We start from the raw sequence: 72,089 nt of genomic DNA, 5'->3' as shown, positions 1-72,089 counted from the left end.
CTATTTCTTGACTGATGTTTGTCTTTTGAACTTGATCATGTCAGGCGGTTTTTGTTTGTTTGTTTAATTTGCTTTCAGGTTTTGTTCTGTTGTGTTTTGGCTTTTGGTCTACTCTCAGATCTGTTTCTCTTGGTTCCCCTGGTCGGCTGTATTTCCAAGCTTCCTTGACAACTGACTTTTACCTTCGTCTAGCAAGATAAGCTCTGGTGGGAGACTAAAGAGGACAGAAGCCAAGTAGGGTTCCTCTCTTCCTCCCCTCCCCTCCTGTCTCCTCCCTTCTCCCCACCTCTCCCACTTCTCCACCCGGTCACTTTGGACAGAATCTCTGGAAGTGTTTGCATCTCTCTGGTGTGCTTTAAACACAACTAAGAAGTTCTAGTCTCTACAATCCTCAGAACTTTTATTGTTTCACCTTCCCTGTTTAGGCTTATCATTAATCTAGAATTGTTTTGCCTTTACTTTTTTTTTTTTTTTTTTTTTTTGTCTACAATACAGTGTAGGGGAGGCGTAATATTCTTTTTCTAAATCTGTATATCTGATTGACTCTGCACCATTTATTGAAAAGACCATTCTTTCCCCCACAGATCTGAAGTATAATCTTTATCATAAATCAAGTGACCTTATATAGGTAGGTCACTTTTGGACTCTGTTGTTTCACTGATTATCTTTATATCAATATCATACTATCTTAGTTATAACAACTTTATGATAAATCTTGATATGTTGTAGTATAGTCCTGCAGTTTTGTTCCTGTTCTTCAACATCACCTTAGCTAATTTTACCCCTTTATGTTTTCGTATACATTTTAGATCAGCAGGCCACTTTCCAACACGGGTCTTGACCCCATGACCCTGGGATCATGACACAAGCCAAAATTAAGAGTTGGATATTCAACCAACTGAGCCACCCAGGCACCCTGTATCTTGGCATTTTATTCAGTGTTTCACTAAGTTCACTTTTAAATTCTTTTGGATGTTCTATTGTTCACATGTCATCAGGGAACAGTGAAATTTTATTTCATTATATATATATATATATATATATATATATATATATGTGTGTGTGTGTGTGTATATATATATATATATATATATATATAAATTTTTTTTTCCCTTGTCTGCTTTCAGTAGTTAGGACCCTGTGTTGTTCCTGATATAATAGGGAAAGTCTTCAACATCTCAACATTAAGTATGAGGTTGGATATAGGTATTTTGGAGAATATTTGTCTCAGTCTATTTGAGCTGCTATACAAAAATACCAAAGACTGGGTAGCTTATAAACAACAGAAAATTATTTCCTATGATTCTAGGGGCTGGAAGTCCAAATTCAGGGTGTCAGCATGGTCAGGTTCTGATAAAAGCCCTCTTGTGGGTTACAGACTGACAACTTCTTATTGTGTTCTTACATGGTGGGAGGCACAAAGAAACTCCCTTGGGCCTTTCCTATAAAGACTTTAATCATTTCTGAAATGCCTCATTTCCTAATGCCATCATATGAGGCATTAAGATTTCAAAATATGAATTTGGGAGCCAACATTCAGTACATAGCAATACTCTTCATCAGGTTGAGAATGTTTTCCTTTATTATTAGTTTGCTAGTTGCTATTAAATGCTTCTAACATGAGCTGTTTTTAATTTATCAAATGTTTTTTCTGCCTGTATTAACTATATGATTTCCTTCTTTATTTGGTTAACTTTTAATTTCAATTATTTCAAATGTTTTAATCTTTTGTTTTTTGAATAAATAACTTGATTGTGATGTATTAGCTTTCCCTAGCTTTTTCACTAGACTTGATACTTAAATATTTTTTGTTTAGTGGTTTTGCATCTATGTTCAAGACATTGACTTATAATTTTTATATGTTTTGTTGTCTTTGTCCAATTAAGTATCAATATTATATGTTGGACACATAAAAAGTATAGGGAGGTGTTTCCTGTTTTCCAATTTTTGGAAAAGATTGTCTAAAAATTGATTATTTATTTCTTCCTTAAATATTTGGAAAAAATTGGAAGTGATAGCATCTAGGCCCAGAGAGTTATTTGTGAAAAGTGTTTATCTGTGGATTCAGTTTCCTTAATTGATATAAAACTTTTCAAATATTATATCTTTTCTGGACTCCATGTGGTATACTGTAGTTATTTACAAATTTATCTATTTAACCTGAATTTTTACATATATGGGGATAAACTTGTTTATTATACTCTGTTATGAGTTTTTAATGACTGTATGATCTGTAATAATGTCCCTTTTTTCACTCCTAATATTGGTAATTTGTATTTGTCTCTTTTTTCTTTATCAGGTAGTTCTGTCATAGGATTATGAAAAATTTTTTTATCTTTTTAAAGGGTCAAATATTTTGTTGATATTTTCTATTATACATATATAGTTTATTTTATTAATTTACTCTCTGTTTTAGACTTTCTCCTTTCCACTATCTCTGGTTTTAATTTGCTGTTTGTATTTTAATACCTTCATACAGATGCTCAGATCTTTGACTTTCCAGCCTCTCTTCTTGTCTAATGTACACATTGAAAACTCTAATTTCCCTTATAAGCATGGCTTTAGTTGTATCCCTCATGTTTTAATATATGATGCTTTTATTAATGATCAGCTTAAAATATTTCTATTTTCCATTGTCATAACTTTTTCACCTTTGGTTTATTTTAAAAGAGAACTGCTTAATTTCAAATATTTGAGGATTTTCAAGATACCTTTTTACTATCAATTTTTATCATAATTCTCTTATAACCAGAGAACACACTCCTTATTTCAATCATTTGTTATTGAGACTTACTTTATGGCCTATATGGTTTTACATAGTCAATTTTGGATAATGTTCCAAGTGCACCTGAAAAGTGTCGCGTTCTATGATTGCTAATTGGGCCAAATTAGAAAATCATGTTGTGCGTGTTGTCTCTGTTCTTACTGAATTTTTGTGTCTATATCGTGTTAGTGAAAACTTCTAGCATGATAGTGCATTTGTTTCTTTTTCACTCTAATTTTGTCAATTTTGCTTCATACATTTTCAGGTGTTGCTATCTGAGTTATACCAAATTGGAATTATTATATATTTCTGGCGGGTTGACTTTTTTTTTTATCACCGTGTGTTCCTCTTTTTGCTTTCTAACGATCCTTATTCTTTGAAGCACACTTTACCTGTTACTAGCTGTAGTAACGTGTATACAGCCCACCAGCTCCTTCTGGTCAGTTCCTCTACACTTCCATTCTTTGTGTGTCATATATTAAAATCATATAAAACATATTTGATTCATTTTTGACCCAGTCTGACTATGACAGTCTTTTAATTGGAGTGTTTGCTCCATCTCTATTAAAGGTAATTATTGAAATATGTCGGCTTAAACCTCTCTTATTTGTTTCCTGTCCTTTATTCCATCTTCTCTTCTTCTTGCTTTCTTTTGGATTTATCAAGTAGCTTTTATTATTCAATTTTTCCCCTTTGTTAGCTTTTAGTTATGCCTCCTTTTATGATTCTTTTAATGATTACCCTCATTTTCTCTCCTGCTTTATCTAATCTCCTGTTAAATCAATCTATTGAGTACTTAATTTCAGTTCATAAATTTTGCAGTGATAGAATTCCCTCTGCATTATTTTTTATAGGTTGTAATTCTCTGGTGAAATTCTCTATCCACCTATTTCTAAAGATATTAATTCCAGTACCTGGATTACCTGTGAGTCTATATCTTTTCTGTTTTTCCTCTTGGTTTTCAGTAAGTAGTCCTCTTGGCATATCAGGTAAATTCTTTTGAATGTCTGACATAATGTATCTTTAAAATGTGTAAGTTTTAAATGATGTTTTCTTCCTTTAGAGATAATTTACTATTTTTCAGACAAGCAGTTGAATGAGGGGTAGATCATCTTTATCCAATCAGAGATGAAGATGATTTGGCATTTGGTGTCAGTTTTTGGAAGATGGAGTCTATTTTCAGTTTATCTTTATTCTGAGAGTTTAGCCCTCAAGAGACTCAATTTAAAGCCTGGGGCACTTTTCAGAGTTCCTCATTTTGAAGAGCAATGAATTCCAATTCTTGCCTTCCGAGCACCATGAAACTGTCAAAAGCTCTGTGCCTCTTCTGTTTGAGTTTATGCTTTATGCATCCCTCCAGATAGAATTCATGTTTGTTTGTTTTCTAGATGAGCCTGGCAGTACTAACAACCTGGGATTTTTCTAACTGATGAGTTTTTCCAGCTATACTGGTGAGTGTGCCTTTTTCCCCCCCAAGTTCTCTGAGAAAACTATTTTTCTCATCGAAGACAAAACAGGCCAAGTCTCCTTATGAAGGACGTACACTTCCTCAAGGTACCAGGTGAGAGTTTTGACTTCAGGTTTATGTCCAAGGTGCTGACCTTCCATCCCATTCTCCTTGGATTACAAGCCTGTCTCCTGTTCCCCACATATGGAACTTCAGAACCTAGGGCCTAGCCTCCAGACTTCAGCAGATAACCTCAGGACAAAAAAAATCAGCTCCAGTTGGCCCTTCTTTCTCTTCCTTCTCACTGACCCTTAACTCTAGTTATTTCGCATACTTTAACCCCAGCTCAGTCATACATCTTTAAGAAAAAAGAAAAAAATTTAAACCAGTGGAAATAGCATTTTTTTTGCATTGTCTACTGTGGAATGGACTAAAGCACACCAACTATTAATACCAGTTATTAGGGAAAGGGAAGAAAAGGAGAGTAGGGAGAGAGATTACTGAGTGTTTCTGTTACTTCGTATTTTTTTTCTATGTGTTTTATAAATTTGGGAGAGAATGTTCATGAGGTTTTTGCAAAGTATCTGTAATATAGAGAAAAAAAGTTTTTGAAAGTATTTATCCAACTTACTGACTTTTCTAGGTACTTGCATCTTTGACGTAAGCTGAGCTACTGGAAAGGGACATTTTGGTACATGTTAGGGCATCCCTAAGACAGCAATGTTTACCTTCAGCTTTTATCAAATCCCATCATATAGTCAAGCCATATGAAACCTAGTGTTTTATAAGTTATAAAAATGTAATTGAGGTCAGTGTTTATTACATCATTCACTGCCCTCAAGGAATTATATAATGGCTTAGAGCCAAACTCACACACCAGCTATGGCAACAAGGTTTGAGTCTTATGATGTGTATAATTATGCTTTTCTTTTTATCTGATCCTGGTATTTTATTTCTTTTTGGTTTGCTGTGTTACAAGCTGCCCTGAGTCTTCAAAGGAAAAAGAGAAGCAAATAGATTGTTTTAAATGCAGAAAAGCGTTCTGGATTTCAAAGTTAAACCTGCTAAAATATTATCAGGCTGAGAAATAATGATTGAACCACTTGTCCTATGAGTCTCTGTGGGTTACAGAGAGTGAACAGAAAATTCAAGAAAAAAGTATTGATAAAGCTTTAATAAAAGATACAATTCCACGTAGGTAAGAATTCTGGATAGGTGAGGAAACGCTATGACAAAGTTTATATTAATTAAATTTGGGTTTAGAAACAAAATTATAATTAATATCCTCTTTTTATAAGAAAGTGAACATAGTCTTAGATACAAAAGATAGATCATCTGTACCATTGCATTTGTCTGACCTGTCATTCAATTTTGGTTAAGATTTCTATTCATTAAATAAAAGATTAAAGGCAAATTATAAAAATAAAAATCTGTATAGACCAGAATGAGCATTAGTTGAACTACTTGAAATTTTTCCTTTTTTCTAATGAACTTTGAAATTAAACCTCAAGGAAAGTCAAAGTCACAAATACATTGAGGCATTATTGTCTCCTTTACCATCACTAATTTCATATTTCATATAAACAATTGGGAAGCAACATTTGTGCATTAAGTACTGTGAATCCTGATTACAATTCCTGGGTTTGAAAGACGGCTTTGCCACCCACTACATGGGGAATTTGGTGCTGTTTACTCAGTCTTTCCACATTGCTGTTTCCTCACCTGTAAAACAGGGGTGCTGGCAAGTATCAGTATCATAGGATTGCTGCAAGAAGTTGAAAAGTTAATATTTGCATAGCACTTAACACAGTTCCTGAAACTTAGCAGGCCCAAAAGAATTATTAGTTATTAAACTACTAAAATCTTTCCATCAAAAAGTAGAAATCACTAAATATCACACCAGCGTTCTTTGAAACATTTTTCCTCCTTCTGCTAAATTAACCTATAACCTTTACGCTAACGACAAAGTTTGATTGAAATAGTTAGGAGTGAGGTATTTATTATTTAATGTGGACTTCCTTATAAGGGGGTACAAAAAGTCAATACATACTCAAGGAAATACTATAAAGAAGACAATTTGTACACAATTGCCAATTCTGAATTAGCTGCAGATGTGGACAACTCATGCAACTTGATTGTGTCTAGATTTTTTTTCATCTGCCAAATAGCAGTAATCAAAGTCTGATTTTTCTCCTTCACAAGATTACAGTAAAGTAACACACACACACACACACACACACACACACACTACCTTTGAAAAGACTGTACCAATTCTCTAAGGAAAGGAAAACAGAACTTACTGTTAATTCTGCTAGATGTTTCCTCTACATTATCTTATTTAAAACTGCTCTGCAACCCTATCAGATAAATACTATTATCCCCAATTTGCAGGCAAGAAAACAGAAGCTCAGGAGGCTTCGATGCTTGTCCACACTCACATGGTCATTAATCAGCAGTGCAGGATTTCAAACTTCCTCCATAACAAATGACTAACATAGTCATCATACCTGGCGAAGCCCTCCATAGAGGAAAGCGCTCAGTAGATGTTTGGGGCCTTATTTATTGCTTAATACAGAAGCCAATGCCTTGAGTTAATCAGTTATTTATGAGTTTCTACTGCGCAACAGACAAATCTTGAAACTCACGTCCTTTAGTGGCTGTTCACCAGACTAAGATTTTAAGGAGGAAGGACTTCAGTTAATGTAACAGTTTCTGGTTGTTGCCATGACTACAGTGTAAGGAAACAGAAACAAGCTTGTTACCAATCAAGGCAGATATTGGGTTATTTCTCCAACTATCCCTCATACAAAACGATTTTTAACCCTGACGTTTAGGAAGCCAAGGAAGAGTTTTAACATTGGGCTCCCACCATAGTTTCCTATTTAGAAGCTGCCTTGTGAGGACTCGTAGAAAACCTCATGCCAACCATCCCCAGGTCTGAGAAGACCCCTTCGCCTCCCCTTGCCTTCCTAAAGGGCAGGCGTGGCAGACAATTAAAAACTCTGAATGGAAAACATAAAAGAGAGTTTAATCATTGCCGAGTGGTAGAAATATCAGCCACGAGTGGTAGAAATAACAGCCTTGGAGCCCTTTTGAAGCGAAGCCAGGTGAGAAAGCCAGCTGGCACCAGCAGGAGAACATGCAGAGCCCCCATCTCAGTCCTCCATGGGAACTCTTTGCTAAATCTTTCTAATAACATCAAGCCTGAATGTTTATTCTGATACAAGAGCTTGAAATCAACTCGTTGTCAGGCAACAGACAGTGATAGTATTTGTCCCTTGTGTCCCCAGGAAAATGGTTAAACCCTAAAGATGTTAATAGCTCCTATTGTTTTTATTTTTTTTAATTAGTTTATTTACTCTTGAGAGAGAGAGAGAGAGCATGTATGCATGAGTAAGGGAGCAGCAGAGAGAGAGAGAGAGAGAGAGAGAGAGAATTCTAAACAGGATTTGCGCTGTCAGCTCAAAGCCCAAGGCAGGGCTCAAACTCATGAGCCACGAGATCATGACCTGAGCTGGAATCAAGAGTAGGACTCTTAACCACCGGAGCCACCCAGTCATCCTGATAGCTCCTCTCCTTAATGGGAAGGTTTGGAAAGCACATTTTTATGCACATGGCGGAAGGAGAGCGGTGAATTCTGAGCCAGGCCAGCTCTGTCAGGAACAACATTGCTTCTAACCCTGCCGAAGCAGACAACGCGATTGTATATCCTCATTAATGCTATAATTGGTATCTGGAATCTGTTCAAAAATGCCGATTTCCTTTGTAACAGAGGATTATGGCTGAATTTGGAGTTCTTTATGGTCTGCAGATGCTTGAGAAATTCAAATATAAAAACTGTCAGTTAAACATCTCATGAAAAGCTGTACCTTATACTAATCCAAAGGGACATGAACAAGTGCTTGAGGGGATAAAAATCCACTGTTTCGGTAGCTAACCACTTACAGAAACATTAACATTCTTGGACAGGGTTGCTCACTGAGTTTCTAAAGTAACTTAGGAGCTATCAGGATTCAGTTCTTAACAGACTTCAACACAGTAGGGGGAAAATTGTCAGTCACCAGCCTCCAGTATTTATGAATTATTAATGTTGGCTTTCTGGGTATTTTTTTTTTAAGTTTTGCTTTTGTGTGCGTGTTCAGCTGAGTAATTCAATAGACTGATGGAGACATGAATAGATATGTTAACTAGCACCAGGGTTAACCTTTAAAGTTCGTTAAAGCTGTCAGCTTTCAATGAAATATTTTCACGTTCTTTTTTTTTCCCCTGTGAACTGGAATATAAACATTATTTGTACACTGGGATCAGAGGTGCTTGGGAGAAAAGGAGACTCCACCCTGTCATCAATTTTTTTTCTTTTAAACCAAGACTACAATAATGGATTCATCAGGAGAGAATTTTTAAAAAAATTCTCGTTTACAAACCATGACACCAGAGTATATCCATGGCCTCGCTTTGTGACAGTATTTTTCAACCAAAAAAAAAAAAAAAAAGTGGGGGGGGGATGGCATGTCCTTATGGCTACAAAAACACTTGGGGGAGAAAAGGTTTGGATCTGAAGAGGACAAGGCAGGGATTTTGGAGAGAGAAAATGGAGACCAGGGTAAAGCTGATGTAGACATCAGCGTGCAGACCGCAAAAGGAACAAAAACCACATCTCACGGTCATGGTGAAGATGGCATTTAAAGCTGGTGACCACCTTGGATCAAAACAAGGATTCTATTTGGAAGAGCAGAGCAATGAGAGGGCCCATCTTTAAACCAATTGTAGAGTTTCCAGTATCTTCAAGGATTTTGTAGCCACATGGGCTTGACGAACAAGGCTAAATAATAAACCCTCCAAATGGAAATCACCCTGCTCTGAAATCTTTCCTGTTACTCTTTAGCTGTAGAGTGTCCTACTTTTCCTTGCTGAGGGCTGGCTACCATTTGGAATCATGCCAGCGGTTTCCTCCTGCTCTGTCCACCCATCTGATGACTGTGCGTTTCTAAGACCTCCTTTTATCTCAACCCCCATCAAAACTAGAAGGGGAAAAACTGGAAAAGGGAGACTTGCTTCTTTTCAAAGTCTTTAACTGCCCACCGGTTTGCAAGGGTTCCTTTACTACGATACGGAATGAGAAGACTGCCTGATGTGTGACAATAAATGATGCAATTAATCAAATATCTCAATCTTTTTCTAAAGGGATCTCGAGTCTTCATTTTTTTTTTCCCTCCACCACATTCCTTTAAGGTCAGCAAGAAAGATAAGAGAGTGATTTACCAAACTTTGTAAACGTGAAGAAAAATTGAAGCAAAGAAATGGGATTACTTGCCAGCATCCTAAGACTCCTAGAAATACTTGAACTCAACCCTGGAGTCTCTTACCAGGTCCAAGACAACCAGCTCATAGTGTAATCTACATCTAATTTTCAAAGTTTATGTCTACCAATAGGTGTACAATTCAAATTAGGGCACTAAAATACGGCATAGATATTCTTTCTCAGTGTATATATGCTTTTAGGATTGCCCCTTGGCATTGCAACCAAGGCTGAAGAAACCAGTTTTGAGGGCTCGGAGTTTATTTTTTACTTTTCTTCCCCTCCTTCAAGGCCATTTTCTTTTTTTTTTTTTTTCTTTGTATTTTCTGATACCTATCTTTTATTATCATTTATAATATAGCAGTATATATTAGAGACAATTTTTAAATTATTAATGTGCTTTATTTGTTTTGCAACTCCACGTCCATGTCTTAGAGAACCCATCTGCTTGGAGAGATGTGTTAGAGAGAGAAAAATAAAAATAAATACTGATGTAATATTCAGCATCTGACATCCGAAATAGGATTTAGCAGAAAGTCAATAAGCTTAAGAGCCATGCATTTTTTAGAGAGAAAGGATTTCCCAAACGCTTTTATTTCCTCCTTTGGTATATCAACAACCAATCCGGGAGGACCCACGCCTGTTGAGTTCTTGTTACTGTTGAGAAAATTCCACTTCCACCCGGGAATGCAATGGTGGAGAATCTCTTGCTCAATTGTAGAAGGAGATCAAAATGTAGGCAAAGAAAAACAAAAACTTCCCTACTTCCAGCTTCAGGATTTATAGGGAGCAAAAGAGGAAGAAAGAAACCAGATTCAAGTGTTCGGTCCTGTGTCTCTTGATGTCCCCCTCCCAGACTTTTACTCAGCGAAGGCGATTGCCCTATATAAGGAAAGAAACCTTGAAGAGAAGGGACTCTTGCCTCTTTTTCTCCACTTGGGAGTCAAGAAGGAGGTGACTGTGCAGAGAACCCCACACCAACATACAGCCACTCGGCTTAATTAAGAAAGCACACCATGTGGCTAGAGAGAGGGTGATCTGGGTTGGCACCTCTGATCCCCTTCAGTCTCCATGGCATGTGGGCATCTGAGTTGAGAGCGAGCCAGACTGATAGGCACCTGCCGTGTTGGGACATAGTGACATAACAGTAGAAGGTAGAACTGGGTGTCCTGGCCACAGGCCTGGGTGAAAGGCATGGTAGAGAACAAGGGTCTGAAAGCAGTGGACACTCCACAAGCAGAAAAGCACAGAGGCCCCTGCACCTGCTACCACAGAGACACCTCAGCCCCCTCATATACCCATATGCCATCCAAGGAAGGAACATAAGGGGAGAGCAGACCCAAGCAATTTTCTCTACACTGAACACTACCTAAAGGAACAGTTTAATTTTTTTTTTTTTGATCAGACTAAACTTTATTCTAAATTGGATATTTTGTCACATCTCCTTCCTCGCTCTCAAGAAGAGTTTCAGAATTAGCTCCTCAGGCGATCTTTTTGCATATTAAGCTTAAGAACCCTTGTCCAGTGCTCGCTTCGGTAGCTCATGCACTAAATTGGAATGATACAGAGAAGATTAGCATGGCCCCTGCACAAGGATGACACATAAATTCGTGAAGCGTTCCCTATTTTTGAAAAAAAAAAAATAGATACAAACAGAGAGGGAGGGAGGCAAACCTCAAGAGACTATTAAATACAGAGAACAAACTAAGGGTGGATGGGGGGTGAGGGGGGGAGAGGGGAAAATGGGTGATGGGCATTGAGGAGGGCACCTGTTGGGATGAGCACTGGGTGTTGTATGTAAGCCAATTTGACAATAAATTATACTCATAAAAAAAAAAAGAACCATCGTCCAACTTTCTGGCCATCCTTGCAAAAAATAAAAGCTAAGTTAACCTTTGGATTCATTGATCATGAGAAGAGCAGATATTCTTGGTACTTACATTAGTTAGAATTTCTCCCCAAGGACCACTTAGCAAAAAATCCCATGCAAATGTTTTCAGTAGCAGCCTTTCAGTAGACACACAAATGCACTTCTTGAAACCCTTTCTAGAATATTCTTTGCTCTATTTTGATGATACCTCAACAAAAAGTCATTTATTAAACACAATCTAATGTTGAACCAACATGGGGCGCCTGGGTGGCTCAGTCAGCTAAGCGTCGGACTCTTGATTTCGGCTCGGGTCAAGATCTCACAGTACAGCTCGAGGCCTGCTTGGGATTCTCTGTCTCCCTCTCTCTCTGCCCCCCCCCCCCCCTGCGAGTGCACTCCCTCTTTCTCTGCCTCTCTCTAAGTAAATAAGCTTTAAAACAAAGTGTTAGTATCGAACCCAAATTACACAGCATAGGATAGAGTTTGCTCCAGAGGTAAGCTTTAGAATATCTGGTGGAATTCATGAAATAAATGGCCTTTGAACAAACTTCCCCTCATAAATATTATTTCAGCTTGGTTTTTGCTAAATGGTGGGTGGGTCCCAAGTTCAAGAGTATGCTTATTGTGGGACTAGCTTATGTCACTTATTAAATAGAGACATATATCTAAGCAGGCAAGAGAGATTGTTCTGATATCCTTTTATAGAAATTGAGTCATTTAATAAGAACTCACAATGAAGTTTTAGTTTTTAGGTCTGTCATAACAAAGTACCACAGACGGTGTGGCATAAAGGTCAGAAATTCATTTTCTCACAGTCTTGGAGGCTAGAAGTCCAAGATCAGGGACTCAGCAGGATTGGTTTTTACTGAGGGCTCTCTCCTTAGCTTGCCCTAGAAGGCCCACTGTGCCCTGTGTCTTCACATGGCCTTCTCGCTGTGCAGCTGTGTCCTAATCTCTTCCTCTTAGAAGGACGCGTTATAGTGGATGAGGACCCACCCAGATGACCTTATTTTACCTTGACTACCTCTTCAATGACCTTATCTCCAAATACAGTCATTCTGAGGCACTGGTGCCTCGGATGATCTACAGGAAAACCTGTACTCTAACCACCGAGTGTCTGACTTCAGCTCAGGTCATGATCTTGCAGTCCGTGAGTTAGAGCCCTACACGGGTCTCTGCACTGACAACTCAGAGCTGGAGCCTGCTTCAGATTCTGTGTTTCCCTCTGTCCGCCCTTCCCCTGCTCACACTCTGTGTCTCTCTCTCTCTCTCAAGTAAATAAGCATTAAAAAAAAAAAGAAAGATAGTCATTTCTTAGCCGAGACACTTCATATTTTGCACACTTGATATAGTTTACACAATGAATTCATGTGAGTTATTACTTAAGCATCCAGTCCTCCTTCAAGATCTGTAGGACCCGCTTCCTTCTGACCCACTGTGTGATACCCAGAAGACTTCTGACCCTGCCCACTTGGGCTTTTCACAGTCTTCATTTTTACCAACAGTGTTAGGAACTTTAAAGAGGTCAGCTCTAACCCGTTTCCATGTTGATGGGAATGTGGAGTCTTCCAACATACAATGTAAAATATCCAGTCACAAGGATTGGTTAAACCCATTTTGATTCATCTGTATAATGGAGAACTATTTTGCTTTTACCACTGATATTATAGAGCAACATATTTAATTGCTCAGTACTGTGGTACTTGAAAGAAAGCAAGTTACAAAAGAAGAGAGCCTCATTTTTGTAATCCACAGCACATATGTGTGATAGAACTGTCCACACGCGGAGTAGTTGACTCTAGGTGCTTGGCTGCGGTATTTGCTGCTGGCAGCTGAGATTCATAGGAAGCAGAGACACTGAGTGTACGATACGAGCTAACTTGGGAACTTGGTTTGTCTTTGATCCTTCCACTCTATTTGGCTTTAAGAACTTCAAAAGCTGCAAGACGCGTAAACTTTATCTGGATTATCTTGTCATTTGGAGCATTCAAGTGTCTGCTTCAATATGCCTTAGAATCACGATTGCCAAATGAGAGCGATACTTTGTGCTTCTCACATAGCTTCTTCCCAAGGATCCCAAAGCACCGGAGAAGTGTTACTTTTGCCTCCCTTCACTTCTCTCAAGAAACTCAGAATAAAGTCCTGGACAAGTTGACTCCTAAAAATTATCAGTTAATCCAAAGATAAACTGTTAAGGGCCTGCTTCCTCAAATAGACATCTTCTTCTTCATTCATTCTCTGATAACACATGAATCCCACAGACTACAAGAGGGATATGGAAATTAATAAAAATTCACTCCAAATAAAGGGCACACAAGGACATAGAAGAAGAAGTACTCGTATCTGAGAGAAAGTTGCCAAACTTCTTGGGCTCCTGTGGAACCTACCAGACTTGTTTTTTCTTTCCATATCTTTGTGTTGGCCTTTCAACTTTTAAAAGCAAACGATAGTCCCTTTCTATTTAAGTTCATAACAGGAATGCAACCAGAGATAAATGATTTCCTTAAATACAAGTCTGTACTAAGCTCTGTGATGCTAATTTATATCAGCTTTAGTGATTACTGGGTGGAAGCCATTTTTCTTAGCCCCCATCTTCCACTCACCAACATGAGGCACTCACATGGTGCACATCCCGCCCAGGCTTATTGTGCAATCAAGTGGCAGTGACGAAGGGAAAGACTTTGGTCGTCTTACCCTCACTCTATTCTGCTACGTAACTAAGCTACTTTTCTTTGTTATTCTCATTCCCAAATTACGATCTGGTCATACAGTTTCCTAAACATATATTTACTTTATGTAAAATCCAGGGCATTTTGAAAGACTGAATCATCTTCATTTATAGTCCATACTTTAAAGCCATTTTTTTGTTTGCTTCTTGATGCAATATAGTATTTTGTAGTTGATTTTGGCTTCTATGAAAAATTTGCTTGTTTATATGCGTGACTTTAAGAGCCTCGGAGATCTAAGGAACCAAGCATTACTAACTGTTATCTGGACATGTTTAAGAGACCTACTCACTCATTTAGCAAAATAAATTATAATAGAATTTTTCTATGTATGAATGAATATATGTTATATTTTAAAAACTTGGATTTTTCTCCCTAGAATGTAGAACTTTTTGGTTTTATTTTTGCTCCACACATTTAACTTTGAAATAAGCAGGTTGCTACATACCATAGTAATTGTGGATGGACAGGGGTCACCAGGAAACAATAAAACTGTCAACACAAAGTAATGACAACTGAGCACAGGGTAGCAAATAGGACATGAGTGTTTTATGAGGAAAGGTCAGGAGGTACGAGTCACAGGGAAGAAAGATGGGTTTTGCCATCCAAACTGAACACACTTTACAAGTTAATTAGGCTTCTAGAACTTGTTCCAGATGGTGGAGAAATAGAGTGTGAGACAGATATATGCCAGCAAGAGAGGAGTCAGGGATGAAACGTAAAGTGAAGTCTGGTGTCAGGGAGATCCGGGAACAAGTAGGAGATTAGGGAGAGAAGGCAACAGAGATGTGGGACGTGGAGCAGCGAGAGATGAGGCCAACATGAAGCCAGAGGTGAGGGTTGAGAGACCGCACAGAGGACCAGGAAAAGGGAAAACGCTCAGCGGTCTCCACTCACAGCATGGCGGTCAAGGCTGCAGCTCTTGCAATGAACTCCTTCACCAGCTCTTTGTGGCCAATAGACATGGAGACCGCAGCTCAATCTCAGAACCAAACACGATGCCGTGCGGCGGGATTTCTCAGCTAAGTTAAGAGACGTTGATTCAAAAACTGATGCGTCTATATGCTCTATGTGTCTCTACCTGCTGACTCTAAATTACGCCTACTTTACAGTTTTAAGGAATCCATGAATTCAGATTAATTTTAAGTTAAAAAATTAATTTGAGTTATATATATATATCCCCAATTATATATACCAAAAATATATATCACATCAAGCAAAATGTTTATTAATAGAGTACACATCCTATATACACTCAAAATACATTGCAAACATTTCTTAACAAAGCTCTGTGACTTATCCCTACATCATGAGGCAGGGCTGGGACAAGGTGGGTTAGGGTTAGGGTTCAGCCTTGACTTTGGGCACAAAGTTTAAGGGGGTGCCAAAAGTTTTAGCGATCAAGGGAAATTATATTTTAATGCAACACTTTTAAACTCCCAAAGTGAATTTATCCATGATGAACAAAATATCAAAATTTTAAGTGAAGACAAGAACCCACCTTGACCTTGCAGGGTTCACCCTCACTCTCTCGTGGTCCTGTTGGATATAGGTAACAGAGAGGGTGTTTGTTTGTTTGTTTGTTTCATGAACTTTCATAAATTTTCCATCTGAAAGCAGGTGTCTCATTCACTTTTGCCTCATTCTACTTCTGACTCTGGTGTGAAATCACCGACAAAAGGATAGGCCATCCTTAGTCCTCCTAACTCTCGCCCTGTGATACCCCCGAGCATTTCTGCAAAGCTGGACCAGCTAACAAGGCAGTCTTTATACACCCTCTGGTATCAGAGTCCCCTCCAGACTCTGGTCCCTGGCTGAGTTGAGCCCCACAGATCTAGTGACCTCATTCCAGAGAAAGAACAGCCAATATTTGATTGTGCTGATTGAACATCACCCAAGTCCAGTGTTCTCCCAACAGCCCATAAATTCCAGGGGCACTGGGCCCCTCTCCTTTTATTCTCATTATATCACCAGCATCTCCCACAGCTCCTGATACACAGCACGCAGCCAAGAAACACTTGCGAAATAAACAAGGAAGTCCTCCTTAGATTATACACAGAGGTAAATAAAAGCAGAGACAAAACAACCTCAAAATAAAAGAAAAAGCTAACAGCAGTTGAAGAAATGAATTAGCAGGGCTGCCTAAATTGCAATTTTGAGATTCTGGATCCAGAAAACATGAAGAGCTTAGAAACTAAATCAGCCAACACGCAGATGTGGCTAGAGCAGGAGCTCTTGAGCCAAGGTCCAGGAGGGAAGTGGGCTGTGAAAGTACAGAGCCCTTGAAATTGACTGCAAACTGTATGAGCAGGTTTGGTATTGGGAGGTAAAACACTCGTGCATCTTTAAAAGTCTTCTTCACATCTGGTTGATAATCACTCCTCCAAAGACTGTTAAAAATGGCAAAGCTCATCCTGGTCTTGGCCCACTGAAACAGTTCCTATAAAATACTACTAATTATGATGCATTCCACTTGAACCCAGTGAGATTTGCATCAACCCAGGGTTTTGTTTTGGTTTGGTTTGGTTTGGTTTGTTTGTTTTAGTAAAGCTGATGATACTGTTCTTTAAATTCCATTATTACTACCAGGCCCAAGTATACCTCTGTCCATAAGTGCCCTAAGAAAGTCCGTTTGCTCAGCTTGCTTGACAGCCTAGAGACCTGCCAGAGATGGAAAGAAAAACCATATCAAGTGTCCCAACAACAGCCCTTGTCTCTGGCCCTGCGGCAACTTCATCACCCCTTGGTGGAAATAAAAGGTCTGCATGTGACCTCTGATAGTCTTTTCTTTACCTTTCTTTACCTCCTCCCACATACACACCAGAGAAATATCAGCGTTCTGCATAATACCTAATTTGGGGGAAAATATAGTTAGCATTACAAACGTGTACTCATTTCACAGGAGAAGAGACAAAGCATTAAGCCGTTATATGACTAAAGACTCAGCAGTCATGCTAGAAGTGCAAGTCGAACTGCCTTAAAGTGGAAGAGAGGTGGAGGCATTTACTGGTTTATTAATCAACAGGGTTCCAGGGATCATTGGCTTCAGGCAAGGCTGGATCAGGGGCTCACACAGGTCCCCGGTACTGGATGTCTACCTGTGGTCCAGCTCTCTCCGTGTTGACTTCACTGTGGCTGCCAGTTACAGGGAGTCCTGGGCACACCCCTGTACCTCAGCAGCTACAAAAGAAAAACATAATTTAATTGTTCAATATTTCCAAGTTAAGTCCTGCAACTGAACCTCATTGTCCAGGTCTCTGATATATGTCCATGCTTATACCAATCATTGTGGGCAGAGGGCATAGAACATACTGATTGAGCAGACCTGAGTGACACGCCCTCATCTAAAGCTAGCACTCTAGAAGAGCCTCCCTGGAACTATGGGGCCTGAGACTGAGGAGTTAGCATGTCCTCAGAGGAAACTCCAAGTGCTGTCAGCAAAAGAAAAGAATACGATGCTGGGCTATTTGAAATAAACAAACGTACAAAAACTACATTTGCAAATGGAAAAAAATTAAGCAAGATGCCCAAGGTCAAATGGAAGTCAAGAGTGACAGGGAGTATGAAAATGTGTGTTTCGTTACTTCCAGTCTGGGTAGACATTCATTTGCTAGAGGGGCCGGAACAAAGTAGCACAGACTGGGTGTCTGAAACAACAGAAATGTTGTTCCGCATGGCTCTGGAGCCTGGAAGTCCAAGACCTAGGTTGATAAGGCTGGTTTCTGCTGAGGTCTCTCTCCTTGGCTTATAGTAGCCATCGTCTGTGTCCTCATACGGTCTCCTCTCCGTGTCTGTCTGCATCCTAATCTCCTCTTATAAGGATACCACTTAGATTAGGGCCGAAGGTAATGACTTCATTCTAATTTAGTTACCTATTTAAAGACCCTATCTCCAAATACAGTCACATTCTGAGGTCCTGGGGGTTAGGACTTCAACATCTAAATTTAGGGGAAGAAGCACAGTTCAGCCCATAGTGGTGGGTTTCATTACACCAAGTATGTTGGATGCAGTTTATATAAACAAGTGAAGGTAAACCCACAGAAAGTGACGACGTGCACAGATCTGCCAAGATATGCACAGGGGGGCCGTATGTGTGCCTTCTGGACACCTTACTGAGTGTGTCGGCATCCAAGGTGACCTGATGGTCGATGACCTTGTTCCATCACAAATTTCACAAGTAAACCATATCTGGAGCCATTGCAACCTTTCCCACCGCACCCCCACCCCCCGTGGAGTCAACCACTTTACAAAGTAGCGAGTTCTTGTGAAATTTTTTATCAAATAAGATAACCCTTTTACACCGTTTATACAAATGTCAGTTTCAACATTATCTTTTTCACACTCCTTATGCATAGGGCAATAAGGAATGGAAAGTACAGAGATTAATTTAGGTAACAATTACCATAATTCACAATTGCATTAGCACCTATTAAGGTTCATTGTTCTGTGGAAATTTTAATGATACATTCCTGAGTGAATAAAAGCCGAAGATGATTGGAAATAAAATTGTTTCTATGTATGCTGACGGGACTGCTGAGTGTAATTATACATTTCAGAGGCGACCTGTTTTGGAGTTTACTCCATAATTTTATGTAAATGTTAAATAACTTTGTGTGTTCTTCCTCCCGGGTTAAATGCTAATTTGTGTTATTTCAACACAGGGAGTACTGCAAGGTTATTAACAGACTTGCTCTGCCAGCGAAGCCGACTTTGGAAAAATAGCTCCGCATACTTCAAAATGATAGAGGTATCTCTAGTGTTTCTTCCTTTTGCATCTTATAAGTGGGCTGCCCAACTTGTCGTTCTGAAAACAGCTCTTCAGTCTTAAAATTTGTAGCGAAAACCCAAGACGTGAGGCATTTTCTCCCTAAAGGTAATCAAGTTCGTTCATAACGTTGGTTTGCATCAACTTGTTCAATCCCAAAAGAAAACAGGTAGAGGGTAACAGACCTTGAGACTCTCCAAAGTATGATCATTTTCATGTGTAGATAGGAGTGGCTCTCTATGTCCAGATTTCTCCCGGTTCCTAGAGACTAACACAGAGCCAGTACATAGTAGGCATTCTTCAGTACATGCTGACGGGAGGAAAATCCCCAGTCTTTACAAACCCTCAGGAAACCATCAAGACAAAATTCTGCTGAAACACAGAGGGCCTATTTTGCTTCTGCAGAAATGCTCACCCTATTCCCCACATATATATGCCCCCAAATCAAGAGAGGACCAGAACAGGCACACATAGAGAAAGCAGGGGATATAAAAAGCAACAGATCCGTGTATGAGGGTTGGAAAACAGTAACACTTTCCCCTACAATTTCATTATCAGATCCCAAAGTCAGACAATCAAAGCGTTCCACTTTATTATGACAAGACTCTTTGGCGATGAGGTCAAGAAAGAGTCAAATTATTTGCTTTGGCCTCTAGTGCCACACAGAGGAATTGAGCGCCACATAGGGATGTGAACTTTTGAAAGAGCATCTGGGGAGAACAGATGCCCAGTAGTGTGAGAATCTTTACCAGATTCACAAAGCCAAGGCAATGCCAGCACTGGACGCCCGGGCTGCCTGACTCCCAGACCCGTGTCCTCCCGCCTCCCTGCACAGCCCAGCCAAGGGTGACCAGGCTGGAACATCCCTCCGGCTTCCTCTTTGCACCATGGAATGGTGTTGTAGGGTAAAAAGAATACCCGTCTCTGGTTCCGATGAGTCAGGATGAGTCTCAGCTCTTTGGCTTACGTTTTCAGTAACGTGGGTCAATTACTGACTCATCTGAACTATATCAGCTCTTTAGCAAAGACATCTGAATGATCAATAGGATTTTCTATTATGAAATATCAACAAGGATCTGGGAAGCCCAGAATAAACTGAAAATGTGGGGATAGAGGGCTGCAAAGAAAAAAAAATCCTGTCTTTATCTGCTGAGGATCTCCTGGGACTGGTTGATCTGGCCACAGAGGAAACAGAGAACTCGTAAGATGGAGAATCATCAAAAGGCTTAACATTTATTTGAGTTCTTAAAAATAAGACGGCAGTTGTGCAACATTAAATGTACGCTAGCTATATTGTTTCATCATCGTGACCATCTACTCTGTGATTTTCTTTCTTCATCTACACAATTTTTGGTTCTGCAAAACTCCGGAGATTAATACGTTATACTTCACAATTACTTAGTTATGTCAATTATTTCTCTCTTAGATATGTCAATATCTAAAGTGTCGGTCAGCGTGTTGGTCTCTCTATTGGCATAAAAGTTGGTCCAGTCAAGTCCCATTTGGAGAAACATTCTTCATATAAAATGTCATCACGAATATTGTCATCAAAATCACCATCAACAAACTGATCTCCTCTACCAAGGGAAAGCTTTACTCCCGAGGGAGACTTTAATCTATTTGCTGGAGACCAAAAGCCATGATAAAAGTCGATGGCCGTCTGAACTCCCAAGGTTGTGGCCTCAGTGACATTTCAGCTCCCGACTTGCATTTTACTTTCCCTTCTCCAACATCGCTTCGCCTTCTCTGTTCTCTCTATTCCAAACATGCTTATGCCTCCTGTTCTCCTAATGCAAAAACATGTTTCAGAGTTTCCTCCATCTCAAGTTTTGCCAACTTCATCCCAGTTTCACAAACACATATACAGAGATGTCACATGTAGTGATAACATGGCCTCGAGTAAGATAAAACATAAGCCAATAGTGGATAAATTTTAAAACAAGGCACTATTTTGGTGATTCAGACAGCAGATGTCAACTCAGAATATATAGTGACACATATCAGGAGGCAACTGCTGTTGAGAATTTAGGAACTACAAATAACTATTGAATCATTTCCCAAACAACTCACCATGCTAAGGAAAAAGTCAAAAATAGAAGTACATTCAGTACTTCAGTTTGTCTCCAAAGTTAGGGGCACTGATTATACTTATTTCTATTCTTAAACGCTCTTTTACCAAGAGGAGCTCATGTCTGCTTATTGTCACCAGACTTGAACGTGTCCTTCCTATCAATATCTGTCTTCTTGCTGCTTTTATTTTCTAGCAAAGTACTGAAATGCTTGAAAGTCTACTAAAAATTTAGTTTTCATGCATCTGTCTCATCCATTAGAACCAAGCTGAATGAGAGCAGGGACTGCCTCTGACTTGTGATTGCTATATCTCTGGGTCGAGAAAAGTCTCTGGCATGCGGTAGACGGTGGATAACGTTTTTTGAAAGAATAGCAGATGTGTGCATACTGTGTGGTGGCAAAAGAGATCGTTAGATGATCACCTGCAGATGTCTGGCATCAGCTGCCTGGGACAGGCAGGACCTTCGGGTGACCAAGGAGTTGATGTCATTTTGGTGGAAATAAGGAGTATCACGGATCGGTTAGCGGTTTTTAAGGAACCTAGAGAATTTAGGGCGTAAAAATGATAAACTCAGGGCTTTGAATTTCTAGGTCAACGTCTTGATACGGGACCAGAATGCTTCTGTGACTTCCCTACAAGTAATCTGTTTTTTTTTTTTTTTCCTACAGACACAGGGCCAGAAGTTCTGAAAAACAAATTCTATATCAAATCTTTCTGGTAGCTGAATTACAAGTCAAATTGAATTCACATCCCTGAAGGGTTTCTGATGTTAAAGTTCCAGTGTTGGTTAAGAAAAAGCAGCATCCTAAAAATTGGACACATCCCGTGAAGCTGGAGACTCCGAACCCCCAAATTCCACTGAGGCATCTTTGCAGGTAGAGGCCCTTCCTCCCTGACTGGTGTTAGTATTCATCTGCCTAAACGGGCCACAATGGCTTCCTCTGAGGTGTTTGCCTTGCAAGGAGTCGCTGTTATTTCTGAAGACCCACACACACTGCCTGTCCTTGCTTCTAGACTTGCAACCAGACCCGAATGCCACCAGACCCCAGAGCATGAGTTACAAAGTGTGAACCATGAGAAGATGAGAGCCACACCAAAATCTTATAGGATTCTGTCAGTTTATACAGACAGAAACCCGACGTACGTGTATGGAAATGGATTGTAAGGGTGTTGGAAGAACTATAATGTTGGACGAAATTGAAATCATGGATACGGGAGCTCGGAGCCGAGATTCTGAATTCAATGTGCCAGCTTGAGTGGCTCTAAGAATTTTCTTGGTTACTTAACCGGAACTCAGTAGCCTACGCTAAATGAAGACTAAATGTCAAGACCTCCTTGGTACGTCGTAAAAGACAGTATCTAAGGCCCAGGGAAATTGGAATGCCAGAGCAGATTTATCATCTAAGAATTGCTCACCCACCCCCTATCTATACCCAAAGAGGATCCAGAAGACCCTTCACCAAAGCAGAGAGAAATACCATTGTAAAGGGAGTGGTAGCATCCTGGGAAACTCTCCAGTGCCTACTCTCTGCAAGCCAGTAATGCCTGTGGTAACTTTGCTTCGGAATGAGGCTCCCTGAATTCAATGCAGATGCTGGAATCCAGGGTGGGAAAGAAGAAGCCGACTGCGGTCACTGTAATAGGCAGGAAGCTGAAGCAGCGATTTGATGGTTTCAGCCACAGAGATCTCTGTCGTTAGCCGATTTCTCATATATCCTCGGGACCGATTTGATTAAGCGCAAAAGCTCTTGGTGCGGTGAATCACCACAACAGACATTCAAAGCCCCTCAACAAATTTCTTGACTTGAGTATTTTTGCACTTGCCTCCGTTCTTATTTGGCATCTTTCAAGTCCTGAGTCTGCTGGGGTTCTATGGGAAATTTTTAAAAATCATCGTGTTCGGAAATAATTGCAAAGGTACAGCAACATTACCAGAATAATAACGAATGGCCCCAAACTCCTCACTTAAATTTTCACCTTTTTAACATTCTGTCAGGTTTGCGTACTCTGTATGTGCCTACATACATGCATATATACTTATATATAACATATATACATATATATAATTATCATGTTTTCTCTAACATTTGAGAATAAGTTGCCTACAACGTGGCACTTTACCTCTTAGTACTTCAGAGTATATTCCCAAAAGAAAGATTTTTTTACATAACCACTTCTTTACGGACTAAAGTTATCGACTTCAGTAAATGTAACATGAATACAAAAACTGTATTTATCTGCTCTCTGTATTTCAATTCTGTCAATTTGCCCAGACTGCCGGACTACCGGATCCGGCACGGTATCACCCACTGCATTTAAATATTATGTCTCTGTGGTGTCTTTTAATATTTAAAATTTTCCATCTCGGAATTGGCTGCAATTTACTACGGCCCCCTGTTAAGGGCAGCACTAGAAGGGGGTCACTTATTCCACTGTTGCCGAAGAAGACCTGGGACAGATGACCAGTGTGGCCCACAGACTTCTAAGATGGCCCCCGAGATTCCCCACCTCGTTGGTGTCCATTCTGTCTGCAAGCCCTGAGACGGTGACATGATGGATTTTACTGCTGTGGCAGCTGCCGCAGGAGTCAAAGCCCCCTGAGAGGGAGCGAGAGGGAGTGACAGAGGCAACAATGGAAGATAGTTGCTTCCAGGGGGATTGGCCAAAGAACCAATTTATATAAAACTTTTCCTTAACTCCCGAAACTGTCCTTCTTCCTAGTCAGCCCCTACCCCCTCAGAAACAACCACTGAAATGATTTCTGCCATCGTTGATTAGATTTTCCTATTACCGTAGAGTGTAAACATAACTTTCGTATGCACGGGAAATAAAGTGGGGTGGCTCGCTTTGTTGCGATATTGGCTCTATTGCAGTGGTCTAGAATGGAACCCACAATATCTCCAAGGGACACCGGGGGATGGCATAATCTCTCTAATGGGGCGCCTGGGTGGCTCAGTTGGTTGAGTGCTGTCTCTTGATTTCAGCTCGGGTCACGATCTCAAGGTTCGTGAGTTCAAGCCCCGGCCTCCGGCTCCGCACAGGGCAGGGCCTGCTTGTGATTCTCCGTCTCCCTCTCTGTCTGCTTATTCCTGCTTCTTCCCCCGCCCCCTTTTTCCTGTCTCAAAAACAAACTTTAAAGAAAGAAATATACGACTCTTAAGTTCTTCTATTTATTTGTTAGTTCAGTAACTTGAAGAATTTGTCCACTTCACTTACACTGTAGAATCTATTGGCAGAAAGTTCTTCACAGTATCTCCAAATTTTCTTAATGTCTGTGTGACAAATCAGGATATCGTTCCCTCTTTCATCTGTGATGTTGCAACAGGTTTTCTTTCATTTTCTTATCAAGCAGGGTTTATCAATTTTATTCTTTGCAAAGACTAAACTTTTCACAGAACTAACTTTTGGCTTCACTGATTTTCTCTATTCTTTGTCTCTTTTCTATTTCATTGATTTCCACTCATTTCTATCCTATGCTTTCTTCTGGTTTTAGTTGTATTTGCATATTTATTTATTTATTTATTTATTTGGTGGCTTGCTTCTTACGGTAGATACGGGGCCACTGACTTACCCTGTTCTTTTCTGATACATGAATTGAAAGTTATAAATTATCTTTTAAAGAAAGCCTCAGCAGCATCTGGGAATTTTGATAAATTGTGCTTTGGTCGTCATTCAGTTTTGAATGTTTTCCAGTTTCTTTTGTTACTTCTTCTTTCTCCCAGGAATTATAAGTTACTGCATTACTTCATTTCCAAATATTTGGCGATTTCTGAGGTATCTTGTTTTTATTAGTTCTAGTTTAATACCATTTTAGTCAGAAAACATACTCTGTAGAATTTTAATCACTTGAAACTTGCTGGAGCTTGGTTTATGACCCAGCTTTTGGTCTATCTTATTCGATGTTTCATGTGCGTCGGAGAAGAATGTGTTTTCTCTTTTTGTTGGATATGCTATTCTATACATTTAAATTAAATCGAATTGGCTAAAACATTTTTCAAATTTCTGTATCCTTACAGCTTTTTATCTGCGAGTTCAATTACTGAACCTCCAACTATGATTGTGGATTTCTTTATAATTTTCTTTAGTTCTATCAATTTTTGCCTTCTGTATTTGGGGGCTTTGCTTTGAGTGCCTATAATGACTTTCTAGTTATGCCTCCGTGGGGTTTTTTTTTTATGTACTGCTTTACAGATTATAATATGATTTTTAATTTATCAACATTCCAGTTCACTATTTTCTTTCTCCATTTGTGCTAATCTGTTGTTTAAACAAGACCTTGAGAATGTTTTGACAAATACATTTTTCATTTCTAAAATACTATATGGTTTCTTTTAATATCTGCTTACCTGTGTTTATTATCTCTCCTTGCTTGTTTAAATTTGTCTTACTTCTTTTATTATTATTTTTTTTTAATCAGAGTTACTGCAATACCTTACATCTGAAATATTTTTTTAACAGAAGTCCTTGGGGGATCTGTTTCTGCAGACTTTCACTCTTGTGGCTCATGTTGGTGTAGATTGCATGACTGTTGGTTGTGAGTTTATATTTGCTCGGTTGACACTGATCAACCTTCGTTTCACCTTTGTTTCTACTAAGGGGGCACTTTCTACTCACACTTTCACAGATGCTGGTTTTAGGCAACTGTGGGTTGCCTGGGTTAGCCTGATGTTTCATTCACCTGATCTGATGTTGACATGCGTATTTGCCCTTTGGAAGATCTGTCTTTCCTTTGCTGGCCCCTCACTGCTCTGGTTTCACATGAATTTTTGCCTCTGTTTATTTAGAGGGGCTTCAGGATGTCTTTTCTTTCTTGGAAGTCCAGCACTGAACCCGAAAGAATATTTGATGCAGCATGCTGTTGATTTCCAGCAGGAAGGCCCTTGAGGGTACTTGTCTCACCATACTTGAATTTGAAGCCTGACAACATTCTACGTCTTCAGTCCATGAACATTACTACTGAATGTGCCACTGGGGCCAATGCCTGTGGAGGCTCTGATGCCAAAGCTCCTGTAGCATCTCGTTTCAGCATCTTAACACCCAAAAGCCCTCATCTTCTGTCTCATTGTCTCCAGCATTTAGTTCCCTTTCATTTTCTGGTCAGGTAGAATGTCCTACAGTAGAATGGTTAAGGCCCCCCCATTGAACGCTCCTATTTGTTCCATCCAGAATCCTCTGGAAAGAAAGCCAACCCCAGGAGAAAGGTTTGGTCCTTCAACACCACAGTTCTTTCATTTCTCCCCACAAAGCCCTCTTTTTAGCAAAGTGTTTAGGCAGTCTGGGAGGAAAGAATACGGAGTATATTCAGTCGCAGCCTGACACTATACCTAAAGTAGAGAGTATTGTTGTGACTCTCTGAAATCTGACTTCCATGATGATCTTTCCAGTCTGCTCCTCTGTCTAAATCCCAATAATGATGATGTCCAGGTTCTCCTTCTTGAGTGTTCTGGACTCCCAAAAATCAACAAGTGTGGCTTTTTAATTAGAAGTAATGGTACTCTTTGCCCAATCATATGGAGGAAATTTAGAGTGGATGCTGGTGACCTATAACCTCAGTTCCAAATTCAGCTAAAACTCCCTCGTGCACATAATTTTTTACCTAGGGCCATAAAAAAACCTTCCTGGTAGTGATTAAGTTCATAGGGGCACAGGAGAATGTTTCACAATGCTGGGATGCTAGCAGTTTTGTGAATTGAGTCAAGTATTAAAAAAATACTTTATTATGCTCACTCCCAAGAATGGCGTTGAAACTGGGCAACACAAGTGCCATAAAATGTAAGTATTTATAAGCTACATTGATTATTGGGGTATATAGCCACATGAGCGTAATGATGCTATGGTACAGGTATGTATTCATTTTCCAATGAATTATTATTCATTATCCAATATTATTCCTTCTTCTTCTTAAGAAAGTTTTAAATATCAGGGTAAAATAAAGTTTATATGAAAATGAAATACTTCAAAATCAAAGTAATTGTGTATAAACAAATTTCTAAAATGAATCATTAACCCTCACAATTTCACTTACAAATGTTTCAGTATATTTTTATAGTGAGCAAAAGTCTAACATATTAACGTTCTCCTTTTCTCTTTAACAGTAAAATTGGATACACAAAAATTCAATTTATTATATTTTTAAAAATTCATAAGCATTATTTAAATCTTTACAAGTTTCTTGCATTTTGCAAAACCAGCATTTTTGTTAAAAAGGCATTATATATTAAGCCGAGACTTTTACTACAGCTTCTTACTGGTTACAATCTTTTTAGAAGGAAAGAGGACCTACAAATTTGGTAACTTTATCAGCAGGAATTAAAAAGGTTTCATTGTGATTATATTTCAATCTAAACATCTCTGTTGTCAGCAATGAAAACACAAAATGCAACTCAATAAAGTCTATGCTAAAAATTTTTTGCCCTGCACATTAAATTGACTTAGTAATATTCTTTTAGGAGGGTGTTTTCTTCTTTCTCTTTGCTGTACTAAAATCCGTGATGTTAAATCAAAACAAAATTCCAAATGAATTTTTAAGTATTCTTATGTCCCCACCCATGACACCATGATCAAAAGTCATATGTTCTGAGCACTTGGGTGGCTCAGTCAGTTGAGCCTCCGACTTTGACTCAGGTCATGATCTCACGATTGGTGAGTTCAGGCCCCACATGGGGCTCACTGCTGTCAGCCTGTCAGCACAGAGCCTGCTTCAGATCCTCTGTCTCTGTCTCTCTCTCTCTCTCTCTCCCTCTGCTCCCCCCCAAAATAAATAAAATACCAGTTATTTGCGCTCTTCCAAAATACAAATAAAATATTTTTTAAAATATATGCTCTTCCAACTGAGCCAGCCAGGCACCCCTGTCCCCAGCAGTTAATAGGTAGGTGGAATATAGGACAATTCTAGAGACCAGCTTTTATTTTTTTTTAAAAGAGCCCTAAACTCATGTAATTTTAGTTTTTTAATGAAGAAGATTCATCAGATGTGATTTGTTTTATACATTTGTAAGACTTCTTACATAAACGTATTCACAAAGCAGAAAATAATCCTTTGACAAACCATGTTCATTGGCTTACAAATTATGACCCCCTTCCAAACAGGGCCAATTAGAGTCACTTATTATCACTTAGCAAATAATTATTCATCCATATTTCTTATAAAATGCCTCTGCTGTATTCATATAAAGCTTAACTTTTTTCCCCCAAGCTTATTTATTTTTTTAGTAATCTCTGCATCCAACGTGGGGCTCGAACTCACGACCCCGAGATCAAGAATCCCACGCTCTTCTGACTGAGCCATTCAGGCGCTCCTACAGCTTGACTTTTAGTAAAATTTCAAGGATGTTTCTAAATTGAGCTTGGATATCTTAGTTGGAACCATATTTTTGGTCTGCCATTTAACTGCCTGGAGTTCTGGTATGTGGCCCCTTAACAGCTCCGATATGATCGTCTATTGCCTCAACCATTTGCTTTGTATCAGCTTTAAATCTTGTTTAACTAAAGATCAAAACATCAGTGGCCACTCCCCTCTTTCCCAATTCCAACATGAGCCTTAAAGGTGAATACACCGCATATTGTCTTCCATTTTGTTCACTTTAGGTCACTCATTTGATAACATATTGATCTTGGGAGGAGATAGTCAAGAATTATGCAAAGCATAGGACAAACTTTGAAAAATATCTCTTTATCGTCTATGAAAACACCTCAGCACATGCATGCACAAACCCACGCCCAAATTATTACCTTCTATTACATCAAATAATTAATTGTTTAGTTACCTTTTCTTAAAGTAACTCCATCAGATACAGGCATGCTCACATGGGCAGTTAGCGAAAACTCGAAAAGACCATTCCTGGTCTCCTGCAGAAATGAACAATGGGCCAGCCCATAATGCTAAGCCAATGTCCCCCAAAGTATGTTCCACACAATTTGCTGTTACTAAGTGGTAAGTGGCCAAATGATGCGAGAAACACTGGAGTATCAAAGTTAAACTATTTTCACTGCAGGATTTTTCGGAGTCTTTCAGGGGCTCGTGAGTATTGTGAGTCTGCAAAAGCGCTTTGAAGATGTAGTGTTTCCCTGCTTGTTTTACTTTAACCCAGAGCATCTTGAGAGTCTGAGCAAAGCTCACTTTGGGAAAGGATGGATTGAATGGACTTTCTGGGGTTATTATAAGAATTAGATGAGATAATGCACGTAAGTGCTTGTCACTGAGCCTGGCACAGAGAGAGTGCTTAACAGAGTGAGTGCATAACAGACAAGTTTATGAAAAGCTACACCATTTAACATTCATACTAGCAACGGGTAAGGATTCCAATTGCCCCACGTTCTCATCAACACTTTATTTAATTTAATTTTATTTTTATAACAGTCCTAGTGGGTGTGGAGTGGTATGTCATTGTGGCTTTAACTTACGTTTCCCTAAGAATTTGGTGATGAATTGGGGCGCCTGGGTGGCTCAGTTGGTTGAGCATCCGACTTCACCTCAGGTCATGATCTCGCGGTTCGTGAGTTCGGGCCCCGCGTTGGGCTCTGTGCTGACAGCTCAGAGCCTGGAACCTGCTTCGGATTCTGTGTCTCCCTCTCTCTCTGCCCCTGCTCATGCTCTGTCTTTGTCTCAAAAATTTAAAAAACATTAAAAAAAAAAAGAATTGGTGATGAATATCTTTTCATGTGCTTATTGACCCTTTGTATATCTTCTCTAGAGAAATATCTATTCAGATCCTTTGCCCATTTTTAAATTTAGTTTTGTCTTTTTACTGTTGAGTTGTAGGAATTCTTTAAATGTTCTGACTACTAGGGGCACCTGGGTGGCTCAGTCAGTTAAGTGACCGACTCTTGATTTTGGCTCAGGTCATGATCTCATGGTTTGGGGGTTTGAGCTCCACGTCGGTCTCCGCGCTGAGAATGTTGAGCCTACGTGGAATTTTCTCTCCCTCTCTCTCTGCCTCTACCCCACTCATGTTCTCTCTCTCTCTCTCTCTCTCTCAAAATAAATAAACAAAAAAATGTTCTGTCTACTCGTCCCTTATCAGACATATGATCTGCAAATACTTTCTCCCATTTTAGGGGTTGTATTTGCCCTTTTCTTAATAGTGTCATTGGATACAGAAAGACTTTAATTTTGTCATGGTCCAACTGAACTATTTTTTTCTTTGGTTTCTTGTGCTTTTCAGAATCATCAGATTTTACAGCCCTTCCTCTCACGCTATCCTGCTATTTCTAAACGAGATCCTCTATGTAAAGTCCCTGCCACAGCATCTGACACATCAGAATTTCAATAAATTTTAGTTCCTTCTCTCTGTATTCAAGAAGCCAGGATGATTGGATGGGGCAAATGTCTTAACTCACATAAGTTGGGAGAAATGTTCCAAACCCAAAGTGAGATCCAAGGGAATAGATTGGTTGAATCAGCCAAACGCAAAGGCAGGTTAGACATGGAGTGAAGGGACAGTCAACATTGTCACTAAGTTTTCCTGACAAGACACCTGGCAGAATGGAGTGATTATTAAAGGACATGAACTTAAGATAGAGGTTGGGATGTTAAGATGAAGATACCTAGAGGTCTTGGTTTTACCAATCAGATACAACCAGGGAAAATCTGGAAGTGAGTGCGTGTCAAATAGAAGACCATCTGGCACTCACGGGGGCAGGTCTTCCTGTGATAACTGTCGGGGGCTCCTGGCACCCAGGCTCTAGCACCTTTGGTGCTAAGTCGGGACAGCCAGTGGTAGTGGCATTCTTTTCCCGGACCAATATGGAGGTGCCCTTGGGCATTTTGTCTGGCTGCAATGTTTCTGGCTGTGTCGCTCCTGGTAGTCTCCCGTAGAATCTATAAACTACCTAATCTCCTAAATAGTCTAGGAATATTTATTATCTTATAACACATATTATGATGTAGTTTTATCCTGTTTATGTATTTGTCAGCTTTTAGACTCGAGAGTGCTGATTCTCAAGTGGGGGTGGCTTTGCTCCTCCTTCAAGGGGACACATGACAATGTCTCACAGATACTTGGGATTGTTACCACTGGGGTGGGAGAATTGCTATGGATATCCACAGGATAAGGGTCAAGGATGCTGCTAAACATCCTACAATGTACAGGACAGCCCCCCAATCACAATGGATTATCTGAGCCAAAATGTCACTAGTGCCCAGGTTGCTCAACCTTGATCCAGATCACTTGATGGCAGAAATCATGGCTTATTCATCATCATATCTCCAGAATAGTGTCTGATAAATCCTTGGTAAAAGAATGGAAGAACATCAAAGGCAGTTCTCTAATGAATATCATCATTTAGGGAGTGGGGGAAAGAGCATCCACTTCTTCATCTGAGTTTTGTCGTTCACAAGTTGCTTCTCCCATCCAATCCATTACCTGTTCATGTCCCTGAGGATTCTCTCCTTGGCCATTTTCTTTCGTCCTATTCTCTTTGGGGTCTTCTCTTGCTCGTAGATTTCCTAAATAATCTCTTACATTTGCACAACTCCCTCCTAATTATATGTTAAAAGACCACAGAATTTTGTTTTCAGCTCAGACGTATCGCCAGGCCTCCAGAATTGCCTACTAACGTGTGGATGCTAACAGACACCTTCCCCACACCAAACTTGCCCCCCACACACCATATGTGAGCAGAGGGCACCCAAATTCCATCTCCTTCCCAATCTGCTATTTCAGCAAATGAATAACTGAAAACCCTGTTACTCAGATCAGGCAGCTGGACTTCTCTCTGGCTCTCAGCCAGGAGCTGTGAATTCCACTTCTTGAGTATACTCAATAGATGGTGAATTTACACCCTGCTCTCCAACTTTACTCCTAGAAACACACTTCAGACCTGGATATTTTTTGCTATCGCTTAGTCAGCCTTCTTGTCTATAGTTTTACCTCTTCTAGTCTTTTTATATAGGCACCTGCTTGATGTTTCTATAATGCATCTCTTGTCATATCCCTTTCTGTGTTAAATCCCGAGACTTCTCTCTCTGGATAAAATTCAAACTTTCTTGCTCTAAAATGCAAGGGGACTTATGATTTTCCTCTATTTTTCACTCCGCCTTGGTAACCTTTTCCTTCTTTGCTCTAAGTGTCTTCTTCCAATTCCTCCTTGCACATGCTGTTCCCACTGTCTGAAATGATGTTCCCCTCACATTCACCTGGCTGTTGGAGAAGGGTAGACATTCCTCCTTACTATTTGTGATGATCATTTTTATGCGTTAAATTGATCAGACCGGTAGTACCTAGTTATTCAAACACTAATCTAGGTATTGCCATGAAAATATTTTGTAAATGTCATTAACATGCTCAAAGTGGATCAGGTAAATTTAAGTAAAGATTATCCTAGAAAAATCATAGTGATCCTCATCCAAGCAGTTCAAAGGCCTTAAGAGCAGAACTGAGGTTTACCTGAGGAAGAAAAATATTCCCCCTGGAACTACAGCATCAGTTCTTGCCCGGATTTTCCAACCGATCCTTCCTGATGGCCCGCACTATGGATTTCAGACTTGCTTGGCCAGTCCCCGAAATCACATAAGGCAGCTCCTTGCAATAAGTACCATTTTACGCACACCCTCACACACATTCATCCTACTGTTTCGGGTCCTCTGTTGGAAGTCTGACTGGTATGCTAGCCATGCCTGTCAACCTGGCATTCTGCACAAAGGAGGAAGTCTTATAGGAAACACTTAGTGCCCCCCTCTTCTGCCTCCCCTCGGTCTTCTTTCTCTAACTTCCTCTTCCCCATAGGAGAAGTAGTGTCCAACCCAAATAGAGCCTGGTATTCAATGGCTCATGTTTTACCAATAATGGAATCACTCTGTCTTATTATTTGAAAAAAGACCACACCCTCTTTCAAACCCCATACCTTGGCCTGCACACCCTTGTGGCCCCACAACCTGTCTTTTACAGCAAGCTTCTAGTCCTTGCCTATGGAGCTGTTTGGGTCAGAGGGTCAAATATTCATTTCCCCCCATTAAGTCGTAACCAGAATTGCCATGTTCTGTAGTCTGAATGTTTGACCCCACAAAATCCATATGTTGAAATCCCAACCCCGAAGGGGATGGTATCAGGAGGTGGGGTCTTTGGGAGCTGATTAGGTCATGACGAGAGAGCCCTTATGATTGGGATTAGGGCTCCTAGAAAAGAGACCCAACAGAACTAGCTCATCCCTTCCGCCATGTGAGGGGACAGCAAGAAAACAGCTGTCAGTGAGGAAGCAGGCTCTCACCAGACACCCAGTCTTCCAGCACCTTGATCTTGGACTTTCCAGCCTCCGGAACCGTCAGAAACCAATGTCTGTTGTTTATAAGCTTGCCAAAGGTAATTCACCGTAGCAGCCCCTGCAAACTCAGACAGAAGTTGGTACCAAGAGTGAGATGCTGCTATAACAAATACCTAAAAGTGCGGAAGTGACTTTGGAGCTAGGCAAGGGGTAGAGCCTGGAGGATTTTGGGGTGCATGCTACAGAAAGCCTACACTGCTGTTAAGGGTAATCCTGTGAACTGCAAGAAAGGAATGTTTACTGTTTATAAGCCACTCAGTCCATCTCTCATAAGTTGCCATAGTCCCAGTGGGCTAAGACACCATGCCTCTGAAGCAGAAGGCGGGCCATCAATTTCCTATTTCATTTCTCACAGGCTCTGGAGAAGCACTCACTTCTTTCTTGTTCCATCTGTTATGGCGAAGGAGATGCGAGCCACACCCCCCTCCCTCCATCCACCTCCTCTGCTTCCTTACCGGGTGGAGAGCTAAGGCGGGTCTGGGAAGGCAAGGCCAAGGAGTCTGGACTTGGTAATCACAGGACCTAGCAGTTGAATATCATCTGAATCTGCCAGGCATCCTCAGCCAGGCAGCCACATGAGGAATCAGCACTAAGGGAGACTCACTGTTGATTTGGAACCTCAGAATGAATGAGTAGGGATGTGGTCAAGAGCCAAGATGGAGATTTCTCATCTGGCATCAGTAAGATCTTCTCACTTCTCCAGGAGTCCAGGGGCTCACAGAGTCTTCGACAGACCCAAGGTCCTAGAAAGAGTAGGGCTTTTCACCGATCTTAGGAGGATGTCTTCAAAAGGGTCTGGGAATATGTGCGGAGGTTTGAATGCACGGCAGTTTGGGAGGGCTGGGCATAGGAGCCACAGAAGATATTTACTTGGTTTCTCCCATTGGCCTGCAGCTGTGAACTTGATGCACCAGGAAGTGGGTGCTTAACAGGGGATCTTGTGCCGCCTCTTAAGCAGTTAAATTTATTCAAGGCGTGGGGAATTAAGGGGGAGAACATGAGAAAAGGGAAAGATTTGGGGTCGTTATATCTCAGGGACCACTCAGGCACGGGTTTGGGGGATTCTGACAGCCCCACACAGAGCTGAAGGAACCCAGAGCTACTGCAGGTTTTGGGGGTGAAGCACACAGCAGACAGAGGTCTTTGCTTCTCCTCAGGATTCTGAGGAAGAAAGTTCCAACAGTAGTAGCTCAGACGAGAAGCTTTGGCCTTATGTAAGGCATATGGCAGTATGTTGAAGCTCATGATGGAACATTTTCCCAATTGAGTTTAAGTGAACATGTTGTATACTCCAGACAGCTGGCATAGAGTAACTGGCGTTCTGGCAAATCTAGAGGCAAGATGAATTTTTTCCTTCCTACTTTTTCTCTGTGTTACTTCCTCCACCAACTCTCAGCTTCAATCCATTGCTGGCTCAAGACAGAGGAGAACATAGCTTCTATTTGTGAAATGCTCTCACTGGGGATCAGACACCATTCATCTCTGTATGGGCCCGGTGCGCTGATCAATCATCTTGAGAATCGGGTTGACTTGATTCTTTGGAGACGTGGGACGCATAAGAGTTCTGAGGTTGGATGAATCCACTCTTAGCATCGGGTAATCACCGTGGCAGCCCAGGAAGACGGCCCCACCTGCAGCAGTTGGGTGAGACTCTCCAAGTCTGAGCAGAATGGGAAATGTGGGAAGAAGGTATTTTAGAGTTAAGTGTCTTTGGTTTACAAGAAAAAAGGAATTTGCACTTTTATTTCACTTCTAAATTCTAATTTCTTCCAGGACTTTAGCTGTGAAAGAAGTGATCCATTGTTCATATTTAGGGAATCAGTATTGTGCTAATTTGAATCTAGTCCAGAATCCCTGGTGAGCTATTCTGGCTAATGGGCTTGGTATAGTTTGAGATAAGAACTGAGTCTAAAATTCAACTCGGCCTTTGAAATGATGTCCTTATAGGACCGTCCTGTATCCTCCTGGCGTAACAGCTGAACTGCCCAGCTCCCTCGTGGCAAGAATGGGTTCTCCGTGTCCTGTGGGGTATTGGGAGTGGCACAAAAGGGACATGGCTGCTTTGACACTCTTCTGGCCCCTTCTCTCCAGGGACAGCCTCATCCTTCGCCCAAAGGTTTGAGAAGGAACAGAAAGCTGAGGAGAATTCAGGAATTCCTTGCCACCTCTTCCTCTGTTGATGCCTCAGGCAAAGAGGAGGGAGGTGCTCTGTCTCTCCAGGTGGGAGAGCGCTGGCAAAGGAGACTCTGTTGCCTTCTCCACTCCTGTCTTTATCCACTGGCCCTTCAGGGAGGGAGGGGATGCGGCCAGTCTTACGAGGGGAACTTGAGATCCTCAGCCTCACTGCCCTCGCAGGTGCAGTTACTGGGCTCACCCTACCTCTTCCAGCGACCCCAGCGGGGCGGGTGGTGGGAAAGGCTAGGAGAGTCCCGTGCTCCCAGGAGGAATGTCGTTTCACTGACACTGTCTACAACCATCAGCATGCGATGATAATAAAAAGCAGAGGGCTTTGGGTTGGTCGGTCTTGATATTGTCTACAGAGAATGCACCACTAATTGGATGGATCGCCAACGTGGATCACTCCCAGCACCCTATCTTTATAGACTATCAGGGAAGGGTCCCCTGGGCTTCCCTCACTTACACCAAACCAGAGAGCTAGTTACTCCCTAGCTGACACCATCTCTCCTGCGTATCCGGGAAGGGCTTCCTCATATCCTGCCTGCTTCTTATCTGCCCCTTCGACCCCATTTTCCTCAAAATGGCTGGAGCAAGATGTTAAAAGGCACTACCCCCTCCCATAATTTCTCATCAGACTTAGAATTAAACCCAGCCTCTTACCCCCAGCCCTCAAAGCCCTGTCCTCCTGGCCCTCGCCTGGTTCTCGAACCCTATGTCCTCCTTACTGCCTCCCGGTCATGAAGCTTCAGCCACACTGGCTGTCTTGGTGTGCTCAGGCAGATGTCACAAAACACCGCAGACTGGGTGGCTTAGACAACAGACATTTATTTTCTCACAGTTCTGGGGGCTGGAAGACCAAGATCACAGGGGCAGAAGGTTTCTTCTAAGGCTTCTCTCTTTGGTTGATAGACAGCTGCCTTCTGGCTATGTCCGCATATCCTCCCATAGCCTTGCCTTTTAACATCTTGCTCCAGCTGTTTTGAGGAGAATGGAATCAAAGGGGCAGATAGGAAGCAAGAAGGACACGAGGAAGCCTTCCCGGACCCCCAGAATGGATGCTGTCAGCTAGAGAGTAGAGATGGGGGTTGAGAGAGGTAAGCAGCTTTGGGATATGTTTGGTGTAAGTGATGCCCTCATTGATGCTAATTACTTCTTTCACGGCCCTGTCTCCAAACACAGTCACATTGGAGGTTAGGGCTTCCACATTTGAATTTTGGGAGGACGCAGTTCGCGCTGTAACACTGGTCCTCCTGCCTGCCCCAGGACCTTTGCCCATGCTGTGCTCGCGGTTTGGAGGGCCCTTGCCAGTTCTTTGATTAGCCACCTCTTTTTTTTTTTGTCATCCAGTGTTCAGCTAAAATGTCTTTTCTTCAGAAAGACTCTCTGGTATCTTATCTAAATGGCCCTTTAGTCACTTGCTATCCCTTTACCCATTTTGGTTCTGCCCCAGGCCTCGTCACGTGCCCCTGCTTGTTGTCACCTTTGCCCATTAGAATAAAAACTCTGTGAGAGTAGAGGCCTTGCCTGTCATGTCCACTGCTAGTCACCCTGTGTCCCCCACTGTGTTCCCAGTGGCACATAATAGATGCCTAATAAACATTTATTGAATGAATGCAACAGAATGCCCATACTGTTAAACCAGTAAATCAGTCCAGTATAAGGTAAGTCGGACAGCTTTCCACACTGAAAAATAAACTATAATTAGTGCCTAAAGATCTTCCTCTAATCAAATGAGCAGAGCATAACTCAAGGCCAAGTGACAGGGCATCGAGAGTAAAAACACCAGCAAAGCTATCGCTAACGCTTTGCCAAAACAAGTGATGATCGCTCACACCATCATCAAAAGTGTGTGCCTGTGCTGGCTCCCCGCCCTCTCGCAAATGACCTGTGGGATCAAATGTAGGAGCATTTATCAACTTTACAGGGAAAATGCTATCTGGTTTTAATTTTCAGTTAGTGAAGGAGTGAGACTGAGTAACTGTTCATTTGCTCACTAACCAATTGTATTTCTTTTTCTGTCTGACATGTGTTCCTGTATTAGTTTTAGATTTTTTATTCACCTTTTACTTATTGATTCCTAAGAATACTTTGAGCCTAAAATAAAACATGTTATTTACCGAGCTTAAAGAAATGCATGTATTCTTTGACCCAGGAATTACGCTTCTAGGAATTTCACCCATAGACAGATTTGCCTTACCGCACAAAAATAATGCTCAAGGACATTAACGGCACTTTTGTTGTAATAGTCTCAAATGAAAGCCATTTAAATGTTAATAGGGATAGGTTATATAAATTATTCCATAAGGATACACAGAACACTGAACAGCTGAACGAAAGACTATAGTACATTTTCAGGTCCAAAATCCATTCAATTTGAAGCAAACTGGCAAAACAGTATTTATGGGCTGATTCCATTTGTGTCTTTTGAAACAATGTTTTCTAAGCCTGGAGAAGAAATGGTTAACAGCAGTTAGTAGTAATAGTAACACAAAGGGAAGTGGGTAAGAAAGGGATTGACATTCCACTTTAAAGGCAAGTCCTGGGGGCACCTGGCTGGCTCAGTGGATTAAGCGTCCAGCTCCAACTTCGGCTCAGGTCATGATCTCACCATGCTTGGGTTCGAGCTCTGCATGGGGCTCCCCACTCTGAGCACAGAGCCCGGTTCAGATCCTCTGTCTCCCTCTCTCTCTCTGCCCCTCCCCCCACTCCTACTCTCATAAATAAATAGATAGATAGATAGATAGATAGACAAACGTAAGTCCTCCTCACAGGTTCAAGGGTTTTCCGGTTGTCATCATATGTTTGCTTTCGTTTTGCTTTGTTTTATTTCTTAGTTCAGGCCTTGGAGAAGCAAATCTTTCTCTTTACCCTGCAGCTCTCCCCGGATACTCAAAGTCGCCGGCAGCTGTCCAGAGATTTCCTGCATTATCCACTTCCTTGAAAAGCCCACATTCTTCTTTAAATTCTTCTAGAATCAATCTTGAGTCATCAAGAGGAATTATTCCTGCATCATTCCCTTCCCCTGCTGCACATTAAGCCTAGCTGTGAGGGGAGACTGCATTTTCTAATGGGGCTTGTCACTCTGCATATGATATTATGCCACTTAAAGGGACGTTACAAGAATTCTAACCGCATTCGAGCATTTCTATGCAGAGCAATGGCTTACAGTGTGAAAACAGAGCATGTACAGCCCAGAGACCCTGGAATTGTTGCCAGACTTGAAGAGGTTTCCACTGGAGCTAGCTGTTCGGAAAGTATTTGGCATCTGAAACAACTGCTTTTTCGGTAGTTCCCACGTCTGCGTTCCAGGTGTGCATCCCCAGAAAAGTATACGCTATTTCATCCTAGGCACGTGGCTCACACCCAGGACCTATGCTCGAGCCACCAATCCACACTGGTTCCTAAGAGCATCTATTCACCGGTATGCAAAAAATGTCTCCTTGTATGTGAGCCATGTCAGGAAGAACGGATGGGGCACTGACATGAAATGAAGTGGCAACTCTTGCTGGAAATAATAGCAACGAATACACTTGAGGGGTACTTCCTGGGCCTCACAAAACTGGAGGGATAAAAGCATAAAAATTCAGATTATTTGGGGGGCTCCAGGGTGGTTCAATCTGTTAAGCATCTATCTCTTGGTTTCAGTTCAGGTCACGATCTCCTGGCTCGTGAGCTCGAGCCCTGCATCAGGCTCCACGCTGACATCATGGAGCCTGCTTGGGATTCTCTCTCCCTCTCTCTCTGCCCCTCCCCTGCTCACTCTCTCTGTCTCTCTCACTCAAAATAAATAAATAAACTTGATTTTTTTTTTAATTTCGGATTATTTTTATCTTTTCCTTTTCCACTTCCAAGATTTAAAGAAGACAAGAATAAATACGTAGAACTTTTACCAACCCGAGACTTCTGAATTGGGCATGTGTTAGGGCGTTGAACTTACAGTAGTAGCCTTGACTCATCCACTTTCCAATAGCTATTTCCAAATCTACTCCGATGGGAGAGCCGTCCACACAGTCAGCCAAAGAAGATCATGCTTCCCTGGCCTCCCACCTCTCCCCGATTTCCAGACACCAAGGGTGAGCCTGCCCATCTCTGGCCTCACACGGCCGTCGGCAAGAGCGAAGAAGGCCTCAGAACACTCCTGGCAAGTCCACCACGGTTCACTGCCCCGCAATGCTCCCAGCCTTGTTGAGGACACACAGGCAAACCTCACTTAGCCCTGTTCTCTGGTGGGTGCCAGGCCCCACAAGATGCTTAGAACTCTCAGTCATCTTTCATCTCCGTGGACTCTTGTCCTCAACCATCTCTGCATTTTCCCATCTTCTCTTTCACTCTATGACCCCACTCAAATTCCCAAAACCCTTCCACACTGCCTTCTGGAATTCGGGTTTAACCACCAAATTCTGGACTCTCCTCTCGGGAAACGACTTGTTTTCACTCAGCCCTCTGAGGTGACGGCCGCTGTGTCCTTCAAGACTCTTGCAACACCAGGCCTGGGGGTGGGGGGTGGGTATCCTTCCTGTTTCATACAGCCTCCCTCCCAACACAAGAACAACGGCAAATCCTCATCTTTGAATGTCATGTCATTAGTCTTTATCACTCTATATTCCAATCTGTTACAGTCACTAACAGACCCCCCCCTAATCCTTTGCAGATTTTAGCTCTTGGCTTACTGCTACTTCTCCAGCATACATGATGACTTCAGTACGCATATATATAAAATCTTTCCAATGTCCTAGACTCTCAGTTTCCTGATGCCCTCTCCTCCAACTCTTACATCCTCCACTCTGCCTCAAGCAGTCACTTCAAAGGTCATACCTAGACTTACTGCCAGCAAATAGAACTCCTCTATAATTGTAATTTCAAGCATTCTCTCTTTCCAGCTCACTCTGATATCCCAACTCTAAGAAGCTTTGGCCCCACTGGGACTTATTAGCAATTGACCATGTATTTTCATGGTCGCTTGGTTTTCCGCTTAGCCTAGGTTGTGAGACTCCACCATTATATTACACCTTGGCAAATATTCTTCACAATCTTGTTTCACTGTTCTCACCTGGAAAAAACCCCCAAGCGAGGTTAAATCTAATCATTCATCTCTGTGCACCTACAGACATGGTCAGGGCTGGAGAGAGACACCTGACTCCCTGACTGATCTCATTGTCAACTCCTGAGCAGTGTCTTCAAGGAGGTTCTTTGTTCTTCCCATCAACATACATTTCTAGAAATCCATCAGTCTCCTGTTTACCCTTAACTTGCTCCCGAGTTTGAGATTACCACAGCATCACCTAGAAGATACATGAAAACTCCGATTGCTGGGCCTCCCTCCCCAGATTTCTGAATCAGTCGGTTTGGGGCAGGGCTTGAGTAACTGTATCTCTCAGGTGGTGCTGATGTTGCTGGTCTGGACCACACGTAGAGAACAACGTGCCCTGGATGACTTTTTCATGACTTTTTCTTTCTCCTCAAACCTCCAATACATATTGCCCATCCTTACTCTCATTTGATGGCTTTACTTAACATACACCACACACACACACACACACACACACACACACACAATCTAAAAACAACTTCCGAGGCTCCCAGCACCCAATCTCCTTGTGATGACCCGGAGCAGTGCCCATCCGTTCTTTGCTCCCTCCTGGTGATAGATGAACTATTTAGGCTTCTCTCTATAGCCAGCCCTCCACATGTATAATGAACTCTGTCTCCCCTCTTACTCCATCCTAACTTGTGCAACTACCCCTTCTCCTAACCTTCTCCCTGTATCATGAACTTCTCCCTTGCCTCCCATGCCCACCAGTGTCAAGCACTTGAAGAGAACCCCCTCATGACCCCACATTTCCTTCTATCACCCTTTTACAACAACATTCCATGAAAACCTGGTGTCTTCAGTTTTCTTCAGACTCACCAGGCACAGTGCCTACCTACCACACAGCCTTTGACTTGCTGTTGTCTCTACCTAGAAGATTCTACAAGACCAACTTGACCATCTCCTTCATGGTCTTGGTCAAATGTCATCCTCCCAGTATTTTCTCTCCCCCAAGCCCCACTCCTCTGTCCCTCACTGACCAGTTGTCCTTACCCTTCTTCTCTCCTGTATTGCTTGGCTCTGAAATTCCATCTTGGTTGGACTCGGGTAATAATGGACATTAGGCAAAACTAACCTCTTTCACACAGGAACACTGAGCTCTCTTTGACTGCATCTAAATTGTCAAGGCCTTCCTAAATAAAATACATTTCTGCTTTTCCTTCGCTCTCTTTCTACTCTGTGTGATCAGTTTTTTTTTTTTTTTTCAACGTTTATTTTATTTTTGGGACAGAGAGAGACAGAGCATGAACGGGGGAGGGGCAGATAGAGAGGGAGACACAGAATCGGAAACAGGCTCCAGGCTCCGAGCCATCAGCCCAGAGCCCGACGCGGGGCTCGAACTCACAGACCGCGAGATCATGACCTGGCTGAAGTCGGACGCTTAACCGACTGCGCCACCCAGGCACCCCTGTGTGATCAGTTTTAATACCAACTGGCCACTTTATAACTTTGTCCTGAATATTTAAGTGCCGTTGGATTATGGGGACTAGTAGGCTTCCCCGGAGGCCACTTCAAATGTAGCTTAATTCGTACTGGTCCATGAGGCTATGTTAATCTAAAACCCAGATATATGAGACCTGCCTCATCTTCCTTTCTGTTCACTTACTTTTCCCTACGTTAAATCGTATTTGGATAAGCTAGACAACAAGAAGGAAAAAAAAAAAAAAAAAGACTGTGGCATATCCTACCCTAAAGGGACCACCACATCAGTGGCGTTAGAGGAATTCCCACATCATTCAAGAGGTACTCCAGTGCTCTTAAGAAACCCGGCACTGGCTGCAAGGAAGATCACTGGCACATCACATCACCTGCAACACAGTGAATCAGACAGGAATGAATCTAGCTGAATCCATATGCCGTGTGGTCCCTGGGAAAGAAACTAATCAGTCAAAGTGACATGACTGATGGATTAACTTTAGGAATGAAGGACATGGCAATTTCTCCTCTGCACAGGGCCCAAATAAAGGGGAGGTCATACGAAAGCCGCAGCAATTAAAGAATGAAAGAATCACAATGTAAACATTTGCGGAATTTCCCTATAACTCAAACTCGACCGCTTTGGCTTGTGGGGATAGTTTCTCTGTAAAAAGAAAAAAGGAATTCTCTGTGTAAAGGATTAAAAAGCCAGTGGATTTTAAATACCCTGGTTTCTCTACTTAAAAGATCAAATAAATAAATAAATAGGACGTGCGGACACTTTAAGTGCTGTGTGTGTCCCCAGGTGGAAAGATCAGGCTTGGTTAAATCATTATAGACTCCATCATTCATGTGTCATGTCATGGAAGGCGTCATGGGGAGAAAAAGAAATGTGCCCCTCCCCTCGTGCTGGCCGAGGGGACATAAATCGGTATTCAGGACTGAAATGACGAACCCTTCGGGTTAGAAGCCTGCAGGTTCACAGAAGTTGCCCTTTCAGTGGGTTCTCTTACGTTAAAATAAAACAAACCAAACAGAAGCATACATTTTAAAGGAGAAGATGAAAAACATGTGAAGGTGATTTGATGGGGAAGACAAAAATCCCACCCCTGGCCCTGCTTGGAAATATTCTGCCATGGAAGCTGTGTCTTTGTCCAAGGCCACTGTTTTCCCTGCCCCTCCTTTCTGGGATCACGTGTTTCCCCGGCAGATATGAAAATGACCTGATACTCCCAAGGTAGCAAACATTCCACTGAGTTTCTGTTGCAGGCGCCTAGAAGAAATTTCCTGTTCCATTATTGTACCAAATGAGTGTTGGGCTAATCAGGGCCTCCTGGGGAGGAATGACGAATAAAGAGTACCCATCCCCTCGAGTGAGGCTCTGAGCTACTTCCAAATGCATTTATAGCCTTAATATAACTCAGGAGACTTCACCACCCACGTGGGAAACCAAACCCTTCTAATGGAGTATTTGCTGAGTTCGTCATGGAGCAAAGGAGGACCATTTCTGATAAGCATATTCTTTTATCTATTGTGTTCATTAGAGGTGCCGATGAGAGGTTTCAAAGTCATTTTTTTGTTGTTGTTGTTTTGTTTTATCGTTGCTTGGGATAAGACATATAACTTTTATCATGAGCAAGATGACCGTCAGGAGACACACGATTCCTGCCTGGTGCTGCCCAGGTGTTCGGTGGGGAGGAAGAAAAACATGGGGCATGCCCCCTGACCTTGCCACCAATACTTGGTGTGGGTCTTCCCCATTCCCCATTAAAGCCCTATTTAAAGAAGGCTTTAAAACCCCACCCACTTTGGGGTGCCTGGGTGGCTCAGTCAGATAAACATCTGACTTCGGCTCAGGTCATGACCTCACAGTTCGTGGGTTCAAGCCCCAAGCCCCGGGTCGGGCTCTGTACTGACAGCTCAGAGCCTGGAGACTGCTTGGGATTCTGTGCCTCCCTCCCTCTCTCTCTGTCCCTCCCCTGCTCACACTCCATCTCTCTCTGTCTCTCAAGAATAAATACACGTCAAAAAAAAAAAATTTAAACTCCACCCATTTTGTGACCCTCACTTTTACCTCTTCGTGTGTCTTCAACATGCACCTCGCCCAGAGAAAAAGTATCAGACTCCTCATTTTCTCATAGGCAGATATTCTCAGTCCTTTTGTTTTGGTGAGAAGCTTGCCGATACTGCACTGAGAATCCCTGGGCCCCCACCTGCCTCTTCTTCTCCCAAGGGATAAGAAAGCTGTTATCACTTCCATGCTAATAATAGCAAATTTAGCACAATTGCCTTCTGATCTTTCAAACCACTACAATATTTTGAAGAGGAAAAAAAAAAAAGAAAAAGAAAAAGAAAAAACCTTGGCTCCAGAGGGAAGAGAAAGATTGTAGTTGATCAGACCTGCAAACAATTGTCTAACATTTGTATGTAGCAAGTAATCATGCTTTTTCTTTCTATAATTAAAAGAAAAAAACTATTGCCCTCTCACTTTTGTCCTATTATTTTTGGAGAAACTGAGGCATCAACATTATACTTAAAAAACCTTCAGCATTTCCTGCCTGTCCCACCACCTGCTCTTTAACGTATTTCTGCCTTGGACATCAACTCCCACCTGGGAAATGTTGTTATAAAGAAGAAGCTAGATTTATAGAAACATCATGTAATGCCTAAGCAATTTGCTGGAAAAGAAGATGTAAATTTATGTGTATCTATGGTTCGCATTCCAAGTGAGTGCAGCTCCCTGGGTCATACAAATTCTGTGTCCACCAGCATTAAAAATTAATATCATATGGGGCACTTGGCTGGCTCATCGGTTAAGCATCCGACTTCAGCTCAGGTCATAATGTCACAGTTTGAGAGTTCGCGCCCCATGTCGGGCTCTGTCCTGACAGCTCAGAGCCTGGAGCCTGCTTCGGATTCTGTGTCTCCCTCTCTGTTCCCCTCCCCTGTCTGTGCTCTCTCTCTCTTTCTCTCTCTCAAAAATAAATAAATGTTTAAAAAAAATTTTTAATAAAAAAAATTAATATCATATGAAAATATAACCACGACACTATTTGGCATCTAGATAATACTTTGCATCTTAAGAACTCAACATCCCTGTAAATAGGTGACCTTACTTCACTTTCCTTATAGTCTTGGAAGCTAGAAAAGGCATAGTATGCTAATATGATCCCTGTTTTATGAAGGGAAAAAAAGGAATCTAAAAAACTCAAGCAGCCTCCATATATAGGATGGAATTGGAGCCCAAAGTTAAAATGCTGCATGGGAAACTCACTGAACTAAAACAGCTCCATCATTTATTACGTTTGAGAGTTTGCAAAGGACCTTCAAGTGGTGCTGGCACATATACCTGCAAAATGCTCTCAACCCTCCAGATGAGCACATTTGCAACTGCGGTTTTCTGACCCAAACCAGGAGCAGCTGAACCAAATGAATTAGCGTCTACGTGTCCCTATTAGCTGGCCTCAGCGCAGCTCCCACGGGGACATCCCGGGATGTCCCTTGGACCGGCCTGGGAGGTGGGGACAGGGAGAGATGGAGAGAACCCTTAAACCCAAGTGCTCCGAATATTCACCTTCCCTCCTTTTGCTTCTCAAACGTTATTGTAGATGAAATTAAGCCAGAGTGCAGTACGCATGGACCCAAATCCTTTCTTTTCTTTCTTTTTTTTTTTTTTTTTTTTGTCTCGGATTCGGAAGTGCCAGACAGGCGAGATGTGGTTTTAAGAAGCACCCCAGGTTTTAAGAAGCAAGGCAGGTGTGCAGCCATTTCCATTCCGGCTGCCAGCCCTTTTGCAAAAAGGAGCCCTTTGCAAGAAGCATTTCTCTCCTGTCCTTATAAATCAAATAAAGAAAAATAAAAATTTCTGCCAGGCCGTATGCCTCTGTTCCTATCCTTCAGTGGGCCTAAAATAAAAAAGATTACCCTCTCTGTTCTTTCTCTTATCCCTTTACTAGGGGGAAAAAAATAAATAAAAATAAAAAATAAAAATAAAAGAGCTAGAGAAAAAGAGAAAAATCAAACAACTGTCTAAACCAATCAATCCAACATTTCCAAAGGCTTTTGACCTGTGGCAATGTCAATCCTGTCTTTTTTTTTCCTCCTTTCTTTCTTTGAATCGATATAACCTATGATTCCGATCGCTCCCATATGTCAGTGCCTGCTGAAGGCACATTTTATTGTTCATAAAGCCCCGGACGATAATGAAAAATAAGCAAGAAAACGATAAATTCATCAAAGTTGCGAGAATATTCGAGGAAAAAAGGAATTTCCCGAGGTAACTGTCCTTGACCTGGCTCTTTAATCGAGTGAGATTTCATCACTTTATCTAATATCATGCTTCATGCTTCAGGCGTCCAGCAATTCTATTTTAGTGTGGTCTAATGGGCAGCTGACACATCCACTCAGCCCCAGACTGCATAATATGTGCTGACATACTGTGTGGTGAGCAGCCTTGCAGGGGCTGTTTATTTGGGCCTCTGGAGGAAACAAACCAACCAACCAACAAGCAAGCAAAAAATGTCATCAGGAAAGGGTGCTTCCTCCCCCTTTCAGGCTCACCTTTCCGGGTCTCAGTGGACTTCACCTGTGAAGAGGTCCGGGAGCCCTTGCCGGAGGGCAGGCTCTGATTTGGGGCTGCCTGGGTCTGCCTGTAGGTGAGAAGCCGGCAAAGGCTGGTTATGGTTGTCTGAAACCTGAATCTGGACGGTGTAATGAGGAGTGTCATTCTAACCGCTTTGCAGGCGGCTCTTCTCAGAACCCCTGATTCAATTTGATATTCTGAGGTTAACGTACTGTATTGCGCCCGAAAATAGGAATGCACACGGAAGGCTTTTAGACTTACTCAGTTCAGTAAGCATGGCAAAGCCATCAACAGCTATTTGTACACGTAGGCATGGTGGGGCTCACTTCGATGTTCTGATTAATGCTCGCTCCCCACCCCCCGCCCCCGCCACCACCCCCCAGTCGGACTTCAGAGTAGAAACCCCTTTGTTTTGTTCTTTTTAAAGTCAGCGTTTGACGTAACAGCTGAGAATATTTTCGTAGATGACGTAACACCAACACCAACACGCACGCAGGGAAACGCCACAATCTTTGTAGATTTCCAACGTAGGCAAACTTCAAGCTTTTCTAAAAAGCACGAGGACACAGCAGGGACATGATAACTCTCTGAAATATGTGACCCTGGACTGAATTCAATACTGGAGAATGAAAAATGCCATCGAGAATATTATTAGAACAACTAACAAAACATGCACCGTGGATTACAGGGAAGGACTGTGGCAAAGTCGCATTTTCTGGATTTAATAACCTGCCGCGGTGAAGTAAGAGAATGTGTTTTCTTCCACAATTCATAGCGAATTCAAGGTATTAATGGGTAGGATGGCAGGAGGCATGCAAATTATTCTCAAAGGGCTTTAGAAAAATTTAATTAGAGAAAGAGGGAATGATAAAGGATATGTGGCAAAATGTATAAAATGAGCCCATGGGGGCGCCTGGGTGGCTCAGTTAGTTAGGCATCCCACTTCCTTTCAGGTCACCATCTCACAGTTCTTGAGTTGGAGCCCCCTTCTGACTCTGTGCTGACAGCTGGGAGCCTGGAGGCTGCTTCGGATTCTGTGTCTCCCTCTCTCTCTGTCCCTCCCCACTTGTGCTCTGTCTCTATCTCTCAAAAATAAATAAACATTAAAAAAATTAAAATTAGCGAATCATCATAGCAAGGCGAAATGCTTCTTGTCTAAAGGCAAGTAAAGAAATCCTGTCAGGCGGCATTTCACCTGGCTCCCTCCCCCACTGTGAGAAGCCAGCCTTGCAACCATTTGCAAATTCACTTCCATGCTCTTGATCTAGAATTGAACCTTTGAGCCGGTCATAACGTTCGCCTGTTTCTTTCATTAAGAGTAAGTTAAAATCTTTAACATGTGTTCATTCAAAACAAAATTTGTGCATCTGGATAAAAGCTATACAATTTTCTCTTCCTCTTTTTTTTTAAAAGATTTTTATTTCTTTAAGTAATCTCTACACCTCACACGGGGCTCAAACTCACCACCTCAGGATCAAGAGTCACACGGTCCACCGACTGAGCCAGCCACGCACCCCTAAAGCTGTACAATTTTCTTAACCAACCTTGCAACATTTCTGCACGTTTGAAATTCTTGCAAAATAAAGTTTCTAAAATTACCATACACAGCCAATGACAATAGGCAAGGAGTGTATAAGAAGGAACACCTTCTGTATGTACATATTAAACAGGAATGTTCTTTGCAGGAGACAGTATGCTCAATCCAGAATCATGACAGCTGTCAAGTTGGGCAAGCCATCATCGTCTAGACCACCATGACTAATCATAGCAAAGCTCTGTGATTTGTGGTCTCATTACAACCCTGACATGTCTACCTAGATCTCCCTGTATGCTATTCCTTACTTCATATCACATCTTTTATATTTAAGAAACTGGAATAGGGGCACCTGGGTGGCGCAGTCGGTTAAGCGTCCGACTTCAGCCAGGTCACGATCTCGCGGTCCGTGAGTTCGAGCCCCGCGTCGGGCTCTGGGCTGACGGCTCGGAGCCTGGAGCCTGTTTCCGATTCTGTGTCTCCCTCTCTCTCTGCCCCTCCCCCGTTCATGCTCTGTCTCTCTCTGTCCCAAAAATAAATAAACGTTGAAAAAAAAAATTTTTTTTTTTAAAAAGAAACTGGAATAGGGGCACCTGAGTGGCTCAGTCGGTTACGTGTCAGACTGCAACTCAGGTCATGATCCCACAGTTCATGAGTTCGAGCCCCGCATCGGGCTCTGTGCTGACAGCTTGGAGCCTGGAGCCTGCCTTGGATTCTGTGCGTCCTTCTCTGTCTGCCCCTCCCCCACTTGCGGGCGCGCAGGCGCACTCTCTCTCTCTCGCTTTCTCTCAAAAATAAGCAAACATTAAAAAAAATAATAAAGAAAAAAAAGAAACTGGAATATAACAGCCTTACATTTTCCAAAAAGATTAAATGTAGTTCAAATGGAGTAAGATATCTCTATCTTGTGGAACTGGCCTTGTGGTCCTCATAGTCCATCTAGGGAGGAGGGGTCTTTTGCCCCAAATGCTGGCAGTTGCAGTTAGGAAAGGCATGCGAGAATAAAGCAGTGAAGCCATCAGTCCATCAGGTGTTGAAAGTAGGACATCTTACTGAAGATGAAATAAGGGCATTGTTCCGTCTTTTAAATGCCATGTTTTCCATTCTGTGCAGGAGCACTTTTTTTTTTTTTTTTAATGTTTATTTATTTTTGAGAGACAGAGAGAGACAGCATGAGCAGGGGGAGGGGCAGAGAGAGGGAGACATAGAACATGAAGCAAGCTTCAGGCTCCGAGCTGTCAGCACAGAGCCCGACTCGGGGCTCGAACTCAGGAGCCGTGAGATCATGACCTGAGCCGAAGTCGGACGCTTAACCCACTGAGCCACCCAGGCGCCCCTATGCAGGAGCACTTTTAATACAATGGCTCACAGATCCCTTTCCTGGTGATTCCTGCTTTGCGTCCTGTCTAAAGCAGTACAATACTAGCTGTTATCATAATAGCCCTTATATTGAGGCTTTAACAACGTTCCATATACTCCATACACAATCTCACATTATCCCTTTAATCTTCCCAATTCTCTGAGCCAGATATCATTGGTCCCATTTTACAGATGAGGAAACCGAAATTGAAGATCCAAGGACACCCAGAACTAATTAGTGGCAGAGTTAGATTTCATATCAGGCTAATCTGTTTCTAAATTCAGAATGCTTAACCTCCACCCTAAGCAACCTCTAAACACAGATTTGATGAAAACGAGCTTAGAAATTCCTTTAAAAAGCTCATTGAAAGAAACAATACGAATTAAGTATTCACGATATAGTACTGTTCGTGTCATGGCCAAGAGTGGTTAATTGTGTTGTGTAGCACCATACTAATGAAATAGCTAGTTTAAATGAAGCTCTTTAAGAGCATTTAGAGCAAAAGTATGCAAAGCAGGGTCATTTTCTTAGATTTATTTAAAGTTACTAAGAAAAGGAAAGAAATGAGGAACTACTGTTTAATTTTCCATTTTGAAGACTTTAAAACTCTAGTTGGCAAGACCTCTTACTTTCTAAGAGGATAAAACAAAACTGACTGCCAAATGGTGAGAAATTAAAAATGCAGCTTTCAAGTATCATTGTTTTAGTGATTATATCAATATTTTCTCTACTAAAAGTAAGCATTTTTCCAAGTAAAAAATGTTTGATGTAAATGGTTTTTGCTAGCCAAATCGTAGATGGAAGTGTTCAGGGTCTGATATTGTACAGAAAAGGATTGTTATCTTAAATAGTAAGCCCTCCCCCATTTTCTGTGAATGTGCATCTTCCTTAATTCCCAAAATATCAAGTATCACTAATGAGGCTCTGGAAAGGTCAAAAAGATCCTTAACCCATTAAAATGTTAACTTGGGGTGCTCTTTCATTTGCCATCTGCTTGGTAAGTCCGTCACTCAACTAATATTTATTGACTCCTGCTAACATTTATGGAATGGAGGGTACATACATGTCCTCAAGAAGCTTAGAATTCAAAGGAGAAGATACACATGAAAAGTGAGCTGTAATGGAGAGCAAAAGGAAAGAACCCAAAAGAAAATATAATGAAGAAAATCACCTTACTCTTGGAGATGGTTCCTTCCTCACTCTACAATACTCTGGCGCTCCTGTCCATCATGTGGCCCCACTTCCTTCACCACGGGAACCAGCATGTGACCTATGCTGGCCAATCAGAGAACCTCAACTTCCCAGTTAGGGGAAAGTGATAGAGCCAAGGTGGACGCGTGACCCAAATAGGGACACTCGGTGTCCTATGGTGGCTGGGGGGGTGGGGTGGGGCTGTGGCTGTTGATACAGATATTACGGAAGAGGATTTCTCTCCTTTTGAGATTAAGAGCTGAAAACAGCCTCTAAATCTGGGGCTTGTTAGAACTACTTTCCTCCCATGCATGAGTGAAGGGTCTGCTGAAGACTGAGAGGAAGGCATGAACATGAAGGAATCCAGAGCCAGGAAATACAATGAAGGACAGACCCTGAAACCATTAGCTGGGCACCACAGTCAGCCAGCTCAACTGCTAGATTTGCAGGTACATGAACCAATAAGCAGGTCTCTTATTCATCCCAACGTGTTTGGTATTTCTTTCCTTGAAAACTAAATCATCTCTCTAACACCAAGAGGGTCCCTGAATAGACTTTGATTCAACTGTAAGCCTTTCTCCATCGTCAGTATACTGATTTACTCCAGGGTGCTCTGGGGGGGAGAGAGGAAAGAACAGGTACTTTCAGGTGTACCCAAGGCTTCGTGAAGGGGTGATATTTGAGTTGAGCTAGGGTTTCCATAACTAGAAAAGCGGAGTAAGGACATTCAGGATGAGGAATTAGAGTGAACAAAGACAAAGAAACGTGAAAGCATCGGGTGCATTTGTGGAACCCGCCGGTTCCTAAATCTAATATATGTAGAGGGATGAAGGGGAAGTTGACACTGGGAGGCGTTTGGAAGCTAGATGTTAACGATCTTGAAGTAGTTCAGACCATATCACATAAGCAAATAAAAGCCCTCGAAGGCTTTAGAAGACAAAGGGAAAAAACCTCTATGATCTATCCTATTTCTTGGTAACTAACCCTGAGAAGAACCTGAACAGATAATTAAATTAGGAAAGATTGGAACAGAAGTCAACCCAGGACCCGGTAACAGGACTGGCAGAGAGGTGTTCGTGACATAAGACAGTCTCAGGAGCCTGGATAAAAGGGGACATATTCAAGAGACATTTCAGAAATATAATTAATAGGGCAAGGTGACTAACATTAAACTGTTTGAATAGTGATATCTGCCAACAGAGTTTTAAAAAAAGAAATTGTGCTCTGATAAAGTTTTGAGGGAACGGTTTTCGATGGTTCAAAACAGCATCTTTCAGGCACAGTGCAACTAACCTTTGAGAAATGCTTAGAAACGATCCAAAACAGGCAGATGTACCACACTCACTCTAGTATCAGGAAGTGAAAGAATTTTACTTCTAAGTTTTGACTTTATAACACATTTTAAACTGCAGACAAATGAGCTGGCATAATGATAGAGTCACAAAATGAATTGCAAGTTGAATGTGAAATGATGCCTGCTTCCTTTGGGTTTTTGTGTGGTCGGGCTGAATCTCAGGACAGCAACCAAATGTGAACACAGACACTCTTCATTTCCTTCCTTCCTTCACTTTTCTTCCTCTTTCTCTTCTTTTTACGCTTTTTTTTTTTCAGTCTTTCCTCTTCTCATGCTCTCTCATTATAATTAAATTTTTTAGCTAGGCTTAGAAGGAAAATTTTCTTTTCATAATAGAAAGAAATCAGGGTGCTATTTGAAAATGGCAAAAGAACAGTTAGAAACGCTTTCTATGGTTTTAGGAGGGGGACAACTTGTAAATTTTAGGTAACAAATGTTTCTTGACTATTTGCCACATGGCAAACACAGTACCCGGTGTACTTTTCCACCCCAAATAGCCATTTAATCCAAGGATGCAGGGCTCTGAATCTTCGCTTGGAGAGATGTGACTCTTCTAACCTAATAATTAGACATTTCCTCCTTCAGGGATGTTTGGGTGGCTCAGTCAGTTGAGCGTCCATCGGATTCTTGATTTGGGTTCAGGTCATGATCCCAGAGACGTGGGATCGAGCTCCATGTTGTGTTCCACACTGATTGTGGAGACTGCTTAGGATTCTCTCTCTCTCTCTCTCTCTCTCTCTCTCTCTTTCTCCCTCTACCCCTCTCTCATACACTCTCTTCCACTCTCTCAAATAAATAAATAAATAAATAAAAAGAAACTTTCTCCTTCAGCAAGTTTACACTTCTAATCATAATATGAAATCTTTGGATGATTTCCTTTCCTGGATTGATTATATTGTCCTTGAAATTCAAATAGGGATATCAAGGGATATCCTAGAAATGTCCACAATAATTTTTCCTAAGGGGATACAAACGTTGATTTCAAGCTGTAACCCTGGAGTGGGGAAAGACAGCTCTCATAGCATGTTTTAACTTTCAGGTGGATAGTCATCATTCATATTTCATGAGAATTTGAACTAATAGCAGACTCTACTTATTCAGGACTGAGTGTGAACTAATATGTATTCCTGTCCAGGGAGGGAGAGCAGGGAAGCAACTACAGGATGGCAGCCTCTGACAATAAAAGAAAGGCAAAAGGGGGGAAACAGAAAGCGAATTGAGTTGTCAATGCTGGAAATCAGTGGACAGCTACAGCATGAAGTCCACCATCCACAGAGGACGTTCACAGACATTTTTCTGAACCCAAAATCAATACCATTAAGGCATCAGCATTCATTTTTTTTTTCTTAATTTAAAACATCTTTTCAGGTAAATGGCACATACTGTTATTATTACCCTAAGTAATAATCTAGGAGCTTAAACTAGGCACAGATAATTTCCTTTGCATCTTCGAAATGCAAAAAGGAGGAAAAATGGATACTTGCGACCAACCCCAAGTCCCCCCACATGTACACACCAAGAAAGTAACAAGTTAAGATACAAGACAAGTCTTGGGGCGCCTGGGTGGCGCAGTCGGTTGAGCGTCCGAATTCAGCCAGGTCACGAGCTCACGGTCCGTGAGTTCGAGCCCCGCGTCGGGCTCTGGGCTGACGGCTCAGAGCCTGGAGCCTGTTTCCGATTCTGTGTCTCCCTCTCTCTCTGCCCCTCCCCCGTTCATGCTCGGTCTCTCTCTGTCCCAAAAATAAATAAACGTTGAAAAAAAAAATTTTTTTAAAGATACAAGTCTTAAAATCAGTTCTGAGAAACTTGAATGTGGTTTTCTTACGTATAAAGTTGAGCTCATTAAGCTGAGATTAGCAAATTAGTTAAGACTATTAAAAATGATTTCCAATAAAAATATTACTTCTAAATTCAAACACCACAGAGACAAATGTATTAATTAAAAAAATAAAAGCTACATCTCACCTAATCAAGCCTAGCGGCTCAAGAAGAGTATATTCTCGTAATTTCCTTTTTAAACACGGTAACTGGGGTGCCTGAGTGGCTCAGTCGATTGAACACCTGACTCTTGACTTTAGCTCAGGTCATGATCTCACAGTTCGTGAGTTCAAGCCCCGTGTCAGGCTCCACAATGACAGTATTGAGCCTGCTTGGGATTCTCTCCCCCCAACACACACACTCAGTCACGTGCTCGCTCTCTCTCTCTCTCTCTCTCTCAAAGTAAATAAATAAACTTAAAAAAAAAAACTATGATAACCAACTAACAATTTAACAAAAGGAAAAGATAAAGAAATCTGTAACATATATTATGCTTTCACTTATCAGCAAAACAAACAAACAAACAACAAAACACAAAGTGAATGTGCTTTTTACCACAACTGCTTAACCTTGGAGACTCACCGTTATGTTCACTCTTGCTCTGGGAGTTTGAAATGGCAAAAACATCCCTGGTTTCATTTGCAGTCTGAACGAGTAGTTCAAAGATAACAGTGACATTTGAAATATTTGTGGTTTTGTGCAACATTTCCTCTGAGAATTATAAATAAGTCAAAAACATTGAATAAGGCAAAGAGGACCCTCCTTAAGAACCACAGAGGAAGACAAAAATCCAGTGAAAAAGTTAGTTGTTTCGCAGCACAGCCCCATTTACATCAAGAACTCACATGGTCCACCTTTGTCTTTTGGCCGATTAATTCATTAATAGTAAGTTGTGTTAAACATCAACGAATTGGCATTCAGATTTGCACTTCTCAGCTAGTAACCATTGCCCAATTAATTCATTAATAATAAATCATATTAACCATCAATGAATTAGTGTTAAGTTTCCACTTCTGAGCTAGTAACCATGTTTGTTCAGTAATAGTAAAATTCAGGGTTGTTGGTTTTTTTTTATTAGTTTAGATTTACGTAGCTTCTACAGTATGTTTACAAGAATACAAAATGATTACCAAATAGATATTTACATATCTTTTATTGCTCCCTCTGTTCACCAACGTCTAAGCATAAGAGTTGGGAGACGTGTATAAAACCATAAGATATGGGGGGTTTATGTTCTAGGTAAAAGGATAGTTCTGTAAACTGAGCCTCAAACTACTCATGCTACATGTAGGCATAGTTTTTTCATGTCTTTATTTATTCTTGAGAGAGACCCAGAGCAGAGCTCAAGTGAGGGAGGGTCAGAGAGATGGAGACACAGAATCCGAAACAGGCTCCAGGCTCTGAGTCGTCAGCACAGAACCCGACGTGGGGCTCGAACTCAGGAACCGCGAGATCATGACCTGAGCCGAAGCTGGATGCTTAACTGACTGAGCCAACCAGGTGCCCCTGTATTCATATTTTTAAGGTGTGCGCACAGTGTTAGATGATCTCCCGAACTGTATGTTTTTAGACAGTAAGCACGTATAACAACTACAAATATTTCATGAATGAACCAGACCATCGGCCACAATGTCGAAACACTTTGAAAGAAACGTCACGAAAATTAGTTGTCTCCTTTACTCCTGGCTAAAGGCAATAAACCAAGAAAAAGGGAAGTCCTCCAAGCCAACACCTAGGCAAAAAGCAAAAGACTTCAGAAACCCAAGAGGAATGACACACATTTTAAAAATAGTATTTGATTTTAAATTAAAGTCTTAACTAAAAGTGGTTCTAAAAATCAATGTGCTCTGCTTCAGGGCAAGAGAAAGAATTGCAACACAGTTCTAAGTACACAGTAGGCACTCAGTATATCACTGTTGATTGATAGAAAAGCAATGACAAAAATCTCGTGTTTTTCTAGAAACAGAGAATGGATCAAGGTTTTCTCTCTGTCTGGAAGTCCACTTTATCCTGCATAATGCGGGGGACCCACAGAAGGTATCATTAAAGGGGCGAGGAAGTAAGCAGGGAAGAGACTATGTTGGCAAAGACAAGAACACCAGCTTCTCACTTCCCTACTGTCTCAATAAATTAATTAATTAATTAATTAAGGTTTTTTGAAAGTGAAGGTATTTTGTGTCCTTTCTCCACGACATGGAGAATAAATCTGGGGGTGGCCTCCGAGCTCCCTCATCAATTGGTCCTCATTGTTCTAGGAAGTAGGTGAGGGAAGAAAGACATGGCATCCAATTTTGAGTAACTATCAGTTCCTTCGCCTCTCCCAATCCTCCTTAATATCCAAAAAGTAAACAAAGCGGGGTGACAGTGGGGCCATCTGGAGAACTCTGCACTGTTCCTTTAATCTTCCATTGAAGGACACCTGATAGTGGCCAAATAAATGTTACGGCTCGGAGGTGTAACTCTAACGTACAGAGAAGTTAAATGATTATTGTTCTAGACAACACAGATTACAGGTGGTGCTTCCATAAAAGTTAAGGATTTTTTTTTTCCAAGTGCACTGTCTAAGCAGGTGGGCTTGACATGCACATTCGCCGGATCCTGTGCAAAATCACCAGCGCTTCCCTGTCCGAAAGCGTTACCATTAAAAGGGAATTATCCTACGAAGGAGAGAGGGCTGTGTGTATTTAACTTGAAAACAAGATTTGACAAGGTGACCATCTGTTTTCCCTTTCCCACTTAATTACAAAAGGAATGGTACTCGAAGCCAACTAAAATACCCGGAGAGGAATTGAGATTATGACGTATTCATTTTCTCTGCAAAGCGCCAATCTAACACTTGCTCATGCGGCCACTTTGAAGAGCGGCCGAATCAGTGCCCGGGCATTGGCTTTTCCATCACAGCCACTTGGCTTGAAGCCGGGCAGCCTGCAAACAGTGACATCATTCAAAGCATTGTTAAAGGCTCCTTTTAGGAGGGCCAAATGCTCCGCCAGGTGACACCTTGTTCCGTCAGCTGGCATGAAGTCATCTCCACCCGAGGCCAGAGTTTCTACTGGCAGAGTTTATTCTGTGTCTGTTTGTTTTCGAATAAAATATGCCTAAATACAAAAGTGGAGGCATAGTTCCTTGTCATGGAAAGCACAACTGACCGGAAGTCCAAAGGTCTGGACACCAGCCACAGGTAAGTCATTCCTCCCCTGTGTGACCCTAGGCAAATCACATAACCTCTCTGAGTCTCAATGCCCTTATCTGTAAAATAAGGCTAGTAATAGCAATTCCATTTACCTTAGAGACTATTTGGTAACGTTTCATAGGACAATTGGAAACGGATAGGTAAAATGTAAAGCATTAATACCAACATCAACAAAAACACGTCATAATGAACCTAAGAAGAATCCCATAAGGGACCTTTCTACATCATGAGTAAACAGCCCACCAGCGGTGAAGATAGTTCTCCAGCTACCCTTTTTTTTAGTTAAGCGGGAATTTGCTGACCAGCTTCCAAACGACCACGAGAATAGTCAGATTGTCTCAGAGAAGTTAATTACTTCAGAATACTTGCACTTGTTATAGACAAGACTTTTGCAAGAGCAAAAGTGAATTCTGAGTCCCTTAACTCTTTGGTATTTTCCTGCAAATATAGTGACCTTCAGCCCAGTGTTGCAGTCTCCCGTATGGGAGCCACCAGCCACATGCGCCTACTTAAATGGAGATTCATTAAAATTAAATAACATTAAATCTTCAATTGCTCAGTCATACTAACTGCATTTTAAGTGCTCAATAGCCCCAGGTGGCTAGTGGCTACAGTATTGGTGAGCACATATAGAGAACATTTGCATCACAGAAAGTTCTACTGGACAGTGCTATTACAGCATAAAAAATGAAAGGCTTTAACTCAAAGGGAAGTGGAAAAGTAAAGATAGCCTGTGCTTTCAAGTTCAAGCTTTGACTCAACTCTGCCTTTTCTTGGCCAAATGGCTTAAACCGTCCCCCAAGACCCAGGTTTCTCCATCTGTAAAATGGGGACAGTAATAGTACGGTTTGATAGAGTAACTGAAAATTAAGGGAAATAATACAGGTAAAGTATCTAGCATATTACACACGCTCTACAAATGTTATTTGTTACTGTATTTCCGCGAGTCTGAGATGCAGAACTTTTCACATTTTAACATATCTCAAATTCGTATGTAATTTATAGTCGGTGCCAAAACAAATTTGGCAGAGGAGTGAGTTGTGACATAGATGTCAATGCCTGCACATGTGCAAATTAGCATGTGGATGGGAGGTTATAGATTCATCTGAGTCTCACCTAAGCTGAGATATGAGCCTTGTTAGCATGACATGTAGTTGAACCTCAGTTTAAATCTGGGCCCTAACTGTCATTTAAAATGTCTTTTAAAAGAACCTATTAAAATTTAACAGGGAAACAAATAATAATTATCTTTGCAGAATAGAGTCATGCTCTACACAATACAATTAAAGGCAATAAAAATTGCCAAATGTCTCGGCATGGCTTTCTCAAAACTATAAAAATTCAGTGATGTCTGCTCTTGAATCCCAAACAGCTACCACTCTGATACTAGCACCCATCTATCAGAAATCCCCAGTTGAGGGGCGCCTGGGTGGCTCAGTGGGTTAAGCGTCCGACTTCGGCTCAGATCATGATCTCGCGGTCCGTGAGTTCGAGCCCCGTGTGGGGCTCTGTGCTGACCACTCAGAGCCTAGAGCCCGTTTCAGATTCTGTGTCTCCCTCTCTCTCTGACCCTCCCCCGTTCACGCTCTGTCTCTCTCTGTCTCAAAAATAAATAAATGTTGAAAAAAAAAAGAAATCCCCAGTTGGTTCTTAAGAACTGTTTAATGTCCAATATATAATTCGGTGAAGGAGGAACATATAATCGTGATTTTAACCACATAGGAACTGTTAATCCGGCCTGGAATACTGTGATACGCCTTTTGTTCTGAAATATGCTAAAGAGAAACAGATGATAAAAGAAGGGCCTGAGGTACAGTGGAGAGGTCACCAGGACACTATGGGTGGTCTTCAAAATAGACCTAGGAGAACATTTGGATTTTGAATGTGAAAAAGCATAGGTTCAAATCAAACTTACGAATTGAGGAATATGTCTGGGGCACCTGGGGGGCTCGGTTGGTTAAGCATCTGACTTCAGCTTAGGTCATGATATCACAGTTGGTGAGTTCGAGCCCCGCATCGGGTTCTCTGCTGTCAGCACACAGCCTGCCTTGGATCTTCTGTCTCCCTCGCTTTCTGCCCCTCCCCCACTCATTCTCTCTCTCTCTCTCTCTCTCTCTCTCTCCCAAAAATAAATAAACGTTAAAAATAGATCTACATATATTGAAGAACATACGTCTATCAGAAAAAGAAAGGGGCAGCTGGATGGCTCAGGTAATTAAGTGTTCGACTTTGGTTCAGGTCATGATCTCACTGTGGGACGGTTCAAGTCCCTGTGGCAGGCTCTGCACTAAAGCACGGAGCCTGCATGGGATTTTCTCTTTCCTTCTCTCTCTGCCCCTCCCCTGCTCACATTCTCTCTCAAGAAACAAACATTTAAACAACAAACAAACAAACATTTAAAAAAGAGAAAGGGCTGGGTAAATTTATGGGTGCTTCTTTTTTCCTGAAAAGCTATGATAAAATTCACGGGGTATCTAACAACCTATGGTGTCTGGTGTAAAGGAAGTGTGGGATTACCTGTTTCGCCCACGATCCAAAAAGAAAGCATCTCTCTGAAACCTTTGGTAAGCTGAAACGGCATGAAAAGAGCCTCCTTCCCCTTTCCACGGTTTGCCACTTGGCTGACCCAAAAGACTTGCATCAGCACAGTAATGGCTTTTTTCCGTAAATCAAAAATCCGCTTCGAATTTCTTTCACTCGGTGAAAAGGAGGTACTAAGGTAGGTCTTTTCCTACAAATGAAGTGTGTGTAGCGAACTTCCGAAAACCAGGGGACACCTGAATTAACTGTATGAGAAGAGCTGTATAAGGAGGGAAGAAAGAGATAAATCCCTGTATCTCCCGAACTTAGCTCTAGAGGATAGTTTTTTGAGTTTATTTTCCCCAGTGTCATTGTTGGTAGTATATGTCATCAAATCGAATAATTTAGTTGAAAAACACCATTATTTTAAAAGCCACTAAGAAAAAAAAAAAAACCTACCAATTAAACTGATAAAAGTACCTTCTTATCAGTTAGAATTTTAGGTGTAATATTAATACCATGATGACATTTTTTTTTTAAAAAAAGCCCTTATCTTTTAGGGTTACATGTTGAAATATTTACAGAAAAGATAATATGAAATCTGGGATTTGCTTCAAAATAATGTGGGAGGGTAGACGTGAAGGGGGGTATGTATGTGTAATAGGCAGACTTCTAAAATAGTTCCCAACGATCCTCACCTTGGTAGTTACACCCTTATGTAATTCCCTCCCCTTGAGTGTGGGCTGGACCTAATGACTTATTCCCAAAGAACAGAATCTGGCAAGGATGGTAGGATGCCTCTTTTATGATTAGGTTACAAAACACTGTGACTTCCCTTTTAGCTCACAAGCTGTCATGTTGTGAGATGCTCTACAGAGATGTCCATGTGGAAAGGAACAGAGAGAGGCATCCCTTCAACGGCTCGTGAGCCAATGACTCCTGTCAACAACCACTTGAGTAAGCTAGGAAATGGGTCCCTCCCACGTGGGATTTGAGGTGACTGCAGCCTTGTGAGATAAGCCAGAGAATCCAAATAAGCCCTAACCAGAGACCTAATCCACAGAAACTGTGAGATAATAAATATGCAGTGTTTTAGGCCACTACATTTAGGGTAATTCATTTTACCCCCATGGATAAATATAGTATGCTACAAGACTGACCGTGGTCTGATGACTTTGGGGCTGAAAAGTGTACGGAGGTTCACCTTTTATTCTTTCTACTCTTGTATATGTTTGAGATTCTCCATAACAGTGAGTACTTCAAAAGCAATAAGTGAGATATGGTAATAACAATTCATTGCCTTTCCTGTCTTCCACCACTTAATGGCAGTACAGATATTTTCCATATGGCTAGGTTTTGTCTATATCTTCTGTTATGATACGTTTCCTACTCTGATTTGTCTACCGGGCTCCATAAGACAGTAAATAGTTAGGGTCTGCTAAGTACTAATGAAGAAAAGACGTCACGCACCAGTTTAAAAAGCAAAAAAAAAAAAAAAAACTAAAAGACTCTTCTTCCATTTGTGATCACTTTGGAAAATGGCAACAGCATAAATGAAGGTAAGTGATGATTAAAAGGATACGTAAATAAAGAAGGGGGCAGGGAGGGGGGAGGAAGGCGCTCTGGCATGGGACTAAGAAAACAAAGATGAAGGCAAATTTGTTAGTTCATTTTCCAGGCTGTGCATTAATTGGTGTCTCTGCTTTTGTTTTGTTTTGTTTTGTTTTGTTCAATCTGCCTGACTTTAGACTATTACATTAGTTCTTAAATCTCTACCAGCAGGGCAAAAGGGAAAAAAAAATGTAATGCAGCATTCGATATTCCCCTTGTCAACACATGTAGAAAATGTTAGAGGTGATGGAAACAAATAGCAAAGCTTAAACATTAAGTTAATTAACACAAATTAAATATGGAGTGGGGATTTGAATTCCTACTGATCACGCAGCTTGCCGATACATTCGTCTTAAGTTTATAAGGTCACATCTCGATAAAATTTAACAAGTGTTTTAGAAGAGATATAAAATGTTTTTTATCAAACCCACGCGCAATTTTCTTATCTTCTTTTGACAGGGATAATTTTGAATTAGCTATTTGCCACTTTGTTCTCATAAAATGATTATAGGATGTGACTCACTGAGGCCTAAATTATGTGAATGTGCTAGAAAGAAATCTGCTGATCATCAGCAGGGGACGAGTAACAGTTTAGTCCTTGGGTGCCGATTCTCTTCTGTTGTGATCCAGTCCCTATAGGGAGAAACCGTAAGTAGTTCAACATACAAATTCTTGGTGGGGCCACCTGGATTTAAATGCAAGCTCTGTTACTAACTAAGGATATAAGCATGGGCAGGTCCTGTAAATGCTCTAAGTTTTAATGTACCCATCTTATCAGATGGTATGGTATTATCAGTATGATAATGTAGTTAACTTCTCTATTTGTTATAAGGATCAAATGAAATTGTGCATGTAAGTGACACAGCCCAGGGTGGGACACCATAATTGTCCCTCAATAAATGAGAGCTATTATTGCTATTATTACCAAAACCAACAGAAGACAACCTTAGACCCTCGGCCACCCAAACTCATAGTCTTAGGACGTGTGAGTGTGAATTATGGTACAGGGTGCCATAAACCTCCTACTCCTTTTCAGTTGATATTTTGATGTTAAAATTTGGTAGAAGGAAGTTAGGAGGATTTATGCACATAATTTGCTTCCTTATGTTATTACAATATAAGATACTTCTAGGATCATAGTATACCCCTAATTCAGTGGTTTTCAGCTGGGGGCAATTGTGCCCCCTAGTGGGTCCCATGGGACAACTGGCAATTTGGGACGTCTGAAGACATTTTTTATTGTCATGAGTGGGAAGGTGTTGCCGGCCTCCAGTGGGTAGAGACCAGGGATGCTACTGAAAATCCTACAATGCACAGGACAGCCCCACCTCCACCACCACCATGAAGAATTATCCAATCCAAAATGTAAAAGGTGCCAAGGTTGAGAAACTCTACTCTAGCTAAAGCCAAGAACAGAACTGTCCTTTTAGTTGGCCTTTAAAGGTTTGGAGCACGTATTTAACAATAGCTAAGATGGCTCTTAAGCGCTCTTACTTTCAGCCAATGGAAATCCTCATGACTCTTTAATCCTACTGACCAAGATTTCAGAAGGCCTCTTCCTGATGCTGTTAATTAAAACAGACTTTACTTCTTGAGAAGAAAGAAGAAAAGAATAGATATGCCACAAATAAGCAAAACTGTCATATTGTTCCTCATTATTGTGACCTAGGAAAACTGATACATATTATATTGTATATGTTATAAATATATGTGAGAGAAATAATTAGCATGGACCATCTTATACTTCCCTAACCAAGAGTTTGTGGACCAACCGACCCAACACTGTTGTATGTTAAGGGTGGGTAGGAGAAGGTAGCAATTGAGGCCCTGCAAGATTTCTGCAGTAGCTCTCATCTTCCAACCAACCCTCCTCTCCACTCCAATCAAAACACTTCTAACAGTCTCTGTGGATATTTCTCCACTAACAACGAACAACAGATCCCCACCACCATCGGCTACCACGGCATTTCACACCACCTATCATTATTAGAGCTTGAAACCAGGAGCCCTATTTTTCCACACTGAAAATATTTGAATGGGCTGTCAAAAAGACAGAAATACGCCCCATCCAACAGCAACAAACCCTGTGCAAACAAATCAAGTGGTGCAGAAATCCTTTGCACAAGATGATAGGGAAGGCCTCCATGCTGACACTGTAGGCGAGCCAAGTTTTCATGTACTTGGATGGCTGACCTCCAACTTCTGACATATTCATTATATTCCAGCATGTCGGCTGCAGATTGCATTGAAGTGATGACAGCTACAAGACAGCCAACGAGGAATATGGCCATTCTGGCAACAGGTGGCCTTTCACTTGTACTGGGAAAGTTAATCTAGTTTATCATCAAAGTATATTATGTTCAAGGAGTGTCATGTTTTGAGAGCTCTAGTGACAGATCAAATAGAGAAAGCATTCTTCCGTGGAACGTGACATTTTGGGGAGACCAACCCTTTCAAACCACTTCATTGTTTATGCTTGATTCAGGTCTGTTAAGCTACTCCATTGTCTCAAGGTTTACATTATAGTTTCCAGCTTTTGGATTGTGTTCCCCATCAAAGGCTGATGGAGGTGTCCACAATCTCACTTTTAATAATCAAACGCCCAGACTGCAAGGAATTTTTAATGGCCCTAATTTGTCAGTAGAAAAAAGTATACATGTTGAAGAAAAGGCCAGCAGCAAAGGTGTATTCGTATCCACGCAAAGTGACCATCATATTTCCTGGTGAATTTTCAAGTTACAGACATTCAAAACCAGCCTTGCGTACCCCCCTTCAGAATACAATTGTTAAAAATAATCATTGAAATGAAATCATGTTCAAGGCTCATAATGGGGAAACAATGGCCCCTGGAGGGTACTAACTTCTCTTCAGGTTTAACCTTGGATTTTGGCAGGAAATTCCTCCCCAACCTCTCTCCCATTCCCGCTAGAGTTGGAGATAAATGATACTAGATGGTAATATTTATTCAATCATCCCATTCCATGGCTGCCCTCCAAGTTGGATGATTATGTTTTGCTGCACTTTGGACCTCATTTGAAAAATTCTTAGTACTTCTAAAACATGGGGAGGCAATCAACATTCTCATTTGCCTTGTGGAAAATAATTTTGATTTTCTTGAAAGTCTTCTAGGCAATCTGGCGACTCTTTATGAAGAGTCTTTATGGAAGAAAGAACAGGGTAATACTCTTTATATTTTTTTCATTCTATGTGATCTCCTTTTTGCCCAGGGACAGTCAAGACATTTAATCTCTAAAAGCAAATTAGTCTCTTTAGTCCACAACTACTTCTCAGCATTCAAAAGGATGGCAATGGGCCCATAAACATATATAGAGAAGGTTATCTATTCATAATACTCTCTCATGTTCTTGGACCCCACTTAAGGATCGAAGAGTAGGCATTACCTGACTCATCTCAGATGTTGATGATTCTGAAGCATGAACATTCCATCCTAGCAATCTGGCAAGTACCTCTTTGGGGATTAGTCAAATTGAGCACACTTTGGACCAACAATCTCAGAACATGCGATTCTTCTGGATACTGAACACTTCAGAGAAAACAAAATATTGCCAAATGTGAGGAAACAAAAGTGACATGTTTAGTTTTATTCTATGACCATTCCAGCCACCTGTTACTTAAAATATGGATTAAATACTTCGTTTAATTCAAAGAATCACTTACATAGCATTTAGTATGTAATAGACATGGTTCTCAGTACTTTCATAGACATTAAAGTATTTCATCCTCATAAAAATCCCATCAGGTAGATACTATCATTACTTTTTTATAGGTGAGGAAACTGAGGTGCAAGGGCATAAGTGATTTCTCAAGACTACAGACCTAGTGACAGTGCAGGGTTGAATCTAGTCAGCCTTAATCCAGAGTCCACGATATTAACCACCACATGGTACTGTCTCTACCGGCAACCTAACAGTATGAATAACCCACAAAATTTAATGAGCCACACTAAACACTGTGCATGTTACATTTAATCCTTACTATAAGCCAATGAGAAGGGTCCAATTGTCATCCCCATTTTACACATGAGAAAACTGAGGACTAGGAAGATTCAATCGTTTGTCCAAAAACTCACAGAACCAGCCAGTGGTGGAGCTTGGGCTAGATATTGGGGAGGTGAAGAGATGACATAGAATATAATTTGGTTTTCAGGGGCCTGAGTGGCTCAGTCGGTTAAGCGTCTGACTTCAGCTCAGGCCATGATCTAATGAGTTCGAGCCCCACGTCAGGCTCTGCGCTGACAGCTCAGAGCCTGGAGCCTGTTTCAGATTCTGTGTCTCCCTCTCTCTCTGCCCCTCTCCTACTCTCTCTCTCTCTCTCTCTCCCTCAAAAATAAATAAACATTAAATTTTTTTCAAAAAAAAAGAAAAGAATTCTGTTTCTCTGGTTTCTAATAGTTTACAAAAGTAGATGCTCATTGGTCTGGAAGCATGGGGACATTTTTAGAAGTATAATCTTTCCTTTTCGTAGAAACAGAACATGACCCTCAAATTCTGGTTTGCTGGCCTTCCTCAGACATTATAGGTTATAATCCTAAATAATTTGGAGATTTAGTTGTTACTTCATTAGTTTAATAAAACCCTAAATCTTCAAAAATACCCAAAGCTAATTCACTTATAAAAGGAAATTTTTTTAAATTGAATCCTTTCACGAATATAAAATTATATTGCCTTTAAGAATCTCAGCATTTGTAATTCTTCTCTTAAAAAAATAATAATTAGAAACACAAGATGTTGTCTTTAGAAGATGAAATGATGTCAAGAGATAAACCATTCTAGTAAATGTCATTGTTTTATCAGGAAGAACACAAGGTCTTAGGGGGAAAAACAACGCAAATTAAAAACAGAATAAATGTTTAAGTTTAAAGACCACACATATGGTGAAATATTATGCAATCATTTAAAATTGTATTTTTATGGGCCTAGAATAATGTTTATTTATGTCAAGGGATAAAGCAGCACAAAATCTGAGTGTAAAGTACAATACAATTCTTTTTTTAAAAATTTATTCATTTAGTCATTTATATGCATATAAATTTCAGGTAGTAAATGTACCAAAATATTAACAAAGGGTACCCCTCAAGGGTAGGATTCTGAGTGGCGTTTTTTTCCCTTATGCTCTATTTTTTAAACTTGCTACAATTCAATATATATAGTCCAAATAATAAAATAACCATTATTAGAAAACTATGGGATAACTAACTGCCCCATCTACACCGATCCCCATCTCCAGCATCCACAGCCCAGGTCACAGCAGACTGGAGACCAGTTCTCAAACTGGATTGAAATAAAGCCTATATAACTGAGGAAACACAAGATATAAAGCAACATGGAAGTCATTGCCAAAAGAGCCAGAAAAACAAATGAAGTCAATTGATGGATGTGACGTCAATCACATGTGGAATCATATGTGGGAACACACTAGTATCTACCTCGTGGGATACACGGAGCAAAGCCTGAAGCCTGGAAGAACAGAAACGGAAGAAGAGAGCTGAAGCAGAGTGAAAATAAGTTCAGAAAGAGGACAAGCATTGCAGACTCTGCTCAGTTCTGCTTCCCGAACACAGCCATGTGAGCCACCCCGCAGGAGGAAAGTACAAGACCAGGATAACCCAAGGACCGCCCTGTTCCCTGCAATAACATTAAATTCAGGGCAGAGCTAGCCTCCCAAGGAGCCCCCCACCACCAGATTCAGGTGTGACCAGAACAAACGTGGTGGGCCCAACAGTCATAGCTACTTTCGGGATGCTGAAATGACAGCGATTTTAAGACAACTAAAGGAAGAAAAGAATATCTTGAGCTTTAGACATTCCCAGGAAAGAGTCACCCTTCAGTAATTGGCATTACATGCAGGAGTCTGTATATTTCTATGAAATAAAACTTTTAAACTGCATTGTTTCAATCTTTTATACCCTGTTTTTTTGGCTACTCAGTCAATCCATTGATTTATCGGGGGAAACGTACTACCATCCACACAATGCCTACTAAATTATCCCCTGCTCCTTGAAACTATTTCATGTCTTCTCTCTTAGGTTTTCATGTCCAACTTCCAATTTCCTGCTTCTACTGTGATCTTCCCCATCTCAGCGACCGACAACATTTATTTTTCCATTTCTCAAACTGGAAAACATGGGACCATTTTTGACTCTTCGTTTTCTCCTGCATCAGACCCATGGGCTCTGTTTTTGAAATTACACCAAACTCTGACTCATTCTCATCCTCTCTAGTGGTCCAAACCATAGTCACCCTGTATGTGGATTAGTGCAACAGCATACAAACTGGTCTTCCTGTTTATTTCCTTGCTCTCCTACAGTCTAAACTCTGCACCACAGCCCGAGTGATCCTTTCATTTTTTAAGCTTATTTATTTATTTTGAGGGAGGGTGGGGCAGAGAGAGAGAGAGAGAGCTAATCCCAAGCAGGCTCCGAGCTATCAGCGCAGAGCCTGTCACTGGGCTTGATCCAGGAACCATGAGATCATGACCTGAGCCAAAATCAAGAGCCAGACACTTAACTCAGTGAGCCATCCAGGTGACCCCAGAGTGATCGTTTTAAAACAAAAGTATATCATGTCACACCTCTGCTCAAGGATATCCCGTCTCACCTGGAAAAAAAATCCAAAGTCACTGCACTGGCCATCAAGGTCCACACACCCGACGAATTATTACCTTTCTGACATCATCTCCTGCCACTTTCTCCATTGCTCACTCCAATCCTATCACACTGGCCCCCTTGCTTTCCACAGACACATTAAGCATGGTCTTGCTCAAGGTCTTTGCTTGTGCTAATTCCCCTGCTTTGAAAGCTCTTCCCCTATAAACCCATATTTATTATTCCTTCACTTCCTTTGGGTCTGAACTCAAACGTTATTTTTTTTTAATTTCCCCTTACCCCCTATCAAAAATAATATTCCCATATTGTTTCTCTTTCTCCCCTTACAATATTTTACTATTTTTCATAGTTCATATTACCTCTCCAAATGTGTTTCTTTGCTTAGTGCCTAATTATCTAACCTCTGCTCCCAAAGAAATTAGACTGTAAGTTTCATGACAGCAGAAATTTTTGTCTGTTTTGTTCACCAGTGCATTCCCCAGCACCTAGAACAGAGTCTGGCATAGGATGGCTTTCAGTTAATATTAAATAAATGAATGAGTGAAATTTTGAGAACTCTAAGAGAATACGGTATCGAATCACAGACTTCCTGGTGAGTTAGAATGGTAATGGTTATGTAGAAATCTCTTTAACCCTAAAGATGCTTTTGCCCTTAAATTTATTTTGTCCGGATTAAATATAGGTATGCTGACCTACAGTAGGTTAGTATTTCTGTGATGTAACTTCTCCCATTGTTTCCATTCACCTTATTTTTTTTAAGCCTTTTATTTAAATTTCAGTGTAATGTTAGTTTCAGGTGTGCAATATACTGATTCGACACTTCCATACATCACCGGGTGCTCATTACAAATGTACTCCTTAATCCTCATCATCTGTTTCACACCTCCCGTCTGTCCATTCATCTTAAGTTTTAAAGATCATTTGTAAACAGCTCATACCTAGTTTGATATTTCTAGTGCAATCAAAAAGCTGGCTTTCAATTAAATTCACACCACTTACGTTCATTTATTGGTATATTTATTTATTTATTTATTTATTTTGTATTCATTTACTTATGCTTTCTATCTGTAATGCTTTTCCTGAATGTCTTCTACTGGTGCTTTTCAAAAAGTTTGCTGACCTTGCGTCACTACTTTTTAAGTAATATGTTTTTTCCTTTCTGGCTGCTTTTAAGATCTTTCCTTTGAAGTTCATGTTTTCTGTGTCTTACGGTGTTTCATCATGAAGTATCCTGGTGTGGGTTATATTTTAGTCATTCTAAAGTCACTTATTTTAAAATCTCCTTTTGCTGATTCCATTCCCTCAAATTCTTCAAAGTTTAAATCAGCTGTTTGTTGAATCTCTGATTCTTATTTGGGGGGGTGGTTTTTCCTTTTCATGTTTCATAATTTTGAATCATAAATTCATGTTCACTTAGACTTTATAGGTGGGACTGCTGAGGACGTAGGTTGATGCTATATCCCTCTGGAAATAGTCTCTGTTGCTTCTGTCAGGCCACCCAAAGAAATTACCAGAAACAAACAAAATTTTGGAGGAGATGCTACCTTATAAAATTCTTGGTTTACAGATTACCCAATCATACAAGTAGTATAACAAACCCACGTGGGCTCAGATTCATAATTATCGTATCACCAGGAAGATTTTTCCTCCGACCGGGAACCCAAGTCAAAGAGACAGATAAGATCCGCCACCCACCCCCCCGCCCCGCCCTCCCCACCTTGCTAGTAAGTGACTTTTGGTACGATGTTCATTTGTTTGCATCCATACCTCCCATACTAATGTCAGGGTAATTTCTTTTAGGATCCTATATATGGGGGGTGGGGTAGAGTCAGTTTCTTTTCTAAGTCTTCTCATCACCTAGACCAGAGATTCCATTTCTATTTTCTGCCTGATGACCATTAAAGCGTTTGCCCACGGTCTTCAGACCCAGCACCCACCTCCATCACAAGGCAGATACAAGTTAACTCCCACGTTCAGCTGAAGTTCTAAGTTTCCTCTCCATCTTCGTCCCCTAGGATTTCTTTAACTATTCTGAATGTTCGGCTCTCCATTTAGAAATGTGTCTGTTGGGGCGCCTGGGTGGCGCAGTTGGTTAAGCGTCCGACTTCAGCCAGGTCACGATCTCGCGGTCCGGGAGTTCGAGCCCCACGTCAGGCTCTGGGCTGATGGCTCGGAGCCTGGAGCCTGTTTCCAATTCTGTGTCTCCCTCTCTCTCTGCCCCTCCCCCGTTCATGCTCTGTCTCTCTCTGTCCCAAAAAATTAAAAAAAAAAAAAAAAAAAAATGTGTCTGTTACATTTTACTAAGCCGATTCAGCTGTTTTGTTTCAGTCAAGATTTTGTTGTTTTATGTCATTAGGCTCCATATATTTCCAGAAGTTGAAATCTCAGTCACCTCTCCTTAAACTATAATATACCTGGGGTGCCTGGGTGGCTCAGTCAATTAAGTGCCCAACTCTTGACTTCGTCTCAGGTCATGATCTCATGACCTGAGTTCAAGCTTGCTTGGAATTCTCTCTCTCTCTCTCTCTCTCTCTCTCTCTCTCTCTCCTCCTTGCACTTGCAAGCTCTTTCTCTGAAAATAAGAATAAAAAATATAGTATACCCCTCCTTTTATAATCTTTTGTTACTGCAAATTCAAGCACCCTTTCACACGTAATTTACTATCAGTCTCACTGTGGTTGGAGCTGGATCTTCTCAGAGGTGCACTGGGGTCTGGGACTCTCTTCCAGACGAGTGTTCCTTCCCTCCTTTTCTCCATCTTAAGTGTCAAACCCTTATTATGGTCTGAAGGCTTCTCCACCTAATCTGCTTCCTATCCTTTCACCATTCACAACATCTCCCCCAACAGGTCTCCAGTACATTCAATTCTGCCTTAGGGTCTGCTTCTCAGAGTCAAACCAGCACTCTCAGTAAAGATGAAGTCTGCCTTTACCATATTTCTGCATATCTTTGTCTCATAAAGCTCATGATACTTTTGCCTAAATTGCAACAGGCTCTTTGAAGTTTCTGTCTCTCTGTGAAGGTGGCCTACCATTGTTATTACCCACTAACTAGACCACCACACTTCAAACTCTGATCTGAAGAAACCAGAGATCCTAAAAGACTTGTGACTGGTATGATATCTGTGGGATAATCTTCCTGAATACTTGTCAACCTCCTTTCAGAATTACCAGACTACAGCAATGTTCTAGAACCATCTATGGCCCAGTAAAATGAAAAGTCATTCGGGCAGAACACCATTCATGGTCCGTCCACGTAGAAGAGTTGTGTTCTATACATTCCTCCCAGAAATTCTCCACACAGCCAGTGCTTAGGGAAATTTCGATAGGATAAAAATCTCTTTGCTTTCAGGAATTTTCTCTGACTTACTCTCAAAGCAGTTAGGGTGTTTCTCTCACAAATAACCTCTGGAAAAATTTCTCTGCATACATTATTTCTTTATCAAGTTATGTCTCATCACAGAAATTTGATTAAAAATTTGGAATTGAGGTAGTGTTACTTATGACACTCAAGTAGTCCACCATCCCACAATTAAATCAGGGTTCAAAAAAAATAAATCAATCAAGGGACACCTGAGTGGCTCAGTCAACTGAGTGCCTGACTTTGGCTCAGGTCATGATCTCACAGTTTGTGAGTTCAGAGCCTTGCGTTGGGCTCACTGCCATCTGCACAAAGTCTGCTTAGGATCCTCTGTCCCCTCTCTCTGCCCCTCCCTGACTGAAGTGCGTGCGTGCTCTCTCTCCATCTCTCTCTCTCTCTCTCCCTCCCTCCCTCTCTCTCTCTCCTCTCTCTCAAAAGTAAATAAACATTAAAAAAAAAAAAAAAAAGAGGGGCGCCTGGGTGGCTCAGTCGGTTAAGCGTCTGACTTCAGCTCAGGTCACTATCTCTTGGTCCGTGAGTTCGAGCCCCGCGTCGGGCTCTGTGCTGACAGCTCAGAGCCTGGAGCCTGTTTCAGATTCTGTGTCTTCCTCTCTCTGCCCCTCCCCCGTTTATGCTCTGTCCCTCTCTGTCTCAAAAATAAATAAATGTTAAAAAATAAAAATAAAAAAAGAAAATAGTCACTTAAAAAAAAATCAATCAATCAGGTTCATATAAAAGATTCAACTTTTTGTGTTTATGCCCTGCACTTTTCATTTAAATTGTTCTTTGAATGCTGTGAACTTATTTTGTATTTCTTTGTATCCCATACGACACAGATGATCATTCAATAATATATGAGATGTCAAATTAAAACCTAAAAAGGATTTACTTTCTCAGTGAATTACTATACCCTAGAGTTATTTATGGCTTGAAAGATTTATCAAAAACTTAACTAATTTTTTTAAAGTAATATATGGGGATTAAAGCATTTTTACTTAAAATATTCATGGATATCAACAAGTTCTGAAATACTGAAATAATAACTCTTTATTTTA

General features: G+C 41.2%; 1 long non-coding RNA gene and 1 other non-coding gene across 2 annotated transcripts; one reads left to right on the top strand and one right to left on the bottom strand.

The window, feature by feature from the left end:
* Positions 1–11,034: 11,034 nt before the first annotated feature.
* On the top strand, positions 11,035–11,140 carry LOC111557693. Its single transcript, XR_002737921.1, has one exon. It is a non-coding gene; the product is annotated as a U6 spliceosomal RNA (small nuclear RNA).
* A 5,943-nt stretch (positions 11,141–17,083) lies between these two features.
* Positions 17,084–46,829, bottom strand: LOC111556232. The gene is made up of 3 exons (XR_002148092.3): positions 46,730–46,829; positions 46,447–46,535; positions 17,084–17,286 (listed from the first exon to the last, which is right to left on the bottom strand). It is a non-coding gene; the product is annotated as an uncharacterized LOC111556232 (long non-coding RNA).
* Positions 46,830–72,089: the final 25,260 nt, after the last annotated feature.

This window comes from Felis catus, chromosome D4 (genome assembly GCF_018350175.1).
Source record: "Felis catus isolate Fca126 chromosome D4, F.catus_Fca126_mat1.0, whole genome shotgun sequence".
Classification (NCBI taxonomy): Eukaryota; Metazoa; Chordata; class Mammalia; order Carnivora; family Felidae; genus Felis; species Felis catus.
The sequence above is the reverse complement of the archived record's forward strand: the minus strand, read 5'-3'. Positions and strand labels throughout refer to the sequence as shown.